A 50,985-nucleotide genomic window follows, 5' to 3' on the forward strand; every position below is an offset into this window, starting at 1 on the left:
AAGCAATATTTGGTCAAGTACAATCAGTGGCATATTTCAAACTTCCAATTATGCTGATTTAACACAATTGCATCATTCTCAATTGGATATAAATGCACACTAGAATCAAAAGAAGAGGAAACTGGTTTACAATCATAATACTTATATTTTTTAAGTATTTTTTCAATATAATGTGCTTGATCTAACATAATTCCTCTAGGGGTTCTAGTAATTTTCATACCAAGTATTACATTAGCTTCACCCAAATCTTTCATATTAAAATTATTTTTTAGTAACCCCTAGGTATTTTCAATAATATTCAAATCAGTCCCAAAAATTAAAAGGTTATCAACATACAAGCGTAGGATAACATGAGTATCTGCAATAGATTTATAGTAAATACATTAATCACTTTCATTTATTTTAAAATTATTTGATATCATTGACGTGCGCGGAGTATACATATACAATTAAGCTCATCCTAATCAAGTTTTACATTTATAAACTCCTAAATACCCCACACGCGATTTATCGCAAGTATACGAATCGTGAGCGAGTATAGGGTATTAAGGGTCGATCCCACAAGGAAGATTGCAATTACCGGTACTACTAAAGCTTCTCTATTATTTAGACTATCAATGAATTATAACAAATTAAAGCCTACTGAAATTATACAAGAAAATAACAAATGAAAGCTCCTTAGGTTGTGGTATCCCTAACTACTCATGCAAGTGCTATATTTGGATCATTGAGTACTACATCTAGGCTAGTTATGGTGTAATTTCCTTATGCATGTGAAACCTACTTTCGTAGTGAATCAATTATACTCATAACTAATCCATACCTATTTTCATGGTTATGAAATTAGCTACAAGTTCATTTCTTCAATGAAATTACATGAAATGAATCACTAAAAACCACATAAGTGCACCTCTACTTTCGTGAGTGTACTCCCTATGTTTAGCACTTCTTGAACTAGTGTTAAATCTCAATTTCCATTGCAGAAACAACACCTTAAATAATCACAATCAATGGTACCAGATTAATCATGATTTAAAGAGTCAAAGTGCTAAATAACTTGCTCAAATCATAGCAATCAAATAACCAAATAAATAACACTAACAATCATAGAAAGTTCAACCAAACCCAAGGTATAAACTTTAAAAACACATATTAAACACAAAATCCAGAACTTGTATATTAACTAAACTTGGAATCAAGTACAAAAGATAAAGAGTTTGGAAGGAATACAACCCTTGTCACATGAGCTTTCTTCCTTGCCTTCTTCATCCTCCATCTTCTTCTTAATCTAGCTAATAACAAGAAAGGATGAACTACTAGCTAAACTAAACTAACCTACTACTAAGAAGATGAAAGAACTACATTGTTGCAGACCAAGTTTCTCCCGTATCTCTCTCTATCTCCTTTTGCTCTCTCCCTTTCCTTTTGCAATGAATTTGGCTATTTAATGATGAAAGGTTGGTCAAGAAATGATGTTTTCAACTCCCTTTTACAGCTGGGAATGTTTCTCACATGTCTAGCATCACATGTGAGTTGGTGGAGGTGAAATTGAGTTTTACGCGTATAAAGCAGCCTTTTCTGACCAGTGATCCGAGCTGCTACAGTGCCTCGGATCCGTATGGATCCGAGCTAGGATCCACTAACCCAGAAACAGCCGAGGGTTCGGATGAATAGTGGATCCGAGTGTGGATCACTTGCTCTGTTTTTGGCCCAACTTCAACCGATCTTTTCTTGATGTTAGAGGCTGAACCAGCTCATGTGTAAAACACGAAAGTTGTAGCCTTTTGAGTTATCTTTCCAATGCATCAAGAATCACCTCATTTGGATCTGTGTAGGCTGAGATATGACTGAAATACCCTTGTCTGCTCATTGCCCTGTTTCAGCTTCGACCAACAGAAATTAGCTAATGTAATTCGGCTTTTTGATTTTGAAAACCTTCAAACTGGATTCGGATGTCTTCACCAAAGTTGTAGATCTATCTCTTATCTTCAAATGGGTTCAAGAATCATCCCAATCCGATCATTGTAACTCAAGTTATAGCCGAAATACGAAAATGTGTCAAAACTGTCAAAATACACAAAATCCAAGTAAAAAGTGATAAAAACCTCATTTAACCACTTAAAAGCATTTTATACCAATTATAGCCAAAATGAATCATTTTCTTCCAATAATATATCCAAAGTGACTAAAAATAATATAAAATATCATACAATTATTACGTAAATTAGTCACTTATCAAACTCCCCCACACTTAAATCATTGCTTGTCCTCAAGCAATTCACACATAATCAAATGCAATGATTCAAGAGGTGAAACAATATATGCACTTTGTCCAATTTAATTCCTCAAGACTTGGAAAATAATCATTATACAATTATTCAATTTACACTAAATACTCATAATATCAAGTAAAGGAAAGATAATTATACCCTAAATTCAACAAGTTAAACTTAATCTCTTACCCTAACTTAATTTTACAAATAAGCGAATCACATAGTCAATTTATAGCTTTCCTCCTCCTATAATCATCTTTTTCTCAAAATTCTATAACTAAGAGGGATTTATTCACACAAATTTTACTTAAATAGTGAGAATGCCTTTTTACGCGAAAATCGACACTTTTAGGTGAAGATCCCCGGTTACTCAACATTTCACTTATTCAAGTTGCTATGCATACTCTTAATTTAAGTACCTTTTTACGCGAATGTCAACATTTGTTGATGCCAACTCCCGGTTACTCGGTACATGAATCATTGGAGTAGAACAATTTTTATTTACTTTCTCTTTTTTCTCTTTTTTTTTTCTTTATTTTTCCCTCATAGAAAAAAAAAATATTTATAGAAATAATCAAAGGAGGAGTATAACCTTTATCGACTATATCAATCACTTACTTGCAAAATTAAGTAAAGAGAAGAAATCTCATTAAACATGTAAAATTATAGGCATAATTTTCCTTACTTTACCAAATATACTTTCTAAAATGTAAAAATTCTAATTGCATAATACTATTTCCAAGTTAAATGAGGACTAAACCTTCCAAAATACATATAACATTTCAACAATTGGAAGAATAAGGTTGGAACAATTAGCCCTTTTTGAATGAAAATGCAAGAATTTGAAGAACTTTTGGGCCATAGTGAAATATTGGAAAAGATTTTAGAAAAAATTTCACAGAGTTTCTCCTTATAAATGGATGAAAACTCCCTGCCAACAAACCCAATTTCAAGCAAATTATCCACATGGCAAACATTTCAAACACAATTCCAACATTTCTAAGCATTTAAATCCACAAAATATCATCACATAGGCTTAAAATGCAAGTTCAAATATTTTCCTCCCCCACACTTAAACTTCACATTGTCCTCAATGTGAAAAAAGGAAAATAAATAAAGAGTAAAAGAAAATACTGCTCAATTGAACTTGCGCAATCCGAATCCATGTCCAAGTGATGAATTTCCAACTGTATTTAAGAAAGAGTGGAGAGTTCACTTATTGCACCCTGAAAAAGACAAAATAAAAACAAATAAATTTCTTAAAAATAAAAGGTTGCAATCAACAAAATCATTCAATTTAAGGAAAAAGGAAAAATGATCAAGCATGTGGAACCATACAATGTTCAAGGGATAAAAACATGAAATGAGCTAATCTTTACTAATCAAATATATGCATTAGTATCCAAAGCAAAGGGAAGCTAATTTCACACAAAAAATCCACAATCATGAACAAAATAAGTTCCATTTATACATTTTGTCATCAATGATCAAATCCCCGCAAGTACAAAAGCAATCTCAAAATGGAGGCGAACACACCAAGCCAAAATATAAATGACCTTCTTGAGAATTCATGAAATACTAGAAACCATTGAACCACAAGGATTATAAGCGCATTTATGAATTTCATCAATTAAGGTCATCTTCAATTCACCTTTTCTTTTAGAATTACCTAAGAATTCAAGAAATTATTCAACCAAGCCCCTTTTCATTCATTAGGTAATCTAAATTACTCACATGAATATCATAAACTCCCACAAAGCTAATTAAAATGCTACATTGGCCACTTAATATGCAACTTTGTCACCAAGCCAAATTAGGCATAAATTTAGCAAAAATTCACCAAATAATTACAAACTCATGAGTTAAACATCACCAATAATCATCAATAAGTTCAATAAGCACAATGTAAAGCACCAAACTTCACAAAATGAAAAAAATTCGAAATTGCCCCAAAAAATAAAAAAAAATAAAAATTGGCAAAATTCAAATGACAACATTTGGTGAAGATTTGTTACCTCAAACTTGTTGGTTGATGATTATGGATGCAAATGGTGAAGAAACCCCCAAAAATTTCACTCCAATTCGGCCTCAAATGGATAGTTCAAAAATTTGAAACCCTTGTTCTCGCTAAGCTCAAATCCGAATTTAGACTTGTTTTTGAAGAATTTTTAGCTATGAAATCATCTCTCAAGTGAAAAAGGAGTGTTTTGGTATACTTGGTTTGAAGATTGGATGGTGAAAAGAGTGAGTTTAGTGAGTAGTGTGTGTTTTAGGTGTGAGTGCGTGTGTAAGTTGAAGAAGAGAGGAAAAAAAAATTTCTGATTGCAGAAGTGGATCCGAGGCCTCGGATCCATATGGATCCGAGCTCGGATCCGTGGCACGAAGTTTTCTCTGATTGCAGAAGTGGATCCGAGGCCTTGGATCCATATGGATCCGAGCTCGGATCCGTGGATTCTGCATTTATTGCAGAAATTTCTGCAATTTTTAGTTTGGCCCCAACTTGAAACACACTCTCTAATTCGTGCTCTACAATGAAATTTTGAACAATTCAACACTTTACACACATGGAAAGTGACTTAAACATGAATCTCAACACCTCAAATCAAATCAAAAACATGTAGAATCCAAATTGAGGGTTGAAGTTCTTGGATCAAATAGTCCCCTCGACACTTCCAAAGCACATGATGGTGCTCAAATGGTTCAAAAGAGTGCAAATAGGTCATGAACACATTTAAACACTTGAATGCACTTCAACTTCATTCAAATGACTAACTTAACCTCATAACATAAAATTAAGCATTGTAAAACTCAAAAAATAAAGGTTAAGCTTCCCTTTTTCGCATTAGTCTCCACTCCTTATAAACTCCTTTGCACTTGAAATAATTCGCATGATTCCTTGTCATTGCTACCTACAAAACACACAAAAACATTAATCAAACAACCAAAACTTACTAAAAACAAGAAATCGTTGGGTTGCCTCCCAACAAGCGCTTCTTTATAGTCATTAGCTTGACTATATCACCTCATTTTTCAAGGAGGTTTAGTTAACGAATAATCCACCATTTTAGGTCGTGGTGGATCATTAAAAGGTGACTTTATAGCAAAAGCCACAAGATCTAATGATGTGAGAAATGGAAGTAGCTTACCTATTCCAAGTGTTTCATAGATATTACCTTGAATATGCACCACTTGAGAACTTACCAAAGGAAATGTCATGAGAGTATCTTGAGCAGGAATACCTTTAGAACCTATACTTTCAATGCACTCCTCAAGAGGGGTGAAAAATGAGTCATTAAAACTCACCTCTTGAGGTTCAAAGTTAGTTCCAAAGATATTATCATGTGAAATGGATATTTGCTCATTAAAACACTCTTGAGATTCATCATTTTCATCAAAATGCAACCCATTTTCACATACAACATTCCCACCATTCATGCTAGGATCATTTTGCACATTATTAGAGGAAATAACTTCACACAATGCACTCAATTGCTCATGTATTTGACCAAAGTGAGAAGCTAATTCATCTATTCTTTCCTCAATCCTATCAAAACGGTCGAAAGTTGCATTTGCTAGCTTTTCTAATGTTAAATCAAATTGATTAGAAAAATTTTCTACAGCTAGCTCCCAAGATGCATTAGAATCATTAGCTAATGGTTCACTTTCTAACTCCCAAGGCAAAAATGCATTAGCTAGCCTTTCTATTGCCAACTCCCAAGATGGTTTTGATTCATATTGGACACTTTCAGGTTGGTAATCATAAAAACATGAATTATCACTATAAGTACATTGATTATTCCAACCATAAGCAGGAGAATTGCTCCAATTAGCACTATATTGATCAAAACAAGGATTGTAATGCTCTAATTCATCATAATGATCCACATTTTGTGCTTGCATACATGTATTAGTAGCATGATAACCTCCACACAAGTCACAAATCACATGATAAGAATTAAAAACATTAACATTCCTCCTCTGCTCAATTTCATGCATCATGGTGTCCATTTGAACTTGTAACTTAATTACATCAAATTTTGCCTTTAAGCAGCTTAAACCATCTTCAAAAGACATACATTCAGTAAATTCTTGGTTACCTCTATTGAAGGAGCTTTGCACTTGGTAACCATCCATTTCCAATCTTCCACTTCTCAAGCATTGTCCTCCAAATTGACCTACCCTTCTCATTACCTAAAATTGTTTTTAAACAACTTAAGAGCAAAATTAGTAAGAAGAATAGGTGATAAAACACATACACATATAAAACACTAAAATAACAGAAAATAACATTCACAGTATAACTAATAATATGTCTAAACTAATAAAGTTACTCTTCACACCGATATTGCCAAATCTTCCCCGGCAACGGCGCCAAAAACTTGACGTGCGCGGAGTATACATATACAATTAAGCTCATCCTAATCAAGTTTTACATTTATAAACTCCTAAATACCCCACACGCGATTTATCGCAAGTATACGAATCGTGAGCGAGTATAGGGTATTAAGGGTCGATCCCACAAGGAAGATTGCAATTACCGGTACTACTAAAGCTTCTCTATTATTTAGACTATCAATGAATTATAACAAATTAAAGCCTACTGAAATTATACAAGAAAATAACAAATGAAAGCTCCTTAGGTTGTGGTATCCCTAACTACTCATGCAAGTGTTATATTTGGATCATTGAGTACTACATCTAGGCTAGTTATGGTGTAATTTCCTTATGCATTTGAATCCTACCAAAAACTTGACGGGTATTTTACATACATGCAAGTTAAAAAATACCGAATTACACCCGTTCACTGCAAGTATACAGATCAACTAGTAGTTTAGGGTATATATCGGGTCGATCCCACAGGGAAGAGTGAACAATTACCGGTATTACTAAAGTTTCTCTATTATTTAGACTATCAATGAATTATAACAAATTAAAACCTACTAAAATTATTCAAGAAAATAGCAAATGAAAGCTCCTTAGGTTGTGGTATCCCTAACTACTCATGCAAGTGCTATATTTGGATCATTGAGTACTACATCTAGGCTAGTTATGGTGTAATTTCCTTAAACATGTGAAACCTACTTTCGTAGTGAATCAATTATACTCATAACTAATCCATACCTATTTTCATGGTTATGAAATTAGCTACAAGTTCATTTCTTCAATGAAATTACATGAAATGAATCACTAAAAACCACATAAGTGCACCTCTACTTTCGTGAGTGTACTCCCTATGTTTAGCACTTCTTGAACTAGTGTTAAATCTCAATTTCCATTGCAGAAACAACACCTTAAATAATCACAATCAATGGTACCAGATTAATCATGATTTAAAGAGTCAAAGTGCTAAATAACTTGCTCAAATCATAGCAATCAAATAACCAAATAAATAACACTAACAATCATAGAAAGTTCAACCAAACCCAAGGTATAAACTTTAAAAACACATATTAAACACAAAATCCAGAACTTGTATATTAACTAAACTTGGAATCAAGTACAAAAGATAAAGAGTTTGGAAGGAATACAACCCTTGTCACATGAGCTTTCTTCCTTGCCTTCTTCATCCTCCATCTTCTTCTTAATCTAGCTAATAACAAGAAAGGATGAACTACTAGCTAAACTAAACTAACCTACTACTAAGAAGATGAAAGAACTACATTGTTGCAGACCAAGTTTCTCCCGTATCTCTCTCTATCTCCTTTTGCTCTCTCCCTTTCCTTTTGCAATGAATTTGGCTATTTAATGATGAAAGGTTGGTCAAGAAATGATGTTTTCAACTCCCTTTTACAGCTGGGAATGTTTCTCACATGTCTAGCATCACATGTGAGTTGGTGGAGGTGAAATTGAGTTTTACGCGTATAAAGCAGCCTTTTCTGACCAGTGATCCGAGCTGCTACAGTGCCTCGGATCCGTATGGATCCGAGCTAGGATCCACTAACCCAGAAACAGCCGAGGGTTCGGATGAATAGTGGATCCGAGTGTGGATCACTTGCTCTGTTTTTGGCCCAACTTCAACCGATCTTTTCTTGATGTTAGAGGCTGAACCAGCTCATGTGTAAAACACGAAAGTTGTAGCCTTTTGAGTTATCTTTCCAATGCATCAAGAATCACCTCATTTGGATCTGTGTAGGCTGAGATATGACTGAAATACCCTTGTCTGCTCATTGCCCTGTTTCAGCTTCGACCAACAGAAATTAGCTAATGTAATTCGGCTTTTTGATTTTGAAAACCTTCAAACTGGATTCGGATGTCTTCACCAAAGTTGTAGATCTATCTCTTATCTTCAAATGGGTTCAAGAATCATCCCAATCCGATCATTGTAACTCAAGTTATAGCCGAAATACGAAAATGTGTCAAAACTGTCAAAATACACAAAATCCAAGTAAAAAGTGATAAAAACCTCATTTAACCACTTAAAAGCATTTTATACCAATTATAGCCAAAATGAATCATTTTCTTCCAATAATATATCCAAAGTGACTAAAAATAATATAAAATATCATACAATTATTACGTAAATTAGTCACTTATCAAACTCCCCCACACTTAAATCATTGCTTGTCCTCAAGCAATTCACACATAATCAAATGCAATGATTCAAGAGGTGAAACAATATATGCACTTTGTCCAATTTAATTCCTCAAGACTTGGAAAATAATCATTATACAATTATTCAATTTACACTAAATACTCATAATATCAAGTAAAGGAAAGATAATTATACCCTAAATTCAACAAGTTAAACTTAATCTCTTACCCTAACTTAATTTTACAAATAAGCGAATCACATAGTCAATTTATAGCTTTCCTCCTCCTATAATCATCTTTTTCTCAAAATTCTATAACTAAGAGGGATTTATTCACACAAATTTTACTTAAATAGTGAGAATGCCTTTTTACGCGAAAATCGACACTTTTAGGTGAAGATCCCCGGTTACTCAACATTTCACTTATTCAAGTTGCTATGCATACTCTTAATTTAAGTACCTTTTTACGCGAATGTCAACATTTGTTGATGCCAACTCCCGGTTACTCGGTACATGAATCATTGGAGTAGAACAATTTTTATTTACTTTCTCTTTTTTCTCTTTTTTTTTTCTTTATTTTTCCCTCATAGAAAAAAAAAATATTTATAGAAATAATCAAAGGAGGAGTATAACCTTTATCGACTATATCAATCACTTACTTGCAAAATTAAGTAAAGAGAAGAAATCTCATTAAACATGTAAAATTATAGGCATAATTTTCCTTACTTTACCAAATATACTTTCTAAAATGTAAAAATTCTAATTGCATAATACTATTTCCAAGTTAAATGAGGACTAAACCTTCCAAAATACATATAACATTTCAACAATTGGAAGAATAAGGTTGGAACAATTAGCCCTTTTTGAATGAAAATGCAAGAATTTGAAGAACTTTTGGGCCATAGTGAAATATTGGAAAAGATTTTAGAAAAAATTTCACAGAGTTTCTCCTTATAAATGGATGAAAACTCCCTGCCAACAAACCCAATTTCAAGCAAATTATCCACATGGCAAACATTTCAAACACAATTCCAACATTTCTAAGCATTTAAATCCACAAAATATCATCACATAGGCTTAAAATGCAAGTTCAAATATTTTCCTCCCCCACACTTAAACTTCACATTGTCCTCAATGTGAGAAAAGGAAAATAAATAAAGAGTAAAAGAAAATACTGCTCAATTGAACTTGCGCAATCCGAATCCATGTCCAAGTGATGAATTTCCAACTGTATTTAAGAAAGAGTGGAGAGTTCACTTATTGCACCCTGAAAAAGACAAAATAAAAACAAATAAATGTCTTAAAAATAAAAGGTTGCAATCAACAAAATCATTCAATTTAAGGAAAAAGGAAAAATGATCAAGCATGTGGAACCATACAATGTTCAAGGGATAAAAACATGAAATGAGCTAATCTTTACTAATCAAATATATGCATTAGTATCCAAAGCAAAGGGAAGCTAATTTCACACAAAAAATCCACAATCATGAACAAAATAAGTTCCATTTATACATTTTGTCATCAATGATCAAATCCCCGCAAGTACAAAAGCAATCTCAAAATGGAGGCGAACACACCAAGCCAAAATATAAATGACCTTCTTGAGAATTCATGAAATACTAGAAACCATTGAACCACAAGGATTATAAGCGCATTTATGAATTTCATCAATTAAGGTCATCTTCAATTCACCTTTTCTTTTAGAATTACCTAAGAATTCAAGAAATTATTCAACCAAGCCCCTTTTCATTCATTAGGTAATCTAAATTACTCACATGAATATCATAAACTCCCACAAAGCTAATTAAAATGCTACATTGGCCACTTAATATGCAACTTTGTCACCAAGCCAAATTAGGCATAAATTTAGCAAAAATTCACCAAATAATTACAAACTCATGAGTTAAACATCACCAATAATCATCAATAAGTTCAATAAGCACAATGTAAAGCACCAAACTTCACAAAATGAAAAAAATTCGAAATTGCCCCAAAAAATAAAAAAAAATAAAAATTGGCAAAATTCAAATGACAACATTTGGTGAAGATTTGTTACCTCAAACTTGTTGGTTGATGATTATGGATGCAAATGGTGAAGAAACCCCCAAAAATTTCACTCCAATTCGGCCTCAAATGGATAGTTCAAAAATTTGAAACCCTTGTTCTCGCTAAGCTCAAATCCGAATTTAGACTTGTTTTTGAAGAATTTTTAGCTATGAAATCATCTCTCAAGTGAAAAAGGAGTGTTTTGGTATACTTGGTTTGAAGATTGGATGGTGAAAAGAGTGAGTTTAGTGAGTAGTGTGTGTTTTAGGTGTGAGTGCGTGTGTAAGTTGAAGAAGAGAGGAAAAAAAAATTTCTGATTGCAGAAGTGGATCCGAGGCCTCGGATCCATATGCATCCGAGCTCGGATCCGTGGCACGAAGTTTTCTCTGATTGCAGAAGTGGATCCGAGGCCTTGGATCCATATGGATCCGAGCTCGGATCCGTGGATTCTGCATTTATTGCAGAAATTTCTGCAATTTTTAGTTTGGCCCCAACTTGAAACACACTCTCTAATTCGTGCTCTACAATGAAATTTTGAACAATTCAACACTTTACACACATGGAAAGTGACTTAAACATGAATCTCAACACCTCAAATCAAATCAAAAACATGTAGAATCCAAATTGAGGGTTGAAGTTCTTGGATCAAATAGTCCCCTCGACACTTCCAAAGCACATGATGGTGCTCAAATGGTTCAAAAGAGTGCAAATAGGTCATGAACACATTTAAACACTTGAATGCACTTCAACTTCATTCAAATGACTAACTTAACCTCATAACATAAAATTAAGCATTGTAAAACTCAAAAAATAAAGGTTAAGCTTCCCTTTTTCGCATTAGTCTCCACTCCTTATAAACTCCTTTGCACTTGAAATAATTCGCATGATTCCTTGTCATTGCTACCTACAAAACACACAAAAACATTAATCAAACAACCAAAACTTACTAAAAACAAGAAATCGTTGGGTTGCCTCCCAACAAGCGCTTCTTTATAGTCATTAGCTTGACTATATCACCTCATTTTTCAAGGAGGTTTAGTTAACGAATAATCCACCATTTTAGGTCGTGGTGGATCATTAAAAGGTGACTTTATAGCAAAAGCCACAAGATCTAATGATGTGAGAAATGGAAGTAGCTTACCTATTCCAAGTGTTTCATAGATATTACCTTGAATATGCACCACTTGAGAACTTACCAAAGGAAATGTCATGAGAGTATCTTGAGCAGGAATACCTTTAGAACCTATACTTTCAATGCACTCCTCAAGAGGGGTGAAAAATGAGTCATTAAAACTCACCTCTTGAGGTTCAAAGTTAGTTCCAAAGATATTATCATGTGAAATGGATATTTGCTCATTAAAACACTCTTGAGATTCATCATTTTCATCAAAATGCAACCCATTTTCACATACAACATTCCCACCATTCATGCTAGGATCATTTTGCACATTATTAGAGGAAATAACTTCACACAATGCACTCAATTGCTCATGTATTTGACCAAAGTGAGAAGCTAATTCATCTATTCTTTCCTCAATCCTATCAAAACGGTCGAAAGTTGCATTTGCTAGCTTTTCTAATGTTAAATCAAATTGATTAGAAAAATTTTCTACAGCTAGCTCCCAAGATGCATTAGAATCATTAGCTAATGGTTCACTTTCTAACTCCCAAGGCAAAAATGCATTAGCTAGCCTTTCTATTGCCAACTCCCAAGATGGTTTTGATTCATATTGGACACTTTCAGGTTGGTAATCATAAAAACATGAATTATCACTATAAGTACATTGATTATTCCAACCATAAGCAGGAGAATTGCTCCAATTAGCACTATATTGATCAAAACAAGGATTGTAATGCTCTAATTCATCATAATGATCCACATTTTGTGCTTGCATACATGTATTAGTAGCATGATAACCTCCACACAAGTCACAAATCACATGATAAGAATTAAAAACATTAACATTCCTCCTCTGCTCAATTTCATGCATCATGGTGTCCATTTGAACTTGTAACTTAATTACATCAAATTTTGCCTTTAAGCACCTTAAACCATCTTCAAAAGACATACATTCAGTAAATTCTTGGTTACCTCTATTGAAGGAGCTTTGCACTTGGTAACCATCCATTTCCAATCTTCCACTTCTCAAGCATTGTCCTCCAAATTGACCTACCCTTCTCATTACCTAAAATTGTTTTTAAACAACTTAAGAGCAAAATTAGTAAGAAGAATAGGTGATAAAACACATACACATATAAAACACTAAAATAACAGAAAATAACATTCACAGTATAACTAATAATATGTCTAAACTAATAAAGTTACTCTTCACACCGATATTGCCAAATCTTCCCCGGCAACGGCGCCAAAAACTTGACGTGCGCGGAGTATACATATACAATTAAGCTCATCCTAATCAAGTTTTACATTTATAAACTCCTAAATACCCCACACGCGATTTATCGCAAGTATACGAATCGTGAGCGAGTATAGGGTATTAAGGGTCGATCCCACAAGGAAGATTGCAATTACCGGTACTACTAAAGCTTCTCTATTATTTAGACTATCAATGAATTATAACAAATTAAAGCCTACTGAAATTATACAAGAAAATAACAAATGAAAGCTCCTTAGGTTGTGGTATCCCTAACTACTCATGCAAGTGTTATATTTGGATCATTGAGTACTACATCTAGGCTAGTTATGGTGTAATTTCCTTATGCATTTGAATCCTACCAAAAACTTGACGGGTATTTTACATACATGCAAGTTAAAAAATACCGAATTACACCCGTTCACTGCAAGTATACAGATCAACTAGTAGTTTAGGGTATATATCGGGTCGATCCCACAGGGAAGAGTGAACAATTACCGGTATTACTAAAGTTTCTCTATTATTTAGACTATCAATGAATTATAACAAATTAAAACCTACTAAAATTATTCAAGAAAATAGCAAATGAAAGCTCCTTAGGTTGTGGTATCCCTAACTACTCATGCAAGTGCTATATTTGGATCATTGAGTACTACATCTAGGCTAGTTATGGTGTAATTTCCTTAAACATGTGAAACCTACTTTCGTAGTGAATCAATTATACTCATAACTAATCCATACCTATTTTCATGGTTATGAAATTAGCTACAAGTTCATTTCTTCAATGAAATTACATGAAATGAATCACTAAAAACCACATAAGTGCACCTCTACTTTCGTGAGTGTACTCCCTATGTTTAGCACTTCTTGAACTAGTGTTAAATCTCAATTTCCATTGCAGAAACAACACCTTAAATAATCACAATCAATGGTACCAGATTAATCATGATTTAAAGAGTCAAAGTGCTAAATAACTTGCTCAAATCATAGCAATCAAATAACCAAATAAATAACACTAACAATCATAGAAAGTTCAACCAAACCCAAGGTATAAACTTTAAAAACACATATTAAACACAAAATCCAGAACTTGTATATTAACTAAACTTGGAATCAAGTACAAAAGATAAAGAGTTTGGAAGGAATACAACCCTTGTCACATGAGCTTTCTTCCTTGCCTTCTTCATCCTCCATCTTCTTCTTAATCTAGCTAATAACAAGAAAGGATGAACTACTAGCTAAACTAAACTAACCTACTACTAAGAAGATGAAAGAACTACATTGTTGCAGACCAAGTTTCTCCCGTATCTCTCTCTATCTCCTTTTGCTCTCTCCCTTTCCTTTTGCAATGAATTTGGCTATTTAATGATGAAAGGTTGGTCAAGAAATGATGTTTTCAACTCCCTTTTACAGCTGGGAATGTTTCTCACATTTCTAGCATCACATGTGAGTTGGTGGAGGTGAAATTGAGTTTTACGCGTATAAAGCAGCCTTTTCTGACCAGTGATCCGAGCTGCTACAGTGCCTCGGATCCGTATGGATCCGAGCTAGGATCCACTAACCCAGAAACAGCCGAGGGTTCGGATGAATAGTGGATCCGAGTGTAGATCACTTGCTCTGTTTTTGGCCCAACTTCAACCGATCTTTTCTTGATGTTAGAGGCTGAACCAGCTCATGTGTAAAACACGAAAGTTGTAGCCTTTTGAGTTATCTTTCCAATGCATCAAGAATCACCTCATTTGGATCTGTGTAGGCTGAGATATGACTGAAATACCCTTGTCTGCTCATTGCCCTGTTTCAGCTTCGACCAACAGAAATTAGCTAATGTAATTCGGCTTTTTGATTTTGAAAACCTTCAAACTGGATTCGGATGTCTTCACCAAAGTTGTAGATCTATCTCTTATCTTCAAATGGGTTCAAGAATCATCCCAATCCGATCATTGTAACTCAAGTTATAGCCGAAATACGAAAATGTGTCAAAACTGTCAAAATACACAAAATCCAAGTAAAAAGTGATAAAAACCTCATTTAACCACTTAAAAGCATTTTATACCAATTATAGCCAAAATGAATCATTTTCTTCCAATAATATATCCAAAGTGACTAAAAATAATATAAAATATCATACAATTATTACGTAAATTAGTCACTTATCAATCATGCTCCTGTCAAATTTTTCATGCACTGCTTAGGAGCTTGTTTGAAACCATATAAAGATTTTGTTAACTTACAAACTTTGTTTTCATGACCAGGTTGTACAAAACCTTGTGGTTGATCCATATATATTTCTTCTTCTAAATCTCCATTCAAAAGAGCTGTTTTTACATCCATTTGATGAATTTTAAGATTATGAATGGCAACAACAACTATAAGCAATCTTATTGATGTAACTCTTGTTATTGGTGAATACGTATCAAAAAAATCTACATTTTCTTTTTGCTTAAAGCCTTTAGCTACAAGTCTTGCTTTATATTTATCTATTATACCATCTGGTTTTAATTTTCTTCTAAGTACACATTTGCATCCTATAGTTTTACAACCAATAGGCAAATCAACTAACTTCCAAGTTTTGTTTGACAATAAAGATTCTATCTCTTCATTTATAGCTCCTTTCCAAAAAACAGAATTAGGTGACTTTAAAGCTTCTTCTATAGTTTTTGGATCACAATCTACAGTGTAAACTAAATAATCTAGTCCAAAGTCTTTTTCTACTCTAGCTCTTTTGCTTCTTTTCAAATTTTCATTAGTTCCAAAAATTTTTAAATGTGTAGAGCTAGTTTAACTTTCGTTTATTATTTTTTCCTTTTCACCCCCACTATTTCTTAATTTAAATTGAAATTTATCTTCATGAAAAATTGCATCAAGTGATTCTATTATAATGTTACTTTCTATGTCATAAAATCTATAAGCTTTACTGGTTAAGGCATATCCAACAAATGCACACTTTTTAGCTCTAACTCCTAATTTAGGAATTTTTGGATCGGCTAATCTAACATATGCCAAACAACCCCACACACGAAAATAGTTTAAATTTGGTTTTCTTTTATTCCATAACTCATAAGGTGTTAAAAGAGTTTGTTTCTAGGCATTCTATTCATTATGCAATTAGTTGTCAAAACTGCTTTTCCCCAAAAATTCTTTGGTGCATTTGCATTCACCATTATTGCATTTGTTAAATTTATTAACGTTCTATTTTTACGTTCTGCTACACCATTAGATGCAGGTGAATAAGGCAGAGTAGTTTCATGAACAATTCCTAAAGATTTAATGTAACCAATTAGTCCCAAAGTTTCATATTCTTTTCCTTTATCATTTCCAAACTTTATAATTTTCTTGTCAAAACGATTTTCAATTTCTTGTACATATGCTACAAGTTTTTCATGTGTTTCACTTTTATGTTTCATAAGATATACATAAGTATATCTAGAAAAATCATCTATAAAAGTTATAAAATATCTTTTAGGGTTAAATACCAAAAACCCCCCTGTGGTTTGACTAATGTTCACTTTACCTCCCTATGGTTTGGAAACCTACAATTTAACTCCTTGTCGTTTCAACTAAAGTGAAAGTCTAACAGAAAACATCTACAATAACGGTATTTCTGTCAGACTTTCACTTTAGGTGAAATGATAGGGAGTTAAATTGTAGGTTTCCAAACCATATGGAGGTAAAGTGTACATTTGGCAAATCACAGGGGGGTTTTTGGTATTTTACCCATTCTAAAATGCATGAAACATTCTTCCAAGGGTTTGACTTATAGAGGGCAATTTTGACATTTTCTTTTCAGACGTTAGTTTAGATGTTTTCCGTCAGACTTTTACTTTAGTTGAAACGACAGGGAGTCAAATTGTAGGTTTCCAAACCATAGGAAGGTAAAGTGAACATTAGTCAAACTACATGGGGGTTTTTGGTATTTAACCCTATCTTTTATCACCACGTGTAAGAATGCCTTCAAATTCACAAATATTAGTATGTATTAATTCAAGTAAATCACTACTCCTTTCTACTTTTACATGTGGTTGTTTTGTGATTTTTGTCAAGCTACAATACTCACATTTTTCAAAATCATTTTGAAGTTTAGGTAACAATCCAATATAACTCATATTCTTTAAGTATTTAGAATTAATATGACAAAGTCGAGCATGCCATAAATTAGTACTAGAAGCAATACAAATAGAACTAAGAGATACTTTATTCATTTCAACATTCAATTTGAACATACCATCATATGCATAACCTTTTCCAACAAATGCATTATTTTTTGTAATCACATATTGATCAGAATCTATAATTTGCTTGAATCTGGCTTTGTTGAGAAGATAGCTTGAAACCAAGTTCTTTCTGATTTGAGAAGTATGAAGAACATCATTCAAAGTTAAAGTACGGCCAGAGGTGAATTTTAGATCCACATCACCAACACCCACCACCTTAGTCGTATGTGAGTCACCAAGTAGGACCATTTTACCTTCTTCAGCATGAGTGTAGCTTTTGAACTTTATCATGGCATATTGCCTAGAATCACCTGAATCTGCCCACCACCCTTCATGATTCTCTAGCATGTTCACCTCAGTTATCATAGCCACTAAAGGCTCTTCAGTTACATGAGCTTGAGGTTTATCACCATGCTTTTTAGGTTGTCCATGTTTTCTAAAATAACAGTCCTTGGTTTGGTGGCCAAGTTTTCCACATACAAAACATGGACCCCTAAAAGTTTTATTATTATTAGAAGGGGTTTCTTGGTTCTTTTTGGGCCCTTTATATTGATATTGTGGTCTATTCTTATTTTTCATATTTTTTTCCTCTAGGCCTCAAGTATGCATTATTTTTAGAATTCTGACCTTTAAAGACATTATCAGTTGAAGTAATAAAATGTACCTTATTAGTGTCACCATTGCCATTGGTCTCCTCAAACTTATCTTGCTTCCTTGCCTCCTCTTCGATTCTAAGTCGAGCCATGAGATTGACTAGAGTGATCTCTGACTGCTTGTGGCATAGTCCCTTTTGAATATCCTTCCAAGAATTTGGTAATTTGTCAATTATAGTAGCCACTTGCATTTGTTCATCCACCTTGATGCCTTCAGATTGAATTTCATGAACTATATTTTGTAGTTCATGTATTTGAGCAAGGACAGATTTGTTTTCTGCCATTTGATACTTGAATTACTAGCTACAAGCATATTTCTTGGCTCTAGCTTCTTCAGTATCATATTTCTTTTGCAAAGCCTTCCAAATCTTTTTAACTGTGGAATAAGAAGTGGAATAGTACTCATAAAACTCATTGGATAAGCAATTAAGAAGATAGTTTTTACAACCTTCTTCATCACTTCTCCATTTTTGAACATTTTGTTCGTGCTCTTGCTTCTTTTGCTCATCCATGTCATCAACAGGGATTTTGGTTGGATTTTTTGCCGTTGGATTTTTTGGCTGTAAGTACCCAAGCTACCTTCATGAGTTTTAGGTAGAAAAGTACTTTTTTAGCCCATCTTTTGAAGTGTTCGCCATTGAACTTGAAAGGCTTGTTGAGATCTGTAGAACTTCCGATAGATGTAGGGATAGTAGAGTTAGTGTTGCTCTCCATTTGAGTATCGTCTTAAAATTGTTGGAGGAGAGTACACGAACAATTTCTGATCTTCAAATTAACCACCTTGGAATTGACAGCTACTAAAAAGTTCGGTAGGGCTAAGGTGCGTAGAACGCTCTCTTTAAGATGATACGCACCCCTACGGTACTTTTCAAACCGATGCAGAAGGTCTAGCGTGCTGCCTCCAGGATACAACAACCCAACTCTATAGTTGTTGCTTTCCCTTTGATCTGCACAACCAAGAGAAGCAGAAGCTTCCCAATATCTGTCTTTGCCCAACGAAAACAGAATGAGGGAGAAAGAAATGAGTGTGATGAGAATAGTATTTTAGAATGATCTTTTGTTGAGAGAAGTGTGTGTAAAATTCTCCAAAGAACTTCACTATTTATAGGCTCCAAAACCTTAAGAAAAAGGGTTACAAGTCCAACGTATAACGGTTTTTTCATATTAAATTGTAGTTAATTGGTAGAATTTGTAACCTAAAAATCAATTCACATTTGAATAGGTTATAAAGACTTAATTTGACCAAATAATTCTTTTGTAACTCTTATTCAAATAATTATACAATAACTCCATGCAAAATGTAATGTAACTCCCACAATTATAAATCCCATAACTCCCAAATAAATTCTATTGTAACTCCTTGTAAAGATTTGGCCAAAAACTAATTAAGATTTTATTAAAATACACCAATAGTCTCTTTACAAATTACATGATTTTCTTTAAGGTGCCTAGACTGTACAATAATAGAATGTGATTTTGATGTCCAAACCCAAATTATTCATCAGAGGTACTCAGGCAAACTACCAATGATGAGGTTTGCCCGGAAATGAATATACAAAAAAAAAGTAAAATAAGTGCATGTACAAGTATTAGTACCTCTAAGATTTGCAAAACAAAAGAATAGGCATAAATTACATGTATGATAGTATGATGCATACAATAAAAAAAAATAATGTATATAAAAGAAAGTAATATGATGTACGTGCCTGTTTAAGAGCTTATCTGAGAATGACTTGAATAACAAGGATGATGGATTTGAAATTCTAAGAGGATAAGCAAGATTTGTAAAAATAGAATTTAAATGAAAAATGGAATGTTTAAGAAATGTTTGGAAATGCCTAAAGTAATATGAATGACATGCAGCAGACTAATAGCTTTCCTTTTCTATATATAGAAATCAATAGTTCACTTGAATTGCAGGGGGTCTGGAAAGAAAGTGGAAATTAAGAATGATAATGACAGAGTTTGTTGCAAAATAGTGCCAGTTTGTTTTGGGTAAAATATTCTTCAAGTAACACTCTTCCAAATCTTATTCTCTTTCTACCCATATTAGTGCCATTTGGACTCTAATTTCTTATGCAATTCTCATTTTTTCCTATTTCAGATGTTTTCTTTCTTTTCCACCGTGTTGCTTCTTTTCCTTTGGTAAAAATTATGCCAAGTAATAATTGTTGACAGAGAACACTAAATTCAATAATTCATAGAGAATCATTCTACGTTTCATAAGAGCAACTAACAGTACAAGATTGCAAAAACAAGTTCAAATAGGCTTTGTCCAAGGTGTGGCCAAACTACCTAGCAAACCTTGAAATTTGCCCAAATATCAAAATAACTTCTTGTGAATAACTTCTATGAAATACCTCAGACAAAATAGGTGAAAAGACTAAATGCCAAGTGCAAAACTACATGGTTGAAATAAATCATTATCTACCTCTTTCAATTTTATTTTTCTACATTATTGTTATTATCACCTTCTTCGTTAATCTTTTGACAACTTTTACGGGAGCAAAATGGCAGTAATAATGTTTGCACTCCGATATTGTTATTGCTACTTGACTTTGGCAATGGCTAACACACCTGCCGGCTGCTGCCCATTGATGGTGGAAATTAACAAAATTTGCACCTCTCGATTTATTTTTCTATATATATTGCAATTTCGACCTTCAATATGGCCACAAGTGGCTGTAGAGCCGTCAAAAGAGGCTAAATAGCAGTTGTTTCTCTTTCACTGCTTCCTTCATAACAAAACCAAAATCCACAAATTTTGTAGCAAAGTAATCCTCATGAGTCTAGAACACAAAGAAACCAACAAATCAACAATAAAATGTCAAGGATCCATATATCAAGAGCCAAAAACATGAAACCTTAAAAACCCATGAATTTTAGATCCATTAATTCTCAAAATTTTTATTCAAAAAATCATCACCAAACATGTTATGGCGTTTCAAGAAGGTGAATTTTATAGCTCCAGACTAGTTTTGGAGTGAAAAAAGAAGCAAAAAGGAAACACATCTATGATAATGGTGATTTTGGTGGCACTATAGAAGATCCCTTTTGTGACGACCCCACCTTGTCCTAGAGCATATCCTAAAAGTTAGCGGATCGCCTGCCTGGCTCTCGCCAGGGCTCACTCACTTACATTAACTTCAGAGATAACATTTTGATAAACCAAAACCAAACACTCAAATCTTTTACAACACTAAGATCAATACAAAAGTTTCAACTATAATATGAAACTGAAGGATTTACAATCACAAAAGTCTTCACGTTAACTTCCTAAGATCCCTCGTTCATTTCCCGACCATCAACTCCTGTAAGGAAAACAAAACTAAAGGGCTGAGCTAAAGCTCAGTGAGTTTTGCCGAGCAAGTAACATTTAATAAACACTTAAATCAGTACAATTAAGCAAGTAGTGCACATTTCACTGTACAATCACTTTCATTAAACAATTAAGGGAACACTTCACTATACAATCACTTTTAAAATGATACGGTGCTCGCATTAGAGCCACTTCAATGTCATTGAGCATTCATTTCAGTGTCAAGAGACACTCATTTCACTGTCATTGTACATTCATTTCAATATCATTGCACATTCATTTCAATATCACTGTACTTTCTCCCAATTCACCTCCTTATGTCTTCCAAAACAATAAACAATCCCTTACATTCAGTAATCAGTGCAATGACCTCCCAACCTCGTGGTAATACTCGAGTATACCTAAACATTTACCCAAAGCAACCGTCCTAATCGACCAAGCCCTTTGTTGGCTCGAATAGTCCGTTGAACAGAGGGTTTTGGGGCCCAGTTTAGCCGATGCGGCGAGGAACACATACGGTTTACATTCATGCACACTTACAGTACCATTCAGTCAATTATCGACCTTCAAACTCAACTAAGTCGAGTGCGATAAAGTACACTTCCGACTTAGAAGGCGAGGGACAATTGAGATACAGTTTACACTGAATCATTTAGTAATAATTCATAATAAGCACATTTGTTACATAATTTCACTTAGGTACACATAAACAGTTTAACACATAAATTCAGAAAACACTCACCAATTATCCAAGTAAATGACTCTTGAGCCTCAGGTTTGTTTCCTGGCTCACAGCTACTTCCTGGGCAAATTAATAATTTCAATGGTAAATTTATAATTCGTAAGTGATCACTTATCATTCTTACTTTATTATTTAAACTATTAAAATCAAGTTTGACCTTAATATATAAATTTAACATTCTTAATATTCATTTATCCTTTTATTTTCAAAACTTATTAACTTTATCATTTTCAAACCATGAAACATACCTATCTTCAAGTTTAACTTGTACACTCATTCAATCCAATATAGTTTCTCAATCCAATATTAATTATGGCTTATAGATACTCCACTCCCTTTTTAAACTAACTAAACTTTAAGTTATTTGTAAATTAACTTAGTCCACAACCTTCACCTCTCACAATTTATAGTCTTTGAATTACTAAGAAAGCCAATTTTAAGCGATTAGAAGTCATTTCATGAATACGGCCATAACAAATTACTTTAGAGTTTCTAAAATATCAAATAAGTTTTAACTCATTGCCATACAACCTATCTACATAAATTCAGCAACAAAACTTCAAGTTTTCATCCAATAACTTCATTTTTCACTTGATTAAATCACCAACTACTTAACTTACATTTAATCTACCATGAATTAGGATAAGAAACATTTAATTGTAACCAATGTTTTGTGCAAACTATGCACACAAATCAGTCTTAACCATCACAGCTTTTAAGCAATCCCTTAGCTATGTATATATCGGTCCAATGTTTGCCGTTTCACTCAAGTTCCTCCTTCCAAGTTTTTATCCCAACTAGACATGTTAACCACGTTTATTAAACTACAAATGAGCCTTGTACAGAACACAAAAGATGGTGCAGCTCACTTAGAGGAAAAGAAAACTGATCAGTCTATTTTTTTTTCTTCTCTCCCGGCTGTGAAGTAAGGAACTACGTATTTCATAGCTTTTCCTCCCTAATTCATTCAGTTTAAACCCAATTCATTGAGTTAATATACTGATTAAACTACAGAGTATCATCAAATGTCAGGTGAGAGAGTTCACAGAATTGAAATTGGAAAGGAAAAATGGTTCTCACTTAATTCCCTCCCTCTCGGCTATCCTTCTCTCTCTCAACAAATTGCTTCATTTTTGTTCGTTAAAATCCACATGCAAGAGTTGGTTGCTAAACTACAGAGTACCCTCAGTAAACACACAAGATGGCAGCCAAGGACAAATCAGAACAACACTGGTTCATCTCTCAGTTTTCCTCCCTCGGCATTTTTTTCCAGAATTATAGCAGCAATCTTAACACAATTTTTCTCTCTAATAATCTCTTCAGTTCATGCTCAAATCTTTCATGTATGTTCAGACCAAGCTCTTATATATCATATATTACAGTTTAACATAGATAATCAAGACCAAAAATCATGAAAATAGCTAGGAATCTGTCCATTTTCTCTCTCGGATAAGCTGGAAAATTTTGCAGCAGAAAACTTCCCTTGGTTTCCATCCAAAATCCAACTTTTCGCCAACTTTTCTTCAACTAAACCTCTCAAACAACAGAGACCAACGTATTACATGCAAAATCTACCATTAGTTTCCAGTTTTACACTAATCACAGGCTGCAACATTAGATAATAACTCCCCGTTCCTGCACTTCAATCCTGTTCCAAGTTTTTCCTCTTTAACAGATTTTTCCTTCGGTTAAAACTTGTTATTCCCTTGCTAAACTAACATGCATTCAATCTACTCTCTGATATCTAGTAAATAAAAGGTGATTACAGAATTTCTTTACCTTTTTTCCCTTAAATTCGATAATGGCAGATTACTCCAACTTCCTCTGTTTCGGTTCCTCTAGCTCTTGCTCCAACTATTTTCCTCACAGTTGCAGCTGATATCTGAAGTTGCAAGCTGGTTTCTCCTCTTTCACTCACTTAGCTCTCGGTTTAGGATGATAAAAGGATGAAGAAATGGTGAAGCCTGCTGTCGGTTCTCATTCCTTCTCTCGGTGATCACTCCAGACTTCCTCCTCTTATCACTCACTCGGTTGTGGCTGGAAGGCACCAGAATTGCTCCTTCACTCTCACTCTTTCGCACAGCTTCGGAAATGAAGATGAGAAAGAAGTTTCAGTCGCTCTCACTTCTCTTCTTTTGTTCCTCTCAGTCGATAATAACTAAGTGACTGATCACACAAAGCTTCATCAGTCGGTGATTGCTAATACCGAAGCTCTCCACTCACTCTTGCTTCAAATAATCTGATAGCTAATGGTCGCATGGTGAATTTGCTGAATTGAAGAGTTAGTTTGGTCTTTTAATTATAGTTTAATTGCTCTCCAAGGCCTGAAATCTTATGATCTCATGCATGAACCCCCAACTTTTGTTATATATATTTACACCACGCCAAAATATTTATAAATTCTTGATTTTCTTTTGTAAAGTTTAAATTTAGACATTTAATTGACCAATTATTAGTTCTAATAGCAAAATAAAAATAATACGTACAAAGCTTACTCGAAATTTTCTCGGGTTCTCACACCTTATAATTTCTAAAATATATAAAGGAATACTATAGCCGTTAATTTGGAGTGTGTTTGAACTGTGTACGTAAATCAAAGAAGATGACAGAGGAAGTGGAAAAATTGGTAAGTTACTTGTTAAGGAAAAAAGAGAAATATGAAAATTTGAAGAAGGTGAGAATGGTGCTTGTGGTGGCACTCTGCTCCTTAATCTTTTATTTCCTTATAAAAAATTGTTAAGCATTTTCTAGTGTTTTTAATTAGTCTTCTATATTTATTGGGTCTACAACAAATTAAATTTTGTGATAATATATAGGTCCCATAAGGGTATTTTTTGATTCTCAGACTAGCATTTTACTGACATCAGCAGCATATTTTTGTTAAACATTTGGCCATCCAAAAGGTGAGAGTGTAATTTGATCAAATTTTGGAAGTTGATTAGCAATTAGGTTAAATCTCAAGAGAGATAAATGTAATTAACTTTTAAAGATACACAATGTAATTAACGTTTTGAACCCGACTTACCTTTCGGCCTAGTGAACTCACTAGTACGCCGGATTGGGTTCCGAGTTTGACTGGATAAGAAGTTGATTGAGTCAAACCCACTACAGCTCGCTTGACGAGATGGTTCAACCAGAAACCTTTACATGACCCAATGGTTCTTTGTTTTTGGACCAAAATATATGCTTTTGCCAAAATTAGAAACTGGGATCTTTTTTTAGTTGTACAAGAGCCTTTATCACTAGGCTAACCTTTTACTTGTTGATCAAATGTCCCTTCAAATATATATATTTTTTTATAGCATAATTAATTCAACTCTCAAATTGAAAGTGTTATTATTACGTAACAATAATTCATAAAGAAATACTTTTTAGACAAAACATTAACAAAAGATTAATTTTAATTCCTAAAAGTTTGTTGTTTTAATAAATAAATATTTTTTTTAATATTTGAATACATGCTTTATATTTACAAAACATGATATAAGTAAATTGAGTCCTTCAGTAATGTTTATATATTGATAATATATCTTTCTAAATATAATAATTAATATTTAAAAGCACTTTATTTATAAATTCTACATATATTAAGATGACTAATATATTACATATATTTATAAATATTACTAGTTCAACCATCAACTCATGAGTTGAACTAGTGACTCATCCACCCGGTCCCTTTGCTGGGTTTTTCTTTCTAGGCTGAATTAAATAATTATGCATTTGAGAGTTTTGAAATAATAACAAAAAACTTGGTTTTTGGCAACAGCAAACCACTCTTCGATTTGCTTTCTTTAATTACCCTTCCTGGTCAAATTCCCATTTACAGGAGTAATGTGCTTACGCCCATTAAAAATTTGGCTCCTTTTGCTTTTCCAAATATGGAGGGAAAGGTTCATTTACCATCATAGCCAAATAAAAAATGTTATTGCTAGACAGCAAAATATTGGTCAACATCTTAATTGGACTTGTATAACGTTTTCATTTATATTTAAATTCCCTCTCATGGGTAACTCAACGAATGATTTCCATAATAAATGTTTCTTGAGCCCGACTATGATTATCAAGGAATAATTAAGTCACAAACTTGAAACTTCATATGTATCAATCGGTGTTGCAAGTTGTGCTTTTCCGAGTAAATTATACATAATCCCTACCATATATGGTTTCATGTAAAGTAGAAATTTGGGAAAATATGCTTTATCGCCTATGGTTTAGTAATTTTTTACATAACTCTCATATAGTTTCAAAAATCTATATATAACCTCTCATATTTTGGATTAAAATGTCAAAGTGATGGAAATTATCATTTGTAATATAACACATAGAAATATCGAAATTACCCTTGTTTAGAAATTAAAATAGATGAAATGACCAAAATATATAAACATAATATGCATGACACTCTAATCCCGTATAGTTTTATATTTTACCATAGAACCCCCTTATGATTTAGTATTTTACCATATAACTCCCTTATGGTTTTCAAAATATATATATAATCCCCTATGGTTAATAAATAATTTTTAACTTTACATAGGGATACTTTTGACATTTTAGTTGACTCCGTTATGGAATACAAATTCCGTCATTTTGATACTTTAATCCAAAACCATGAGGAGATTATGTATAACTTTTGAAATCATAGGGGGTTATGTAAAAAAGCGCTAAACCACTGGGAGATAAAGTGTATTTTGTCCTAGAAATTTAATGAAAAATAGTCTTTGTGATACTGTTAGTTGAAATACCAATATTGTCCTTAATTAAATACTAAATCGAACAATGGTCTAACCATATTGTACAAAATCATAGGAAAGTTATGTGGATAAATATAAAAATTACAAGGAAATAAAGTGCATATTCATGAAAATTATAAGGAGTTAAGTGGATATTATGAACTATAGGGAGTTATATAGCTACTTTAAAACTTTAAGGGGGTGATGTGGCATTATGCAAAACTTTAAGGAGGTTTTTCGTTTGAATATTTGATAAGCACTGAGACTCGATGTCAGTATTCTTATGCCATATATAAGATCCTATATTCTTAGTCTTATGAAGTTGCAGTTCAGTATTTAATGTCCAAAATGTTAGGAAAGAACCATGAGAAGAAGACAAATAAAGCCAGCAGATATTGTGTGCAACGCAATGGAGCAACGTTTACGCCATTGAGCTTCGACGTCCATTTCATGCATAACTCGCCGGGATCTCTAGGGAGTTCATTTTCTGTCCAAATTGTTCAAAGTTAAAAGAAAACCATGGTGAAACCATATAAAATGAAATGTCCATAAATACCTATTTTTCACGACGGGAGCAACGTTTACGCCATTGAGCTTCGACGTCCATTTCATGCATAACTTCCCGGGGTCTCTCGGGAGTTCACTTTCTGTCCAAATAGTTCAAAGTTAAAAGAAAACCATAGTGAAACCATATAAAATGAAATGTCTATAAATACCTATTTTTCACGATGGGATGCAGCGCCACTTCTCATTCACATAATTTAGATATTTTCAGTCCATAAACAATGGCTTTGAGATTTAGCTGGAAGCTTAGTCTGACTGCAGTCTTAATGCTGGCAATGATGGCTTCTCAAGCCACATCGCGCAGCTTGAATGAAGCCTCAATGACTGAAAAACACGAGCAATGGATGGCTCAGCATGGACGCGTATACAAGGATGACGCAGAGAAGGCGGATAGATATAAGATATTCAAGGATAATGTGAATTTCATAGCGTCTTTCAACAAAGCTGGAAATCGACCTTACAAGTTAGACATCAACCAATTTGCAGATTTGACAAATGAAGAATTCAGGGCAGCTCGAAATAAATATAAACCGTGGAAAGTGTGCGAATCAAAATCATTTATGTATGAAAATGTCAGTGCAGTTCCAGCAAGTATGGACTGGAGAAAGAAAGGAGCTGTTACAGGAGTCAAGGATCAAGGCCAATGCGGTAAGTCTGATAAATTTATTATCTTAGTAATTTACTAATTTTTTTTAGGCAAAACTGTAACTTTCATTGATATGGGACAGGTAAATTCGTACACAAGATAGAATATCTCATTTTACATGTTAAACTAACTACCACAGGAGCCTATGTCGGACCATTACACAAACAAAACACTGAACGGGATATTCCATTTCAAAGCCAATTTCCAGCTTTCATGAGACTTTGGGATCTTTCCCCATGCAAGAACCACGTGCGTAATCTCCTCTACTATAGCTTCCTTGATGCTATCAGCCAAAACTGAAGCAGACCTGAATATAGCAGCACTACGTGCCCTCCAAATATGATAAATCACCACAGAAAAAACAAGCTTTTTGAACTGCTGCACGAAAGTCTCACCGGTCCAATGTTTGAATACCCACTGAAGCTCCTCCTCTAGCGTATTGATCCCTCTAAATGTCAAACACATTCTCTGAGCTTTTTCCCAAATCTTGGATGAAGTTTTGCACATAAAAAACAGACGATCAACGCTCTTTTCAGCTGCAGAGCATAGTACACATTCAGTTGACTCCACTGCCATACCCCAATTCTTTAATCTGTCTGGAGTATTCAACTTTCTTTTACATACCAGCCACAATATAAATGCAAATCTGGGAATAATAATTAGTATTTTACTAATTATTATTGATTCTGCTCCTTTTTTTTTTTTTTTAGCTATACTTTTTAAGCTAAGTCATTGACAATAAAATCTTTTGAAAATCCAGGATGCTGCTGGGCATTTTCAGCTGTTGCAGCCATGGAAGGAATCAACCAACTCACAACTGGTAAGTTAATCTCATTATCTGAGCAAGAGCTTGTTGATTGTGACACTGCTGGTGAAGATGAAGGCTGCGGTGGAGGACTCATGGACGATGCATTCAAGTTCATCATCAAGAACAAAGGCCTTACAACCGAAACAAATTACCCATATCAAGGAACTGATGGAACTTGCAATGCAAACAAGGAAGCTAACCATGCTGCAAAGATTACAGGTTACGAAGATGTCCCTGCAAATAGTGAGGCTGCACTTCTGAAGGCTGTGGCCAACCAACCTGTGTCAGTTGCCATTGATGCTAGTGGATCAGCATTCCAGTTCTACTCAAGCGGTGTTTTTACAGGCGATTGTGGGACTGAATTGGACCATGGTGTCACAGCAGTTGGTTATGGTACGAGTACTGATGGCACCAAGTATTGGCTAGTGAAGAATTCTTGGGGAACCAGTTGGGGTGAGAATGGATACATCAGAATGCAGAGAGACATTGATGCCAAGGAAGGACTCTGTGGCATTGCCATGCAAGCTTCTTACCCTACCGGTCTAAAATGTTGAAATAATGGATGAAGCTTTCTTTCGACAAGACGACAACAATGTTTGGATTCTTTGGAAATTTCAAATGCGTCTTGTCTTATCAATTGTGCTATATATAATATCAACATTGTTGCCATTATGTACATGAAAATATGTATTTAAAGATTCAAAGAATGTTTTATTTGAAAAAAATGTAATGATCACGAGACGAAGTTATCCTTAACAAAACACATATGACATGATACGTACTAGAATTAACAAAGCTGCTAGTATTAGCACTCCATATGATAAAAGGGAATCAAAACCTGGATCATAAGTGTTTAAAGAAAGAAATGTTGAGACCCTGATAGAACCTTGTTGATTCATGTGGATTGATCTCCATTGATTTTGGACTCAAGTTCTAAAAAAAAGCTCTAAAACAAATGTAAACTTCACTATTGCACAGAGTTCATTAGAATATGGACTGAAAATAAAATAACAAAACTATAGGTAAGACTTAAGAGTTTTCATAATACAATCATACATATGAAAATGATTCCCTTAAATTGTTTAAAGGTAATTGTTTCTATAGCACAAGGTCTCTTTCATTCGTATACTTGTTATACTTTTGATCTAAAGTTTCTTCTCCACAATTTATATATAGAGAGGTTGAAAAATATTTGAGCTGCCTTTGCTTTGCATGTTTTTAAGCTAAATTACATTTTGGTTCTGTTTTATTTGATTCTATAGGTATACTGTTTATCTACTCAGGGTCAAGATCAAGAGGATCAATACTTAAAAAGTTGATTGTTTGTGGAACTTTCCGATTGTCAATCAGGAAAGATTTCGAGCAGTTTCATTTTTATATGTTTTTCTTTTAATTTTTTTAATATATGATATATTGCTATCGTATTGGAAGAGAGAATGGGAGAGAACAGAACTTTATCCTATTATCTAGGAATACACCTAATTTACCACTAGGATAACAATTACGATATCATATTTACTCTGGCATATACATGACTCGCTCTTCATCTTGTGGATCATCAAGTTGCTTGTGTCAACTTTTGTGTTCAAAAGCCACAACGGTTGAGATAAGCTAGAATAATAGAGCGATTTATTATTTTTGATGGTACTATAGTGCATTTCATTGTGGTATCTGTGACGCCCCCACTTCTCTCTAAGGCGAACCAAAGGGTATCCGCGAGACGCCTGTCCAACTTTCGCTAGGATTCAAGCAATTTCCGTCCAAGCTTAATACAATACTAGACGTTACGATTAAATATCATAAATACAATTAGTGCGTAAGCATTCAAGCTTATCAATATTCAACATCTGCCCAATCATTACATCGGGACCTCGAAATACATCAATATTCAAAATATACATCAATCACAAGTCTAGCCCCAAAGTGAAACGGAAACCCTAAAACAAGAGTACGGCAAGAGGGGTTTCTCCAACATTTCTCCAAGTCCAATCCTGTTAAGGAAAACAAATCTACAGGGTGAGCAAAACGTTCGTGAGGCCAAGAACACACATGCAAGCACGTAGTCCAGATAACAGTCACAAATAACAGTTCAAGAGATAATTACAAGTAATTAATAAAGCAAGTGAAAGTAAGCAGAAACAATTCAAGGATATAGTAGCTCTCAGGAGCTAAGTTCCACTTGCTTTGCCAGTTCATTCGTATATCTTCCCGCGATGGCTCTCCGTCAACCGGGTTGATATTTCCAAACCATAGATCACCACTTACTTCTCATCCGTCCACCCTACACCGCTTCGGGCCCGCACGACATTTATAAGGCTATACTCCACGAGTATGCCAAGCAAGATCTCTCAAATAGATCAAGCTTATCATGTGATTCTCATGGCTCACCAGGGTTCCCGACCAAGCCTATGCCGGCTCGAGTTCCAAGGTCGGCCTATGAGTTTGGGCGTCCTCCTTGTATCATGTAAGTGTCGAGGAGATTCACTCCAACGACGTATGCAGTCATAACATACCATGTCATGTATTCAAGCATTTGACAGGTTTAAGCATTTATTTCAGGTCATGTAAACCAGGCAAAACATGTTAAGCATGAGTCATTTGTTTCAAATGAGAACGAGTGCGATAAAGTACACATTCGACTCCATTTTTCAAAACCAAGTAGGCTAAGCATGTAATCAGGTAAGCCAAGCATGAATCAAGTCCATAGAGTTCAAGTAGCCATACACTTGATACTCACCAAGTAGAAGTAGTCTCAACCGAAATTTAAGCGTTCACCGTGGGATCCTCTTGAGGGTCCTCGTGTGCGCCTGAGCACATAACAGTGAAGTATCACTCATATATCCCAATTATCAAGGAAGATTGTACACTAGTACAATCTAAGGAAATTTCATGAAAACGAACCTCAATTACTCGTAAATCGAGGTTTAAATGGAGTTTCTCAAAGTACACGGTAATCGAGTTTTCATTTTGGGAAATCAAGTATAAAACGTTCAAGAAATATTGAAGGAATAAGGAGTACTTGAAAACTCCCTTCCCTTGGAGTTTGGGAAAAACATTCAGGTTTGATACGATACTTTGAAAAATCGTATCTCCCATTCTACATGTCAGAAATTGGAAAACTGGGTGCCGTTGGAAACCTCTTTGAAAGTACTAAAAGTTCTTAGAATACACTTTTCTAAGATTCCAAATGGACAACATTTAAAAATGAGCTCAAAGTTGCTGTTTTGGTTCATAAGGCAGATTTAAGTTGGTTTTTGGCGAAATTTGAAATTTCGGCAAAATTCACTTGAGTGAAACTAGCTTTTGAAATTTGCAACTCTAATAGTGTTGTAATCCAAGTTTACAAAAAAACAAGCGGAACAAGAAACGGAGTTTCGAGCACCGAGATACGGCAGCTCAAAATTTGGGAAAATTCGAAACTGCTGAACAAATTTCCAGATTTGAGTTTCCGACTTTGGGACCTTAGTTGGGTATCGAATGGACTTGGATTGGTACAAAATTTGGCAGTATAATACTCCTATATAATGGGCATTCCTCTATCAACTTTCATGGAAAAATACCTTCGGGAAGGTAGTCAACCAAACACCCAAAATTTCGAAAATCCTAAGGCAGAACTGCCTTGTGCTTTTTTTTTTGGTTTTCCATTCCAAACATTTGGTCAACGAAAATCCTCCAAACATAGTTCATTAGTGTAGGTAAAGCCTAAGGAATATTCATGGTACATTTGTTAAGTGTTTAACACCCAAAAATTCAATTAGCAAGTCTACACCAAGCCTTGCATCAAATCTGTCCAAAAGTTAGGGTTTTCAAGAGCAGGGCAGGTTCCGTATTTTGATCACAAATCACTCAACTTAACTCAGAATTGAGCATGGTTTATGGCGTTGGAAAATAAATTCATAGAGCTATAATTTCACAGAAGAAATCATTTTGAAATTCGGCATAAAACTAGCTCGAATTTGAGCCACAAGTTGCAGCCTCAGCATTTCGTTCCAGGAAAACAGAGAAACACAACAGCCGATTTTAAATGGTTGGTTCGGCTCACATACATGGAATGTGAACATGCATTTTATACCGTTGGAAAGGTGGGAATGTGTAGTTTCAAATGCCACTAACGGCACTCGATTTTGACGTCGGAGCACAGAGTTATGGACGAAACAATAAAGCTGGTCTGAGCATTACGGGAACTGTTTCCAGGTTTACTAGCTTCACGAAATTAATCTATTTGACCAAACAAACCTCAATATTTTTCAATGAAATTTTATACACCATCTATACAACATATAAACATCATATACAAGTCATTAAATCCCTAAAATTCGGCAGAAATAGATACGTTCAAAGCAGGGGCAGAATCGGAACTTTTTACTCCATGCACCCCTTGAAGTTTCTTCTGGTTGTGCACCTTAAATCTACCATTGTGAGCATTAAACTAACATTAAATCCATCATCAAACATGAGATCAGTCCCCAAGACAAAGGTGGGAGTTCATAGAGCCCACCCATTTCATTTTACACCATAAACAAGCTAACCAAAGGCATGCTAGAGCTTAATCATGCTATATGACTTCCAAATGACAAGATTCTATGAGTTGATCATCACTTACCTCTTTGGCGCACAAAAACCAGAAATTTCGGTCTCCCCTTTTGCCAAGAAAACCGTGAAAGCTTCCCTTTTGTTATAGCTCAAGATGATCCTCTAGTGTAGAACTAAGTGCTGTGAAAATTTGGTAGGATTTGAGTGAAGTTTGATGATGATTTTGGTGAAGAGAATTTTGAAAGAACTTGGTGTTCTTGTTGCTCTCCTTGGCCGACTGAAATTAGAGGGAAGAGAGAGGGAAATTTGATCAATTTTCAGCTTCCTTGAGAAGCTTCAAACGTGTGGCCCATGTTGATGCAAAAGTCAACTCTTCTACACGCGCGCACTCGCGCGCGTTTCGTGCTCGATTCCTCTCGCGTTTGTTTCACTAGTGCACTAAACCTCTAGTACACTTATATTCATACAAATATTATTCACTCTTAATTGTCCCAAAATAAGGGTCTAAAGTCCCTCAATTAAAATCGCGCGTGTGAAAACGTGTATCTCCAATTTGAACGCGATAACGCGAAACCTCCAAGAAATCCTTATAACGATAGTACTAATAACTATCACTTGAGTATTTAATCGTTAAAATACCTAATTTAGGTCCATTGTATAAGTCTTTAATATTCCAAGCCTATTGTACTCTTATCGGGTAAAATTTCCAAGCACTATTCACTGTTCTCACTAAACGAGCTCTCGGAAATTAATTTTTGAAACAAGTCACTTTAAAAATATAATGAAACTATATTTCCATGTAATTAGGTTCAATAGGTCTAGAAAATAATACTCGGAATAAATGAACAAGTAAATAATTAAATAAGCTCAAAATAGGGTTTTAATAGGAGTTTTACGAGTCCTCACATGAGTCGAGTATTAACTCCTCAAATCTCCAATAAATTTGTATCCATGCGTCTTTTGGAAAACTATCCATGCGTGAGTAGTATATGCTCACTTAGAACTTATTCACCTTTAATTCTCGATTAACTTTTCTTAATATGCTATTGTCCTTTCTTAATTTCCCTAGGATAATCATACTCTAGAATATAATATCACTTTGAAACACTCGTGTTCATTATTTCTCACCTAAACAATCCTCCGAAAATTGAAGTTGTTAACGGGACGTTTTAAAAGCATAATGAAGACATTATTCCATACGAATGGATTTAAAATGGTCGTAATAAATTATTTGGGGAAAACATGTGGATAAATACTTAATTAAACCATTAATATTCGATAAAAATAAGAAATTTTTCGGGTCCTCACAGTATCTAATTAGGTTTCCTCATATTGATCCTAATTAAGTCCCATGCTTTCCCATTTTTGTGATTTTATGAAATTGGATAAGATTAAGAGTTGATCTATACAAAGCAATTCTAAATTATAATATTTCTAAACGATAGATACAAACATGTAAATTTCCAAAAAAAAGTGGATCATCCATTAGTTTATTTGTGTGGATTAAGTCGTATGTAACTTAGTATAGAATTTTCCTAAAATTAAAATGCCAAAGTTAAAAACAACACATAGCTTACAAAAATTCAGCTGTAACTTGGAGCTGATTTTCACCAAGGAAGATGCCAATAACACCCAAAATACTCGGGGAACAATTGAACTTTGGTTTCCCATTTTCTTTTTCTATTTATACTTTCGCCTGTGTCAAAGTAAAATAGATGATTAAACTATATAGGGACTAAGATCACGGAGCGGACCATCTGCAAATCAAACAAATAGCTAATGCCTTTCTGCATCCCCGTGAATTGAGGTTATTGTTGCGAAAGCACGCTTCTAGTTCAAATAGAGCAAAAGCTTAGCTTTACTTTACTTAACAAGCATCAATCTGTTTTCCTGAAAAAGGAAATTGTCCAGAGTATATTTGTTACATAAAAGTAATGGTTACATTTTCAACTGGCCCATTATTGAAGAGGGTTTGCTTCCATTGACAATTTAGTCCAAAATATGAAACATTATATAAAATTTTGAAACTAAGTAGAGTTATGCAAAAATTTGTCGATTAAGAGGGGCTAAAGTATAATACCCTAACATAGTTTCATTAGTTTAGCATTTTCTTTTCCTTTTGGTTCTTAAGTTTATAAAGGTATAAAAGAAATATTGTGCTCCATTTTGTACAAGTTAAAAGGCGCAGAACATCCAGAGAGTTAATCTATCGAACACAATGCAGGTTTTAGAACATCTTCGTTGATACAAATCCCAAGAATTTCTGCAAATCTTTTCATGCCTTCTAAAAGCAGAAATTTTGTCATGTTTCGTGATTCAAACTCAATCCATTGAGGAGAACTTTCGAAATTAAATTAATCAGTTTTGACCAAACCTTGTAGGATTGCCCCTAGCATAACTAAACTCAAAGTAGTCAACCATATTAAATTAAGACGGGGACAATTATAAACATATTTTTCCTCTTCTAAGATGATGACTAACTTTTTTTTATATAGAAAAAATTATTTCATTCAAACAAATCTGCACTAATGGCAGAAAATATATCAAAAAAATATGACAGAAATACATATAGATATGAAATTAATAGATATAATAGATCTAAAATAAATACAAATAAAGATAAAATTAATGCTCCTATATATCTTCTATCCAGATGAATGACTGTAATCCAATACATTAGTACATGTCTGCTGAAAATCAGATCTATTTAAAACTGGTTCAAGCCTAAAGAGAAATTTAAATCTAACAATAATAGAGAAATTGCAGATTTGAGAAACTAAATCCTAGATCTACAAAATTGCAAATTTCACAAAGATAAAAATCTAAAAACTCTCACAAGAAAAAACCCATAAGAGATTAAAACTCTCGCTAGAACAATTTAGAAGAGAAGAAACTCTCATTAAGAGATCCTAGAAGAGAAAATCTCTCATTAGGTAATCCTAAGAGAAAATTTATTCAAATAAGAGAAACTAAAAACTATAAAGAGTACTTCCTCCTATGGGAAAAGACCAGATTTGGTCTTCCTCCCATGGGAGAGATGAAGAAGATTTTGATGGAAGAGTTCTAGAGAGAAGGGAGAGAAAGGAGTTTTACAGAGAGAAAGGAGAGAAAAGAGTTTAAGATGATGACTAACCAGTCTTGCAGTAATTTATAACTACTCTTACATTAGTTGAAATAGGGAACCTTAGAGTATTCATTTTCATCATCTTTTTACTAAGAGTAAATTCTTCAATCTAATTCTTCGTTCCGTTCCCTGTACATGAGTCTTTAGAAAAACAGATCGTCTTCCTCATCCTTGACTACAGTTCATAATACTTTGAATGCTACTCTCTATTATGTATCAATTAAGAAAAATGAAACTACTCTATTTTTTACCAATTAATAAAGAAATAAAGCTTCATTCTATTCCTGCTTTCTAGTCAATCAATTACTGATTCGATATGCCATATTATAAACAAGAGTATCTAATTCCCAACTAGTAGCTAGCGCAGAACAATGGTGGAGATTGAACTAGCTGCAACGTCCACCACCTCTGCATCACCAACTCCCCTTTTGCTGAGCACTGGTGATTCAGAGGAGGAGGACAACGCTGAGGTTATTGCGGCTCATTGAGTCATCCAAATGAGGAACCCCAACATCCAAAATCAGGCTTATCCTCTCACTCTCTCCTTCGGTAACCTCTCTTACAGCGTCAAAATTAGCCATAAACTTGACTGGTTTAGTATCTTCTCCTACACCAATAAGAGCAACCTTTCTTCTAAGGAGACAGAGATGAAAGTTCTGCTTAATGATGTCTCTGGTGAGGCACATAGAGGTGAAATTTTGGCCGTGCTAGGCCCCTCAGGGTCAGGGAAGTCGACCCTGATTGACGCATTGGCTAATTGGACATTCAAGGGAAGCTTGAATGGAATGATCACCCTGAGTGGTGAACAATTGGATTCCAGCTTACTCAGAGCGATCTCTGCCTATGTTATGCAAGATCACCTCCTTTTTCCAATGCTAACTGTTGAAGAAACTTTGACGTTTGCTGCTGAATTGAGGCTCCCTCAAATTCTCCCCAAATTCGAGAAGAAAGAAAGAGTTCATGATTTGATAGATCAATTAGACCATCAAACAGCAGCTCAAACCATCATCGGAGATGAAAAGCACCGGGGGGGCTGGTGGAGGACGCTGGCGAGTCTCTATTGGAATTGAGATCATAAACGATCCTATTCTTTAATTTCTCGATGAGCCAACCTCAGGACTCGGCTCCACTAGTGCTTTCAAGGTTGTGAAGGTTTTACAGAGCATTGCTCAGACAGGAAGCATGCTGATCATGTCTATACACCAGCCAAGTTTTCAAATTCTTGGCCTATTGGACAAGTTGTTATTCTTGTCTCATGGACAAGTAGTCTATAGTGGATCTCCATCAAATTTGCCCTTCTTTATGGAGAACCTAGGACAACCAATACCTGCAGATCAGAACCCTTCTGATGCAATTTTGGATCTCATCTGCGATCTTGAATATTCTAGGGATGGGATTGACAGCATGGCCCAGTTCAATCAGATATGGCAGCAGCAATACATGGGTAGAGGAATAGGATCAGAAGTAAAACAATCTACTGCTAAACAAAGCCTGAATTTGAAGCAAGCATTCAGTCAAAGTCTGGATTTGAAGCAAGCATTCAGTTCCATTATTTCTCGAGATAAATTGGTATCTGGGACAACCCATAAGGATGATTTTAGTACTCCTACTTCTGTTGGAATGTATGCCCTAAAACAATGTATTTGTTTTTATTTTATACATTCCTAAATTATATGTTTTGTATTTTAATAACTTCTTATTTATCTGTTAAATATCAGATATAACTGATAAAGTCCTTAGAATGTTTACTAATGTGATAGTAGTCACAAGAGTTGATGACTATGAGATATCAATCGCATTTATAGTAATATTCTTAAAATTCCCTAGTTATAGTACTAATGAAATAGGACATCTTTAGTACGGTAAAACTAGTACACAGTTAGCCTCTAATTAATGTAATTAGTGGTTGTTCTCATCAACTATGGTATGATGATACCTAGGCTAATGTGTAGATGATTTGGAAAGTACAAATGCATTGGAGTGATCCATTTAGAGATCCCGTTAGGATATCTATCTAGTGCCAATGGTGTATCTCTAGTGAAAAATTGTGTAAGTGATCCTACGACTTGAGATCACCATAGTATCTTGAGTGTGAATCGCTACATTTTGACTCTAATTACTTGTTACTCTTCGTGAGTGCCTTAAAGTGTTGAAATTGGATGTAGTGTGAAGCATGTAAAGAAAATGAGTGATCGAGATAGGATTTACCACTCTGATAGAAGGAGTTGATATCCGGATGGCCACTAGTGGGAAATTGACCCTAAAGTCGACTATTAGGTAAATTGAAGAATGTCTTCAATTTAACCTAATTCAGGGTAAATTTCAGGAACTAGAAAACTTAATTAGTCATCAGGGAATTGGCACTTATTCCTTATTCCTGACTAATTGGGTATCTTTGGTGAAAGGATAATAATTACACGGTAATTTTTCACGGAAAGGTTAGGTCAAATTCCCTTGACTAATTCCGAGTAATTGGGCGGTTACGATGTGTTGCTAGACACCGCTCGTGATCTATAATTATGGATTAATTATTTATTATAAGTTATGATAAAATAAAGTCATTTATTTTATCTAATTATTAAACCATAATTATTGCCAATTTATTCGGGACCTATTGGGTCACACGCAATAGAGATTTAATCCTGGATTAAAACTATGTAAGTTATCGGGGTTTAATTTTAAAAGAAAATTAATCCCAGGTCTATTTGAGCAAATAAGAGTGAGCGGTTATCTCTTATCTGTTAGATAACTAATAGATAGAGTCATATGTGATGAGAAGTCTTATCGTTTGATTTTGAATCAGACTCATCATTCTATCTTATCATCTCTCGCTCTCTCCTTTTATCCCTGATATACAGATACAGGAAGGTGACGAATGAGATTTTGGTTTTGGGGTCATCGTAACCAAAAAGAAAAGGAGGGTCTGTGAGCATCACATACAACAGAGAGAGAAAAATACTTTTGAAAAGAGTAAGAAGGCTAGCACCTTTTTCTTTCTCTTATATACATAGTTCGTGAGACGATCCAGGGTTACTCTAGCGTGGATATCAGTAGAGGCAGGACGACTGGACTGCTTAAGGGCTGACCATCCTCAACAATGCTACAGGGAGTCGTCGCAAGGATTAAGGTAATCCTATAACTCTACTTTTAGTGCATCATACGTAAAATCTAGGGTGATTCCTGGATAGTTTTAGGGAAAAATTTTTATTTTTCCGCTGCATGGTGTCCCTAAAACCTAACAGTGGTATCAGAGCCATCTTAAGAATTTTACGTATGATGTTAAGCAATTTTGGATTCATGGATTAATACTGCTGATTGGATTTAATTAATATGCGAAATTATGGGAAAATTAACTTTCGTTTTTGAAAACTGCGTTAAGCGTACGAAGCTTTGGAAGCTGCGGACATCATAAGCACCTGGTTTTTTTTTCCTTCTTTCATGGATTTGCATCACCCATGGTCATAGTTGATCATCTGCAAAAGTTGCAGGATGATCATTGAAACAAAAAAAAAAAAAAAAAAAAAACCGACATAGCAAGTTTGTATTTGCAAACCTGCGGCTGCTGCGATGTTGCGGCTACAAGGGCTGCTGCCATGTGAGGCCATGGTGGCTTTGTATGCCTGGTGGTGGTTGCTGGGTAGAAGAGCTATGAGCTCTCTAGGACAAAAGGGCAGCAAATTTACTGCAGGCATCGGCAAGGGCACAGCAGCCTCCTCACGGTTGCTGCCCATGACCTCCGGTGGTTGCTACTAGGAGCCGCTGCCACTGGTGGTCAGTGGAGACTCCAGTGGTGGTGGCTGTTGCGGTGGTAGCTCCGCTATCCAGCAAACAGGCGCGATAACGAAGAGCAGCAGCAATCAGGCACGAGAAAACTTTGCACCTTGGTGTTGCAGCCGAGTGGTTGCTTCCAGTGATCACCCTGGTGGCTGCCGCTGGGAGTTGCTGCCGTTGATGGTCAGTGGAGACCTCAGCGGTGGTGGCTGAAGTGGTGGTGTCCAGTGGTAGTTTCTGGAAGTGCTAGAAAACAAGAGCAGTAGTGGTTTAAGAAACTATTGTTTTGAGAATTTGAAGTTTTAAAACATTTGACAATTTTTGAATTAGATCCTTTTTTTTTTAGTTGTTAAAATGTGTTATGGGATCTATTATTCATATTTATTAGGTTGGGAATTGATTCACAATTAATTTGATTAATTGAAATCATCTTTCCAATTATTTTCCTAATTTAGTTAGGAATAACAATGACCTAATAAAAAATTAATTTTATCAAAATTTCTCGCATATGCATGGACCCAAATTTTGTTTGGGACCTTAGGAATTAAATACAATTAATCCATGAATTGAGATTGCTTATTTACATGCTTTTCTTTTATTTAAAGTTGTTTAAATTGTGAAAATGCATGGTGGATGGTTGTGGATATAGTACGCAATATGATTGTGGTATTTCGGAAGGTTACAATCATTCTAGGTTTGAATGGTTGTAATTAATTTTAAAATAGGGTCTGCGTGTCCTGCCTTTCTTATTTTCTAATTGTAATTTCTTTTCTCATCTAAATTCCCCCCAAATGTAACTCGGGGTTTCTTCTATACTATTTGTAATGTACAATAGATAAGAATAGATGATAGGAATTTATATAATTTATATAGAAATTGTAACTTTGAAAAGAAGAAATGAGGCATACTACAACGAAGGGGTTCGTCTCGGTATTAAAGATTTTAGTCACATGTTAATTTTCCTAATGGCCGGGAAATTAGTTTAGGAATATCCACAACCATCCACGATTTAAATTCATGTTTATACGTTTTTGAAATGGTTATATGCATGTTTATTGATGAGACCATACGAGCAATTTTTCCAAATTTTAATTATAAAATATTTTGGAAAAAGGAGACAAATCCCTCAACTGCAATATTAAATCAATGAAATACCTTCCATCATTATAGTTTAAAACTAGAGTAGTTATTAAGTACTAGCTTGTTGGGATTCACCCAAGGCTGCCTTACTTACTACGTGTTTTTGCTATGAGAAATGTTCTCAAAGAATGATGGGTTTGATTTAACTAAAATTATGATTTGTTGGGATTCACTCAAAATCACTAATTTTAGAGGTAAGTGTTGGGTTGGTTCTTATAGATTTAAAGTCAAGAGTTGACGCTCAACTGAACTAGGAATTACAAATAAGTTGTAATTGGTGAAGTACCTACCTTTCATAATTATTTTCGATTTGTTGGGATACACTCAAGATCGAAATAAATTAAGATGGGATCCTAGCCACTATGGAATTTTAAAATTCCTGAATCAATTTAAGAGGGTAATTGATTTGAGAAATATAGTGGAAATAAAATCATAATTTTTGAAGTTTTTATGATTTTATTAAAAAAAACATTTTTCTAACAAATTCTATCTCTTCATTTTGTTGTAGAATGAGTAACAATTTGAGCCTTCGTACCATTCTCACTTATTGCAAACTTAACGACACAAACTTTCTCGATTGGCATCGCAATGTCCTACTCGTTCTCACTCATGAAAAAATTGAATATGTACTTGATGGGCCTATGCCCCAGGAACCTGAACCAAATGCTTCTGCTGCTGCTCGAAATGCTTATAAGAAACATAAGGATGACAATAGGGAAGCTTCATGTATCATGGTAGCTTCCATGACTCCTCAGCTTCAGCAGCAGCACATGAACATGGGGGCGTATGATATTGTACAACACCTGAGAAAGTTGTTTGAACAACAATCAAGGACGGTTAGATATGATACCTCTAAAGAATTGTTCAGGTGCAAGATGACAGAGGGAGCACCTGTTGCTCCGCATGTCTTAAAAATAATTGGGCTAATTGAAAAATTGGCCGAATTAGACTTTAAGATAGATCAGGAGCTGAATGTTGATTTAGTGCTCCAATCTCTGCCAGATTCTTTCTCACAATTTGTTATGAACTATCAGATGAATAATCTGTAGCACACTTTGCCTCAATTGTTGAATGTGCTGAAAACTGCTGAGAAAGAAATCAAAAAGGGAAAAGGCTCTACTGGTGTGCTTGTCGTTACTTCCTCTAAGAAGAGGAAGAGGCAAGAAAAAGGATTTAAGAAATCCAAAAACAAGCCCACCCAAAAGCCCAAAAAGGCAAAGGCGGACCAGTCCAAAGCAATCTGCTTCCATTGTAATCAAACTGGACATTGGAAAAGGAACTGCAAGTCATACTTGGAGAGCCTGAAACAAAAGAAGCTTGCTGAAGCTTCATCATCAGGTACATTTATGATTGAGATTAATGTGTCTACTTCCAAATCAGACTCTTGGGTATTAGATACCGGATGTGGTTCTCACATTTGCACATCTATGCAGGGTCTAAGGGATAGTAGAAAGTTGGGGAAAGGAGAAGTCACCCTACGTGTGGGCAATGGAGCAAAAGTTGCTGCTTTAGCTGTAGGGAATTATTATATCACTTTACCCAATGGATTGATTTTAGAATTATTAAATTGTTATTGTGTTCCGACACTTACTACAAACATCATTTCTATTTCCTGTTGGGATTTAAATGGGTTTCGGGTAACCCAGGAGAATAAATGTTGTTCTTTTTCTAAAAATGGTGTGTTTTATGGTTCTGAAAGTTGGAATAACGGTTTATATATTCTAGATCTTGATCATCAAATTCTCAATGTGAGTGGAAAAGGAATGAGAAAAAATAAACTAAATAAAACCTACCTCTGGCACTGTAGGCTTGGTCATGTAAATGAAAAACGCATCTCCAAGTTATACCAACATGGATACTTGAACTCATTTGATTATGAATCATATGATACATGCGAAGCTTGTTTACTTGGCAAAATGACCAAAATGCCGTTTAATAGAAAAGGGGAACGAGCCAGTGATTTACTTGGGCTAGTACATACTGATGTATGCGGACCAATGTCGATTACTGCTAGAGGTGGTTTTTCATACTTCATCACCTTCACAGATGACCATTCGAGATATGGTTACGTGTATTTAATGAAATACAAATCTGAATCCTTTGAAAAGTTTAAAGAATTCAAGAATGAAGTAGAAAAACAAACCAATAAAAGTATTAATGTACTATGATCTGATCGTGGTGGAGAATACTTAAATGACGAGTTTGGAGTTTATTTAAAGGATAATGGAATAGTTCTACAATGGACTCCTCCAGGCACACCACAGTTAAATGGTGTATCTGAAAGGAGAAACCGAACCTTATTGGACATGGTTCGTTCTATGATGAGCCACTCAAGTGCCCCAAAATCATTTTGGGGATATGCATTAGATGCAGCCTCTTATACTCTTAATAGAGTACCACTAAATTTGTCGACTCCACACCATATGAGTTATGGAAAGGAAAGAAACCAAATCTATCTTATATGAAGGTTTGGGGTTGCCCAGCTTATGTGAAGAGGGTAGAGTCAGACAAGCTTGAAGCTAGATCTGACAAATGTTTGTTTGTTGGGTATCCAAGAGAGTCTGTAGGATACTATTTCTACAATCCAATTGTGCAAAAGGTATTTGTCTCAAAACATGCTATATTTCTAGAGAAAGAATACATTCAAGAAAGAAGCAGTGGGAGTAGAATAGATCTTGAAGAAATTCAGGATCATCAAACAAACATTGAACAACCTATAGTAGAATAGCTTCAAGCACATAATGATGAGGTAGATACAGAAGCTGTTGATACACAAGGGCTTCGTAGGTCAGTAAGAACACGCTCAACTCCCAAGAGATACCAATTTCTTGTGAGCCATAGCAATGATGTGCTAGTCATTCAAGATGACGAACCTACTACCTACCAAGAGGCAATAAGCAATCCAGACTCCTCTAAATGGTTAGAAGCCATTAATTCCGAAATAAATTCCATGTATGACAATAAGGTGTGGACCTTAGTTGATCCACCTGAAGGGATAAAACCTGTAGGGTGTAAATGGATCTTCAAGAAGAAGACTGACATGGATGGTAATGTAGTTACCTATAAAGCTAGACTAGTAGCCAAAGGCTACAAGCAGAAAGAGGGAATCGGTTACAATGAAACTTTCTCACCAGTAGCTATGCTTAAATCCATTCGGATATTGCTTGCAATAGCAGCATATCATGATTATGAGATTTGGCAGATGGATGTAAAGACCGCGTTCCTTAATGGGACATTGCATGAGGATGTGCATATGACACAACCTGAAGGCTTTACGTCTACAAATTCTAGTCAAATATGTAAGCTACAAAAGTCTATTTACGGACTTAAACAAGCATCTAGGAGTTGGAACATCCGATTCGATGAGACAATCAAAGAGTTTGGATTTCTTAAGAATCCGGATGAACCTTGTGTGTATAAGAAGGTTAGTGGGAGTTCGGTTGTTTTCCTTGTTTTATATGTAGATGACATATTAATAATGGGAAACAGTATACCGATGTTACAATCGGTAAAGGGCTGGTTGTCGAAGAACTTTTCCATGAAAGATTTAGGAGAAGCGGCCTATATATTAGGCATTAAGATCTATAGGGATAGATCTAAAAGGCTACTGGATCTTTCACAATCTACATACATAGAAAAAGTGCTAAAAAGGTTTAGCATGGATCAGTTTAAGAGGGGTAATTTACCTATGACTCATGGTATAAGCCTTTCTAAAAACATGTGTCTAAAGACACAAGTTGAGACTGATAAGATGCACAATGTTCCATATGCTTCAGCAATTGGATCAATTATGTATGCTATGTTATGTACAAGACCTGATGTCTCCTATGCTCTGAGTGTCACAAGCAGATTTCAAGTTAATCCAGGTGAGGGTCATTGGATAGCCATTAAGAACATTCTTAAGTACTTAAGAAGGACCAAAGATTTGTTCTTAATATATGGAAAGGGTGAGTTAGAGCTCAAAGGCTATACTGATGCGAGTTTTCAATCAGATAAGGATGATTGTAAATCACAGGCAGGCTTCATTTTTACTCTTAATGGAGGTGCTGTCTGTTGGAAGAGTTCCAAACATGACACCACAGCAGATTCTACAACAGAGGCTGAGTACATTGCGGCCGCGGAAGCAGCTAAGGAAGCAGTTTGGATCAAGAAGTTCGTAACTGAACTTGGTGTGGTTCCAACCATTGTTGATCCGGTCACTTTGTACTGTGATAACAATGGAGCTATAGCTCAAGCCAAGGAACCTAGGTCTCATCAGCGATCCAAACATGTGCTTAGGAGATTTCACTTGATTAGAGAAATCGTTGCTAGGAATGATGTAAAGATAGAGAGAGTCTCCACAAAGGATAACATAGCTGATCCTCTTACTAAAGTTCTTCCTCAAAAGAAGCATGATAGTCATGTATTATATTATGGGATGAAAAACATGGATAATGTGTTTTAGTGCAAGTGGGAGATTGTTGGAATGTATGCCCTAAAACAATGTATTTGTTTTTATTTTATACATTCCTAAATTATATGTTTTGTATTTTAATAACTTCTTATTTATCTGTTAAATATTAGATATAACTGATAAAGTCCTTAGAATGTTTACTAATGTGATAGTAGTCACAAGAGTTGATGACTATGAGATATCAATCGCATTTATAGTAATATTCTTAAAATTCCCTAGTTATAGTACTAATGAAATAGGACATCTTTAGTACGGTAAAACTAGTACACAGTTAGCCTCTAATTAATGTAATTAGTGGTTGTTCTCATCAACTATGGTATGATGATACCTAGGCTAATGTGTAGATGATTTGGAAAGTACAAATGCATTGGAGTGATCCATTTAGAGATCCCGTTAGGATATCTATCTAGTGCCAATGGTGTATCTCTAGTGAAAAATTGTGTAAGTGATCCTACGACTTGAGATCACCATAGTATCTTGAGTGTGAATCGCTACATTTTGACTCTAATTACTTGTTACTCTTCGTGAGTGCCTTAAAGTGTAGAAGTTGGATGTAGTGTGAAGCATGTAAAGAAAATGGGTGATCGAGATAGGATTTACCACTCTGATAGAAGGAGTTGATATCCGGATGGCCACTAGTGGGAAATTGACCCTAAAGTTGACTATTAGGTAAATTGAAGAATGTCTTCAATTTAACCTAATTCAGGGTAAATTTCGGGAACTAGAAAACTTAATTAGTCATCAGAGAATTGGCACTTATTCCTTATTCCTGACTAATTGAATATCTTTGGTGAAAGGATAATAATTACACGGTAATTTTTCACGGAAAGGTTAGGTCAAATTCCCTTGACTAATTCCGAGTAATTGGGCGGTTGCGATGTGTTGCTAGACACCGCTCGTGATCTATAATTATGGATTAATTATTTATTATAAATTATGATAAAATAAAGTCGTTTATTTTATCTAATTATTAAACCATAATTATTGCCAATTTATTCGGGATCTATTGGGTCACACGCAATAGAGATTTAATCCTGGATTAAAACTATGTAAATTATCGGGGTTTAATTTTAAAAGAAAATTAATCCCAGGTCTATTTGAGCAAATAAGAGTGAGCGGTTATCTCTTATCTGTTAGATAACTAATAGATACAGTCATATGTGATGAGAAGTCTTATCGTTTGATTTTGAATCAGACTCATCATTCTATCTTATCATCTTTCGCTCTCTCCTTTTATCCCTGATATACAGATACAGGAAGATGACGAACGAGATTTTGGTTTTGGGGTCATCGTAACCAAAAAGAAAAGGAGGGTCTGTGAGCGTCACATACAACAGAGAGAGAAAAATACGTTTGAAAAGAGTAAGAAGGCTAGCACCTTTTTCTTTCTCTTATATACATAGTTCGTGAGACGATCCAGGGTTACTCTAGCGTGGATATCAGTAGAGGCAGGACGACTGGACTGCTCAAGGGCTGACCATCCTCAACAACGCTACAGGGAGTCGCCGCAAGGATTAAGGTAATCCTATAACCCTACTTTTAGTGCATCATACGTAAAATCTAGGGTGATTCCTGGATAGTTTTAGGGAAAATTTTTTATTTTTCCGCTGTATAGTGTCCCTAAAACCTAACAACTTCAACAGTCCCAAAATATGCTAGTCCATTTTGGACTGAAATCTCAGTGTTATCAAAACGATCATTCCTTAATTCCTTTCGCATGCCAGAGGTTTTCACTTGTCGATTTGGAGCAACCCCCATCACGGGAATCATTACGGCATCATTGTTCTGGCAACTTGATAATTCTCCCAGAGGATACCAAGAAAGGGTAACGTTCTTCGCATTTGTCACAATTGCAGACTATTACATTTGTAGTGATGGATTGGCAATTATACTTCAGGAGAGGAACATAATGCTGAGAGAAACAACTTACAATGTCTATAGACTATACTCCTATTGGCTCTCTGTCTCTGATGCACTAACTTGGCTTTCATCCTTGTTGCTCCTCTCAATCACATATTCCGTCACTACATTTTGGGCGCCTGGTCTAGAAGGAGGATTCACAGGGTTCTCCATCTATTTTGGAGTAATCTTGGCTTCATTTTGGGCTGGGAATTCATATATTCTTTTCCTCTCAGGATTGCTTCCTGATACCAGCCGTGCTTACATGATTATTGTCAAAACTTTGGGTTCCTTAGTTCTGTTCTGCGGAGTATACGTAACCCGCAATGAAATCCCACTCTACTGGATTCGGTTCCACTACTTATCCCTCAAGAAATATACATACCAGGCACTAATGCATAATGAATTCGATGATCCAACAAGATGTATTGTTACAGGAATTGAAGTTTTCGATGGAACTCCCTTTGTTGGTACGGAACCGGTTGGATTAAAAGAGCAGCTGTTGAGAGGCACAAGCCATGTTTTGGGCAAGAATATTACAAGCTGGACGTGCACGATGACTGGACCTGACCTATTGAAGCAGAGAGGGGTGGCTGATATTGGACAATGGGAATGCTTTTGGATCACCAATGCTTGGGGAATTTTCTTTAGGATATTATACTTTCTTTGTTGTTTGGTAATAATAACAAGAGAAAGTAATTCACTCAGTCTTCTAGATTGGCCATTGTTTAGAAAATTGTTTAGTGTTGTAATGCATTTTCCAAACACCCTTTTATCTTAAATGTGTCACACCATGAAAATTGCTATACCTTTACTCCAGAAAATAATGTCCAAATTATCTTCACGATGAACGTGCCTTTGACTTGTTGATGGTTGGTTTTGACAATGAAAGTCCGGATTAGCCATTGTTTATTGAATTTCTTTTGGGGTAATGACACATTTTTGTTTGAGTCCCACATACATCGCATTATAAAATTTGCTACATTGTTATCCTCAAAAAATTTCAAATAATATTCAAATGGTACCCTTGAATTTTTAGGTATAGATTGTTAGTTTTAAAACAGAAAAAGCTAAGGGTTCCACTTAATCATGAGACCATTCTTAAAAGGTAGCCATTAACCAAACCAATGAAGTTTTTACAAACGATTGGCCTTGCATGTGTTTGAATTAAGGAATAATTTTGAATACCTCCCATATGGTTTGGGAAGACTTCATTTGGCTCCCCTAAGATTTCAAATATTACATCCGGATAGTATCAGAAACCTCCCCTGAGGTTTCTCTTAATAGCACTTAAAACTCTTGATATTTTAAAAATATCACTTATCTCTTCCTAATAATTATAAAATGATTGGTTAAACCTCACTTCATACATAACATACATATCAAATAAATGGATCTCAAAAAATTAAAGAAAAAGAAACAAAAGTCACTTTCTTCTCTTCTCCAGTTCTCCAACATTCTGTCTTGTTTATTTTTTTGGATGACTATGCATTATTTTTTTTTTTTTTGTAAATTATCATAAGCTGAACTTTGTTTATCTTTTTTTTTTTTTTAGTGATTGTACTAGAGTGCAGTACAATTTGTTTGGTTATTTTAGTTATTTTTTATTGTGATTTAGTATGACTTAAAGGATTGGGTCATGGGTTGAGAAGAGGTTTGAAAAAAATAGGGTTCATTAAAAATTGGTTTTGATCATATAAAATTGAATTGTGCTAAAGTATTTCTTTACATTTATCATTTTTGTTTTTCCAATTTATACTCTTTGGAGCTATGACTTTGTGATTGGATGACAACACTTAATATTGATTGTTAGATGGTGGTTTTAAATGGAGTAAACAAAGTGGTTTAAGAGTATTTTCTTTTTGCTCAAGGTGCAAAAGGATAGTTTAGGATTTTTAAAAATTTTGTCATACAAATAGCAAAAGTAAGGGAGGTAAGTGAGATTTTTAAAATTTTAGTAGTACTAACTACTAAGTGACATTAAAGAAAATTTAAGAGACGCTTATGATATTATCACTATTACATCAACCTCATCTATTTTCACTTTTAATGTAACAATATCAATCCATAACCATAAAATATTCATGTAAATTGCTAAAAAGTACATTCATTCCCAAATCACCCTTCAATGACTTATAAAGAAGGATACAACATATCACGCAAAGGAGAAAGAGACGTTGCATATGAATATATTGTATTTTATTTATTCGTGATTAGTCACTCATAACATTCCTGACCCACATGATCACATTTTAAATTACGTGTCTATAAATTGGTCAATGAGTAAATCTTAATGATAAATTAAGGTATTTGGCAAAATTGGATCCAATTTAAAAGCAACTACTTCAACAAAGAATGCATCCTTGGCGTTCAATGGTTACTTGTTTAGACTACTTTTACACTCTTCCATTTATTTTGTTTGAATTTGTCATGTTTTAAGGCTTGTTTTTACAAGTTTATAATTTTTAAAATTTGTAGTAAATCATTTTTTCAAAATTTTTCTAGTATGGGGAAGGATGAGATTTAAGAAATGGAAAGGAAGAAACAAAATTTGAACCCAGAATTTTTAATTCTTGAGATCTCAACTTTAGCCACGACTAGAATTTATAGTAAATCAATTGCAAACTAACATACATTAAATCTGCTCAATTAAACTACAAGCAATAATATTATTTATTTAAATTGTAGGGGTATGAATTTAATCTTTCCCTACTGTTAATTTTACTAGTTTGTCAGTCTTTTAATAAATAAACCTTTTGATTAAATTTCAAATGATACCGTTTATAGGGATAGAACAAAAATTGATGTGATTACCTTAAACAGACGGAATTTTCTTCATGTATAATCAAAACCTGGTTGGGTTTTTTGGCTTCGTTCATTCATTTGTTCCTTTTCTATTCAAATATGGATACAAAAAAATGCAATATTCCATTAGTACAATAAGCACAGCCCTTTTTTTTCGGAGATTTATATAAAAAAAAGTCCCACATTTCTTCTCATTAATAAATTCTTCTTTCATAACATATCTACATCTGCACGAATCTATTTTTCTATTAATCATTTTATGACTTATTCAAGAAGCAAATATGTCATGGTTATAAGAGTCTATTCATTACGTATAGACTTTGGGTGCATCTGCACGCATCTATTTTATGACTTATT

General features: G+C 34.6%; 2 protein-coding genes, 2 long non-coding RNA genes and 1 pseudogene across 5 annotated transcripts; 2 read left to right on the forward strand and 3 right to left on the reverse strand.

The window, feature by feature from the left end:
* Window positions 1-17,144: 17,144 nt before the first annotated feature.
* Window positions 17,145-18,600, reverse strand: LOC140009818 (uncharacterized). The gene is made up of 4 exons (XM_072056148.1): window positions 18,396-18,600; window positions 18,100-18,299; window positions 17,447-17,849; window positions 17,145-17,173 (listed from the first exon to the last, which is right to left on the reverse strand). The coding sequence occupies exons 1-4, from the start codon at window positions 18,598-18,600 to the stop codon at window positions 17,145-17,147; spliced, it is 837 nt and encodes a 278-aa protein (XP_071912249.1).
* Window positions 18,601-21,219: 2,619 nt separating this feature from the next.
* Window positions 21,220-24,281, reverse strand: LOC140010047 (uncharacterized). 2 transcript variants are annotated; one of them, XR_011817307.1, is made up of 3 exons: window positions 23,929-24,281; window positions 22,150-22,209; window positions 21,220-21,399 (listed from the first exon to the last, which is right to left on the reverse strand). It is a non-coding gene; the product is annotated as an uncharacterized lncRNA (long non-coding RNA). The 2 variants fall into 2 exon arrangements; XR_011817306.1 differs by lacking the exon at window positions 22,150-22,209.
* A 3,332-nt stretch (window positions 24,282-27,613) lies between these two features.
* On the forward strand, window positions 27,614-29,587 carry LOC113696648 (senescence-specific cysteine protease SAG39-like). The gene is made up of 2 exons (XM_027216031.2): window positions 27,614-28,097; window positions 28,856-29,587. The coding sequence occupies exons 1-2, from the start codon at window positions 27,671-27,673 to the stop codon at window positions 29,455-29,457; spliced, it is 1,029 nt and encodes a 342-aa protein (XP_027071832.2). The 5' UTR covers window positions 27,614-27,670; the 3' UTR covers window positions 29,458-29,587.
* Window positions 29,588-30,716: 1,129 nt separating this feature from the next.
* LOC140009252 (uncharacterized) lies at window positions 30,717-33,702 on the reverse strand. Its single transcript, XR_011816643.1, has 3 exons — window positions 33,507-33,702; window positions 31,641-31,710; window positions 30,717-30,894 (listed from the first exon to the last, which is right to left on the reverse strand). It is a non-coding gene; the product is annotated as an uncharacterized lncRNA (long non-coding RNA).
* Window positions 33,703-36,918: 3,216 nt separating this feature from the next.
* LOC113696649 (ABC transporter G family member 6-like) lies at window positions 36,919-48,522 on the forward strand (annotated as a pseudogene).
* The last annotated feature ends 2,463 nt before the right edge of the window (window positions 48,523-50,985 follow it).

This window comes from Coffea arabica, chromosome 6e (assembly GCF_036785885.1).
Source record: "Coffea arabica cultivar ET-39 chromosome 6e, Coffea Arabica ET-39 HiFi, whole genome shotgun sequence".
Taxonomy (NCBI): Eukaryota; Viridiplantae; Streptophyta; class Magnoliopsida; order Gentianales; family Rubiaceae; genus Coffea; species Coffea arabica.

Bases quoted from the DNA above. Each gene is read 5' to 3' on its own strand.
- LOC113696648 (XM_027216031.2), top strand. From the start codon at position 27,671: ATGGCTTTGAGATTTAGCTGGAAGCTTAGTCTGACTGCAGTCTTAATG. The intron at 28,098-28,855 runs GTAAGTCTGATA...TTGAAAATCCAG, and splicing joins CAAGGATCAAGGCCAATGCG to GATGCTGCTGGGCATTTTCA.
- LOC140009818 (XM_072056148.1), bottom strand. From the start codon at position 18,600: ATGGATGAGCAAAAGAAGCAAGAGCACGAACAAAATGTTCAAAAATGG. The intron at 18,300-18,395 runs GTAGCTAGTAAT...TTCAATCTGAAG, and splicing joins TAGAGCCAAGAAATATGCTT to GCATCAAGGTGGATGAACAA. The intron at 17,174-17,446 runs GTATGTTCAAAT...GTGAATTTGAAG, and splicing joins AAAAGGTTATGCATATGATG to GCATTCTTACACGTGGTGAT.